Source organism: Alosa alosa, chromosome 4 (genome assembly GCF_017589495.1).
Source record: "Alosa alosa isolate M-15738 ecotype Scorff River chromosome 4, AALO_Geno_1.1, whole genome shotgun sequence".
Taxonomy (NCBI): Eukaryota; Metazoa; Chordata; class Actinopteri; order Clupeiformes; family Clupeidae; genus Alosa; species Alosa alosa.
The window spans coordinates 13364357-13431048 of record NC_063192.1 but is presented as its reverse complement, the minus strand read 5'-3'; the positions used below and the strand labels follow the sequence as shown (position 1 = coordinate 13431048).

General features: G+C 40.8%; 1 protein-coding gene across 1 annotated transcript; it reads right to left on the bottom strand.

Moving 5' to 3' along the window:
• Window positions 1-20903: 20903 nt before the first annotated feature.
• ngfa (nerve growth factor a (beta polypeptide)) lies at window positions 20904-47011 on the bottom strand. Its single transcript, XM_048241781.1, has 3 exons — window positions 46830-47011; window positions 22598-22721; window positions 20904-22022 (listed from the first exon to the last, which is right to left on the bottom strand). The coding sequence occupies exon 3, from the start codon at window positions 22009-22011 to the stop codon at window positions 21154-21156; it is 858 nt and encodes a 285-aa protein (XP_048097738.1). The 5' UTR covers window positions 22012-22022; window positions 22598-22721; window positions 46830-47011; the 3' UTR covers window positions 20904-21153.
• Between the last annotated feature and the right edge of the window lie 19681 nt (window positions 47012-66692).

The window sequence follows — 66692 nt, the reverse complement described above, 5'->3', positions numbered from 1 at the left end:
AATTTATTATGAGATGCAGTATGGGTTTGACCCTGTAATCTATTTCAAGAATCTGATTTTTCCATTGACTGAACCGTTTAGGTCTGGAGTCTTGCCACTCTGTCAGTGGCAGGAATGAATAGCCTTTACTCTGGCTGCCACAGAGTTCTACGCAGAGCTACATGAAAAGGTTTTAGGAAAGAATTTAAAACATTTAAATAGGCCTTCTCTGCTCAGCTTGAGAGCCATATATTTTCAGAAGTCTTTGTGTCTTTCCAAGCCATTTTTTAAAATGGAAATGAAGTGTTGATGGTCAGGATTGTATTTTAAAAATAGGGATTTAAAGAGAAATGCTCTTTAAAGAGATTTAAGGCCTGCTAAAAATGCTCAGCATTTAGCATTTTGTGACAATAAGTCATTTCCAAACACATACACGTTTCTGCTTACACAGACCTGCAATCTTTTTGCTGAGAATGTTAAACTGTACAAATTTAGCATGCAGCAATGGAAAAAGTACTTATCATCTGTTGAGTAATCATCTGTCTCACCAAGGTGACCAATAAGTTCACATCACTCACAATCAGGCACAACAAGAGCTGACTTGTTCACAACCTAGCATGCTACATACCTCTGAGTATGTGGATCTACAGTACATGTGGAGTTACTGCTGCTCCAGTTTATAGATGATATACACTTAAAAGTTAAAGGAGATTTTTTTTATAAAAGGAATTCTCATACTGATACTATTATTGCTGATTACTGTGGTGCTTCAGATGGAAAAAGTCTGAGTACAAGGCACTGCCCTCAGGAAGCAGCAATTCTCATAGACTCTTTCATCCCTATATTCATTTACAATTTTGAATGGAAGCAGACATAATGGGGGTGGATTTGATATAAAAAAAACCAAGAGCATTATTTTTACTTCTTGACCATTTTCCAGTTCTAGCGACCCTGTTTAGTGTTGGTCTGTAGCGTTGTAAGTTTTTACCCATTTCACGTACTGCATGTGTTTGTTTTTTGTGTGTTTTGATTATTATGTTAGATAGGTATGTTCTTAGCTATCTTACCCTGTCATTTATTTGCTACTTATGTGGAATGTTTTCTTTAAGGAAACCCACTCCAAATTTCTGACATTGTGGGATAGTAATGTACATTTTAAATCTTGAATAATGGAGAATAAGTATCCACCATCAGGCTTCTGTGAGTTCTGCACTAAAACTCTTAAGAGTGGATGTTAAAGAAAGAGACATTGTTGCATTTCAAAAACATGGCACAGGGTCGGATCCTGCAGCAGTATTGCAGGTCAAACAGGGTCAGAGTGTGGGCTTGACCCGGCAAACACAGCTTCAAGACTAACAACAAATTGACACAACCCTCCCCTTCATGTGTTCTTGTAGCACAAAACATGTTGCTGACAAGACCAAGGTCATTTTAATTTTAATTTTAATTCACAAGAAAAACAAATGAATGCACACTTAAAAACATCTTAATGTCAGATAAGGTAATGGAAACATGAAAAGCATCAAACAAATGAATGGATCTGATAGAAGAATGTGTTTTTATGCAGTACACAGAGTGGAGTGTACTTCACTGCCCTGCAAGGCCTACTGCACTAATAACACTGGAGGTTCCCCCCCACATCTGCCTCTAGACCACATCATCCAGCACCTTCCTTAACCTCGACTCTCTCCACCCTCATCCCACTCCTCCGCGACCCTTCCCATCCACCCTCTCTCCCCAGCGGAGTCCCTCCTCCTCACCACACGAAAACAATGACCCAGTCTGTACCTCAGAACGTAGACAAAAGAGCCACTGTCTGACAATGAGACAATGAGTGGGAATATATGACTGACATAGCTGGCTGTGTGTGTGCGTGTGTGTGTGTGTGTGTGTGTGTGTGTGTGTGTGTGTGTGTGTGTGTGTGTGTGTGTGTGTGTGAATGCATGCATGTCTCTATGTATGAGTGAGAGAGAGTTTATGTCTGTCTGTGTGCGTGCATACTATACTGTATATGCTCAACTGTATAGACTATGATGGACATGCATTCATGGTCACCAACTCATTATTGCTGCTAAAAACAAAAACACATACACACACAGACACATGCAGGACACCAAATGCCACCTCATACAGCTTGTGTTCCAACAAGCCAAGCTCTAAACTTTAGAAATTAAATAATAAACATTGCTTGTTAAGTCCAAAATACAACACACTTCACGCTCCTCCATAAATGATAATGGGAGTTTCAGAACATTGAGGTAGTGGCATGCTTCTCTGGACAAAGAAGACCTTGATGTGGTTTTCAGAATTCTTTCCTTACATGTATGGAAATACTTGTGCCCTTTTAAATTTATTGACAGGGTTTCATAGCGCTATTAAACAGGCTGTATTACTAAGGGAATTTCCACGTAAATTTCATGGCACTAATTTGGAGACACAGAGGTGGGGGCAGGCATTAGTTTTATATGTGTGGACACCCCAAACAACATTATGAGTAACCTCAGTTAAAACTAATGACGTCACACTCTCACACCGACATCTGACTAACTCATTTTCCCGATGGCTAGAAGAAAGCCAGACCTAACAAAAGCTGGTTTGGGTTTTCAACAGTATAAACCATACAGTTTATTTAGACGCCTGAGAGATGAAGAAAAGTCAGGTTAGGGGATTGCTAAAGGAACCAGTGCAGTTGGCTATTGGCTATCTGCATACTGTCTGCTGACTGAGGGACTGAAGGAAATTATCCATCAGTGCAGGGGACCTGTCGTGGGAGAGCAGGTTAAATAGCGTCTGGCAGCTGCAGAGGAGGTCTAGGAGAAAACATCAACAGCTGTCAGTGCCACCTGTCGTGTCAACTCAGGTAGTCACACAATGCAAGCTGAGTGAAACTGTAGGAGTAAACCATGTAAGAAAGCAACCTTTTTGAATTTACATAACAATGTATACAGTATATAATAACAAAAATCCGTCTGATTTTTGGGTCAAGTTCAACTTATTCCTGTTATGATAGATGTTGACAGAGAAGAAGAAATATGCTTGTGACTTCAAACAGAAAAAAAAACATCTCCAGGGGAGAAAAGAGATAAATGGATTAGAGTCGCTATGTCAGGAGCAATGAAAAATGCTTCGCATAATGAACGGGTTTCGCTCCGTGACTAATACTTGGATCAGTGCAGCCCACAGTTCCTCATTGTTCCAAAGCATTTTTCTTTTGTGCTCTTCCACATTGTTCCACATTCCCTGGTATTCTGGAGCATGAGGGATTAGGTCCTTTGATTGCCTTTGTTTTTATTGTATGTGTGAGTGGAAAGATGTAGAGGTAGAAGGAGAGAGAGAGAGAGAGAGAGAGAGAGCAATGGAGGGAAGGTGGGAGGGAAAGAGGGAGAGGGAGTCTGTGGGACAGTTCAAGGGGCGGGAAAATAGATGGTGGTGGTGGTGTGTGTGTGTCCATCTCATTGTTATTGAGTTTGGAGAGTTGGGGGGGCACTCTGGGGGCACAAAGACGCTCAGCCATTGACTGTGCCCTGCCTAATGCTCCATGGGAAATACATGGGGTTCCCGAAAGCCCAACCACAGCACACACAATTACTCTACCCTCCCACCATTTCTGTCTCATCAGATCCATAAGCATCCCCTTCACAAAGACCAGCTGTTCAGGCCTCCTGCAGTCAATTCTGTGTGCAGATGTTTCCTTAAATGAAATAAAAAACACTCAAACTGCAGGCCAAGCAGAAGACATTAAAAAACGAATCCCTAAGATGCAATGATTTATGAATAATTAATTGCACACACAATAGTCTAGACAGGCTAAAAATGTGAAAACAGTTTTAACAGAGTTCTGTTTTCTCCATTGAACTGTCTGAAACGTGAGCGAAACACACACCCAAAGCTCCTGGTCCACTAATGCTACACGTCAGATAGTTAATATTGGAGATTTTGTGGGGAGGCAGAGGCTGAGCCGGACTCAGCGTGATCCTGGGTATTTTCTGGCTCAGTGGCCGTCTCCTTGGCAGCAAAGCCTGGTTCCAGCACCACCACCTCCTCCTCCAGAAGTCTTGACACAGGCCAGGGACTTCCAGCGAAGGGTCCTGGAGTTAATGGCTTCCTGTCTATTGTTCCTTCCACTGGTCCACTGACAACGCCTGACGATATCGTTAAAGATTTATGAGGCGCTCAGTTCGCCTCTCCAATGGAGTGGCGTGAACAAAATATGTGCATGGCAAGCAGGTGAATGTGCAATGTCGTCTGCAGCACACACCCAGCGACACCTCGTGTTTTCCCTAAAGAACTAAGGTCATACCATGTGCACTGTGCAGCAGACTGACGGTCTGACTGGTTTTCCAATGGGCACCAAAGCATAGACGTTTCCATGGGCTTTCCAAGTCCCGTAAGTTATAGAGCTGTATTTAAATCCACAGTACTGCACACTAGTACTTTGGGGACACCAGTGATAGGGTACATGAATTGTCATTGCTTTGGTTGCAGTACAGAAATACTGCATGTTCTTACAGAAAAGGACCTGTTTCTTGCTATGTAAATATCACTCCAGTTTGTTTATATTGGGAACTGGCTGAAATCGAGAGGGCATGCAAATTCATTATGATATGCAAACAATAGTGTTTTTATCAACAGCTGAACTCCTCCCCCTTGTAGAGCACCCTTTCAGTGTGTGATATGTAAACTCTATAGGGCTGATTAGTGTGCTTTAAATTAAACATCATACACACACACACACACACACACACACACACACACACACACACACACACACACACACACACTCAAATAATTTGCTGTAAATACTCTGGTCATACAATCATGAACAACCATTTACAGTTGATTGTTTTCAGCCTTACATAGGAGGGAAGACATCAAATCTATCAAATCTATACAACCATCCATCAACCATTCAGAGAATACAGAATCAATCTGCCATTCAGGGTCAAGCTCACGGAAGAATCTGCTGCTACTGTCTCGGATTGAGAGCAACAGCACCCCTAGGACCTCCCCTCCCCCACTCCACTCTCAGCCTCTGTCCATTAGACCGACCAAAGGCACAGACAGTAACGTGCCCAAGCAATTCAGATGAGGGATTACTTAAGGAGGGTGGCATTGTTGGCGTAGCGACAAAAATATTTTCTCTAGGACCACGTAGTGTGGGTGACAGGGGCAAATCTACTCTGCTAGAAAAAAACCTGTGCCATTTAAATACTACACAGGAATTTATTAAAAACGCCTGTCAGTTTTGTGGGACAGCTTTAGAGAATGGCCCTGGCAGTCAGTCACAGTGGACGTGATCACAACGAGTCTCTCTAACAGCTCTCTTTCTTTCCCGCTATCTCATCTATTTAGGTCAGGATCATGCCAACTGTTTCTCGCGCTAGCTTACTGCCACACACCCGCACGCACACGTACACACTGCACACACACACACACAGCACCCGTTTCAATCTTTTGCAAAGCCTTTTTTATCCCTGCTTTTATTTGTTAGTTGTTTTATTTGTTTATTTGTTTTTCATCCCTGCTGCATTTCACACTCTCTTACAGTTCACTGACACACAAACCTGCATAAATAGATAGATAGATAGATAGATAGATAGATAGATACTTTATTGATCCCCAAGGGGAAATTCAAGCATGTGCACACACACACACACAGACACTCTCTCGCTATGCTATCCACATGCCAATGATGACGGAGTGTGTCAGTTGTTGCTTTCACACACTCTCTGTGCAGCGCCAAGCTGCAGTAAGACTAAAAATGTGCTTGCAATCTTAGCACTGGGTTTCACTATAGTACCATCAACTCTGGATTGCTGGGAATTTGGCTGCCACAACTAGTCTATACAGCCAATGCAAAATCAAAGCTTTTCTTTTGTCTTTGTCTTTACAATGGCTTTCCCCCGACACTTAATTCAGAACACAGGTGCTATAATGGAAAGTACACATAAACAAGACAAAGCAACACAGAAACTTTCTTTTTATAGCGCACTCTGTAGGCAACACCCAGCACAAAAGAGGAAGAGGATATGCTGACTTTTCCATAACTATAAGCTTGCTGTGAATAGCTACATGGCATGTGCATGTGGTAAATATGGAACATATAGAGTGGAACAAAATCTTCATACTGCCTGGGTTTACACCTCTCCGCATCTCCACACACTGAAACGGCAACCCAGGCAAGAGCCTAGTGTGTTACAGTCGATCAGGTGGTGGAGCCAGCAAAGAAGGGAAGTGAAGATGCAGGAATGGCAAAGGTTAGTGGGGTATTAGGGCAAAGAGACAGGAGTGTGTGTGTGTGTTTGTGTGTGTGTGTGTGTGTGTGTGTCTGTGTGTGTGTGAGAAAAAAGAGAGGGAGAGAGGGAGAGAGAGAGAGAGAAAGAGACAAAAAGTCACCATTTGTGTTAGAAGTGCCATTTACTGCTCTTGCACACATACTTCACTTTTCTTTCATCTTACATATCCGCCACCATCACCACCACCCCATCAGAGGAGAACCGCATGCAGAAATGTCCTACAACACTGGATAAGGTCTCCGCCCTTTAAATCATCATGTTTTTGTTTACAAACGGTTTACTACAACAGAATTGCTTAATAGTACTGATTTCTTTATTTCCTCAACTGCAAAATGAGCTTGAAAAGTACATGATAAGGTAACATGGAATTGCACTTAATTTTGTTCCCAGGCTCTGGCTGACCCAGAACCCATAGAAGTGGTAATTGTGGGGAAATCCTTGGATAAAATGCTAATTACTGTGAGAAGCAGCTCTGATACCATACACGCTCTCATTCCTTAAAAAGCATCTCTGTATTATAGATTTATAGACATCTCTTCCCCATCCTACACTCTCTGGCGACAGGACTGGTTGCTAGCCAGCCCAGTGCTCCCATAGGATTGAGCTGTAGCACGCCTCTCATGTACGCCTGGCAGTGCTGGATGTCACAGTAAGTCACAGGGGACAGACAAAAGGGTTATGGAGGGTCAATTGTCTCTGTGGCGCAGGTGCAACATGGTGGAGGGAACACACAGGAAGTAAGAACATGCTTGGCCGAGAAAGCAACCAAAAACACAAGTTGCCTTTAAGTATCTGCCTCGCACTTGCAATAGCAATTCCATGGAGAAAATGCTGGATAATTCTATGGAGATACAGTGATTATGTTTGGAACCATCTTAATAGGCCTACTTGTTTATTGGAATGTGAAATATAGGCCACATTGTGTAAATCAACATGCTGTACAAATAAATAATTGCATAGATTCCACTCCCAATCCTGTTAAAAATAATTGGGGCATTTCTTATGTCTAATGGCCTTGTCTACACTTGCCACATTTCTCAATCCGGTCTTTGAGGGTAAAACACCCATAAAGCGCCGAGCCAAGTGCTTAGTTGGTTTTCCATGCTGCCCGTGTAGCCTAGGCTGCCTTTCCTTTTCAAAACACGCTTCAAGTAGGAAAAAGGGGCGGATTTTCCTCAATGGAAAATCTGATTTGAGCTGGACGAGCCCGGACTCAACCTTCCTCCCCCCTCCTGCCATCCTTTCCAGAATCAGCACAATTCACACACTGAAATTAAAATAGACTGAGGAATACCGCCGACTCTTTCACGGCATAAACATGTAGATACGGACATTACCATAGGGTGCTTCCTGCAAGCAATTCCTTCACTTGAGCTTCATCGCCAACACAAAACACTCAGTCAGCATCGACATACACTTGCTCTGAGGTACATCATACAACCGGGTTTTGGTTAAAGAAAACTAGGCACTCCTTTATTTAATACAGCAAACACACCAGTTCTTATTCTAAACTGAATTACAATTAAGACTTAAACACTTACCCAAAATATGAAGTTGAATATAAAAAGAAGGTATTTTACGCATTTCATTCCTCCTTCAACTTTCCCCATGTTTGCTGCACCAGTTGTCTTAAATACGTGAAGCCGGACTATTTCTTTCAACTGTAGTAATAGTTAAATGGCTATCTAATGTGCTGAATACGAGACACGAGGACTGTCAATTTCAGCGCTAAACAACACCGGGTGATTTTCAGTCCTTCTGGACCGCCCATTTAAATGATGGTCGGGGTGAATTAAGGGGGGTTTGTGAAATACAATACGGCGATTTGCTGTTTGCGTACAGCGGGCGTCCATTGGATGAAATATTTTTTTCATTATTTTTTCATGATAACATTTGCATTCTATGCAGCCGATTTCCTTCCTTCCATCTTTGTGTAGGCTATGTTTAGGAGAGAATGTGGTTAGATTCTTCGTGCATTTCACCAGCAATGCGAGCGAAGTCTTACAGTGTGTCGCTATTAGTAGTGCAGTTCAGTTGAACTATTCAACTGAACTGCACATGCACACTACAACATACCACCTGCTACAACGTAATTACACAACAACAACAACAACAACAACAACAACAACAAGAATAAGAATAAGAATGAAAATGACACACATAATTAGGCCTAATACATAGTCCATATAAAAACTATACATTTACCATGTCTTTGTCTGGTACATATCTGACCAAAGCACTTGGAAGCAGCTCATCGTCTTCATGAGTTAGGTTATTAAGGATTCCCCTACACCCCATAGTGTCCAAAGATGGTGTAGGGTACCTGAAAGAGAAGGGCTAAGTATTGGTGTCAAGACCACTGTCACAGAGAAAACTGAAAAGACACTAAACACTTCAGGAGAAATGGATATCATATCAATGATCATGATATAATGCAGATGCATCCTCAGACAATATCAGATGTGATAGGAAGGGCTTTCCCATGTGAAGAAAAGCCCATGAAATGTATAGCAATGACAGCAGGGCTGAGTTAAAATAGGGTGGACAGGAGGACAGCTTTCAGAAATACTGAAACTTCCATCGACATTTGAGTTGGAGTAGTTTGTCCAACCCTCCCAGAAAAGTTGAATTTTCCACATACTTCCAAGTTTTTCCTCAAACTTTAGGTTTGCTGCAAACTTCCAGCAGCAGCTTTGAGTTGGGCACAAACTTCAAGTTTTTCCTCAAACTTCGAGTTCTCCGCAAACTTCCAACAACTTTGAGTTAGTTGTAAACTTCTGACAACTTTGAGTTACTCGTAAATTTCTGGCAACTTTGTTTTACGGCTGAGGTTGCCACAAACTTTGAGAAGGTCCCAGTGCATTGCATTGCGACAGGATGACAAATGCAGGTGGGAACCTTATACAGTCTATGGCAGGAAGATATTTTGTAGCACCTGAGCATGAGAGTGATCCCCAAAGACTCCAATGGGCATACAGAAGGTGTGCGAAATTGGAAGGGCTAAGATTGTATAAGTAAGAGACAGTCCTGGTCAATGGACCACACTTCATGATAATAAAACATAACTTGAGAATGTCAGTGGTGATGGCAACCTTAAGTGACTGCAGCAGAAAGAACAATATGGAAAATCAGAGAAACAGGAAACAGGATTAGGAAGATTATCTGAAGTGAAGGCAAAAGTGCCTTCAGTTGTCATAAGCACTTTGGGTTATGACCTTGAAAAACCTAGAGAGTGGCTTCAGAAGACCTCAGGGACACTTTCAAGATCTCTTTCCAGGAAAGCATGGTGACAGGAACAGCTAAGACACTGCACAGAACTCTGATGCAGATACAGAAATTAGAGATGAACCCCCCACACACACACACACACAATACTCAATTTATTTCTTAGTTGCTTATTACTCCAGATATTTAGTTCTCCTTTCAGCCCAAGTCAAGAGAGCTGACTAACGGGTCACAGTTTGTGCTTCTGCCTGGGCTCCTCTCAATTCCTAAATGAGAGTAATCCAATTTTGAATGGTGTCGTGCAATAATATTTTTTTAGCATAACCATGGAGAACGGTTTTCCTTTTCCAAATGTCAGCTGAGGTTAGCATGCAAAGTAATGTCTGGCAAGGGACAATATTGTTTGAAGCACCTACTGTGTTGCCAGATGTCCTTTAAAGAAGGCCAGTGCTTTAGTTAATCACAGTGGACAATCTACATGGTGAGGTAAACCCCTTTGCCACGCTAGTGAGTTACAATTGGGAAGCTAAACTGACAAGCACCTAAAAGCTCTTTTTTTACAGTATTATACATCAAATCTTGATTATAAATATAAGCCTGTATGTGATTATGTGATTATTGAGACAAGACATCTGCCCCCAAGAATCCCTGCTTAACCTCTGTGCAGTTTTGTAGCTGTTCTGGAGAACTCAGCAACCCCTCTTAACAGTAAATGACCCAAGTGATATCTCAGCATAGGGAACTAAAGGTCAGCTTCAGCTGCAATAGTGTGAGAATATCAGACTAATTGTAAAATACCCAGTAATTTGGGATCTGTGACTATGTGATAAAGCCTGCAGTACATCCAATATTATCCCCCACCCACCCACACATCACTTATTTGAAATCAAGTTTCATTAGGAACCAAATGTTCTGAATGATCCAGTAGATTAAAGCAGTTCAGCAATCTATCATGCGTTTTTACAGATTCAAGGGTACAAGAAACATAGTCTCTTCCAAATAAACATGCTTCCTATAACTGCTGATATGGAACAGTACTTTGCTAACTGTTTGTCCTTTGTTATTTATAGTCCCCCAATGCAACATTTGGGGGATTGTATAAAACCTATGCTATGGTTTAGTGTCAAGAACCTTTCAGCAGAAATTTGGATATATGTCCTGAATTTTATTGCAAAAGAGTTTAAATAGCTTAAATAGCTTATAGTTTAATGCTTAAATGTTAATGACTGAAGTCACAAATTATTTTATATTATAAATGTCCAGGTATGTTATTTTCAATTAATGAAATTAATGCATTTGAAAAAAAACTTAATGATATTTATGTCATATCATTATGAATTGCAGAATAACTTTCAGCAGAGCTGAAGGTCGATTCTTGGCAGGGTTTACATGAATATTAACATATTCATAGTACTGGATGATTCAGAAAAAACAAATGCAGATATACATTTTGTGTTGTCCTCTGTAGTCTGTTTTTCATGCCCTTCATTACTGTAAATGGCATTTTGGCTCATATGAAAAGCCTGCAGAAATTAACTTATAGATCTACACAACAGCACATACGGTACAAAATTGTTTTGAGTAATATATGTTTTGGCATGCTATAGCAGTCCTTAGGTGTATGTTTCTCCGGTAGACTTAAACAGTCTGTGTGTCATGATTAAGGTAGGTCAGTGTACATTTAAACACATGCACAGGGTCATTGTAGAACTTGAATGTCAAAGAGTAATGTTGGGGTTCTTTCCCAAACATGATGAATCAGTCTGAGGCTTCATAGGACTTCTCTACTCCTCTGGAAAAAAGCTAGATACTCTTAATTTTATGTTCACCAAATCGATGAGCGATATGTTCACTGTTCAACATGTTTCAACCCATTGCGTCTGCATCAGTCCATCAACCCATTTTCGTCTTCAAGCAGAGCACAGGGAACAATGCAAACAGCACACATCCCAGACTCTAGCTACACATATCAGGGCAACATATCAAGCTAAGTAGAGTGGTCTTCCTGCCATCAGCACTGTTCCCAAAGCCAGACCTACCCTCACAAGACAGATTGCCCTCTCTCATAAATACAGACCACATAATCACATTTCTGTCAGGCCAGTACAGAGAACAAGCAGATGCTCTTTAGCCAGGGAGAAGGGCTTCATAACAGCTCTGTCTGCTCCTGCTTGAATTGTTTAGGCTCTGTTCAAGATTTGTATGGTGTCCTAGGCTATACTCAATAGCCTACTATGGCACAACTGCTTAAACAAGTACAGGATAAAGCATAACACATTCCCTCCCTTGACTGAATATTGTAAACCTTTATTCAGAAAGGTAATGTCTGGTATATTAGTGCACTTTACAATAATTCAACAGTGAGATGATGAATCTGTTGGATTTATGCACCTCATTCTTTTCCTCACTCAGCATTCATGTTGACAGCAAACATTTGTCTTGTATTTATCGCCATCTAGTGGTGATAAATTGTACAAACTTGAGGAAACAACAACTTGCATTAGTGCTTTTCAAGGCACCTAAATTGCTTTACAGTGAAAGGGGTATCTCATTAACCACCACATAGTACACAGCTAGGTGATGGACTGCAACCATTACGCTCACCACACACTAGGGCTGGCTAGCCTAGGCTGAGGGAATGAATAAACAAGCCAATTACACTGGGGGAGGATTAGGGGGCCAGATTGAAATGAGGTTGGGAATTTAGCCAGGACACCCATGAACCCCCTACTCTTTGCAATAAGTGCCATAGGATATTTAATGGCCAACACACATAGTCCTTTTGGACGGATTGCTGAATTTCAAAGCAATTAATAACCTTTTTTCTATAATAATGTTAGATGCCTATTCTATAATGATGAATAAACTATAACTTCTCTTTGCCACATGTATTCTTGGGATGTTGCTAGGTAATGACTTCTCAGTTGCTTGGCAACCACTTTGACATGAGCAAGCCAAGGATACCCTGAAAGAGATGAAGTGATAAGTGAAGTGTAACAGAAGCCATGAGGATGCTATCACCATGTCAACCAAGTAGTGAGAAACAGTGCACATGTATTGCCAAAGTCTGCTGACAACAACAATGCTTTGTAAAAAACAAAGTTCCTTTGGTATTGAGACTGCGTTCAGATGAAGCCGAGCATGGGTTGATGACTCCTATAAGTGCAGAGCTGCACTGCTGACTGCAAGATGAAGTCCATAATTCAGTTCACCATATTGCTTCATCAAACATGGACATCAAAAATGTACAGTAAGAAACTAGTCATGACTAGCAGTCTTGTCCTACAATGGGTGTTACGATATGTCTTATTTCTCTCACCAGTGGCGGAACAAGTCAGAGCCGGGCCGGGGGCGGGGCACATGACCGGGCCCTTTATTAAACTCATCATAACATAATTTTACAACATAGGCTACACATGCCCGCAACAGCGGGTCTTACAAGCGTCAGCGCCACGGAGAGCAACTATGTAATTCTGAAGTCCATCGAACGTACATGAAGTGTAACGAAGAGAACAACAAAAACATTAGGCTACATGACCCCTAATAATAAAACAACAATAATACGCAGCCCTATTTGAAGGGCATACGACGAGCCTTGCGTCGTCCACGATGCTCTGTGTATGTCCATTTTCTTTGCTCTCTCATTCTCTATGGTGGTTTTTAATGATCTTTGACCTTGGAGAGTGAGCGCTCAGAGGTTGCAATGGTGACGGGAAGAGTCAACAATAAAATTAGGGCGGTGCAAATCTCACTAAATGCAGAAGTTACTGCTGGGTGGTTGCATTGGCGGAGCGAGGGGGTGGTTTCGGGGGCTCAAGCCCCGAATCTCTTTTCAAAAGCCCCGAATCTTTTTTTGTATGTGTTTTCAATTTCCAACTATTCTTCCCCTCGGTTTCTCTATAAATGTTACAAAATGTAGCCTACTATTACTGAGCAAAAAACACTTACTTAAGTCCAATATTGACAGATAATCTGATCCCACACGATGAGTTTAGGCAATGCCAGAGCCGAGATGCTATTTACGTCATAAACCTGGCAGGAAAGTTCAGAGCGGCGCAGTCAGTTTAAACAGCAAGCCGGTTAGAAAAACTATTGTCAAGACATTATGCAATTAGGCTACTGTACCCCGGAATACAAAAATAAACTTCAGAAAGACAGAAAGTTTGTTGTACTGTATTCTGTAGTCTGTATTCTGTAGTCTCAATGACCGAATCAGTAGATATACCTGTTGTCAGTTGAGTTCGTTCAATTTATTGTAGGCTAGTAGCCTAGGCAAGTATGAAACGGAGATGTAGGCCTAACGTGGCTACCGGCGGGATTTTGAACTTGCATGTTTCATGCATTTTAGGGCAAAATACCATGGGATTGATGTGTTCTCCATTTGAGAAACGTAATCAATTTCGGACGTGCACAGACAGCTCAGACACAGAGCGCATTTGGCCTAGAGGCTACTTTCACTTTCTAGAGCGCATTCATTAGGCTACGTACAAGATGCTTCATACCAAAACAACGATCAAACATTATCAAATGTATCATGACGTGTTGTCACAAAGACTTACTCCAATTAGAAAATCGAAACCAAAATCATGTAAGTATTCTCTCATTGACACCTGTAGGAGACAATATCGTTGATCCAATTTTGTAAATTTGCACGTCGTAAAGTTCAATATGAGAGTTAAAATAAAGCCAGTCATACAGCAGAACATTTTATTCAATATTTTACACCTACTAAATCATCAAAGTAAATTTCAAAACTTTTCAGCAACCTTGAGTCATAACTCGTCCTAACTGGGGCAACATATAAGCCTAATACGTCCCACTCTGATGAAAATGATTGAAAAGAAACCGTTTGCATGATCTTAGCTCCTCCGGCCTTACCCGGAGGTGGGGGAGGGGCGCCCTCGTACCGGGCCCCTGCGGGTCCCGGGGGCCGCAAATTTTTTTTTTGTAGGGTGGTAGGGGAAGAGTCCCGCCCTACTCGCCCTGTGATTGGCCAGCTGAGGCTAGAAGGCTACTACCTCGTCCGTTTCTATGGAGATGGGTAGTAATCAAATCATCATTCTGGTCGTGGACGTTGAACAATTTTAACAATTTTAAATTTAATAGTTGAAGTTGTCAGCCAAAGACTGTAAAATAGGTTGTTTGTATTAGGGGGGTTTGGGGGGTTTCCCCCCAACTAATTTTATTTATATCAATTTATTTTTTTAATTTCTGGCTGATACTAGTGATAGAAGCCCATCAGTTTGTTTTGTCTTTTGATTTTTTAACGTTCTCGTTCGATTTAGCCAGAGAGAGGCAGCAACTGTCAATCAGGCATAACCCCAGCCAATCACAGACAGAGTAGGGCGTATTCTCATGCATATCCCAGCCCATCACAGACAGAGTAGGACGGTATTGGCCAATCATAGACAGTCTGCCGCACCCCCCGCACCCTCTCAAGCTCCGCCCCTGTCTCTCACTATGAATATGACAATGTAGACAAAAATTGGCATAATAGAAAAAAGGTCTATAATGTTGGTTTGACTTGGATGGATTCACTTATCTGCCAAATTTTGGATTGAATAATTTTTAAAAATATGTTCATACAAATGGATGCATGCTATTAATTCAGATTAATTGATCACAATTTTTTAATTGCTTGACAGCCCTAATTCAAACATGCAGTTGCATCAGTGAAACTGCCCAGAATTGAGAAGAAGCAGATGTGCTGGCTTTAGAGCCAGCTGAAGAGTCCATAAGAGATCATTCCCAGAGCTTCTTGCTGAGAAACATTATGTATGCGTAGTTCTGCTGTTGAGAAAGAGGGGAATATCTGGAATCGAAGAGTAAAGAGATGCAAACAGGTTTGAACTGAACACACCTCTAAAGCCATAATGCTTGCGCAATACCATGTGCTTGTCCATGGCTTTGTGTGTGTACAAAACATGTGAGGTGAATTAAAGAATAATCATTATTCGTGTATTTCTGTTTTGTATGATCAATGTGAATTGCATATTGTAATGGTTTGTAATCACAAAAATGAAAATAGCGTTAAGCCATTCTGCTGAAGCTCTGCTTTCCCATCAAATCATGCAGATGTCATCAGCTTGTCATACATTTGAGGTGTTCAGTCACAGACAAATTGAATTAACCAACACTGGTCTCTGTGATTATGTCAAAATGCTCATGTGTTTGTTGTAAAACCAAATTCAGGTACCTCAAGGAGATCCATCCCCTGTCTTTAGTCCTAGGCTGCAGTATACATTGTTTGCATGTAGCCCCTGTATTGATTTGCATTAACTGTGATGTGTAGCCTCTGAGACATCTGGCTGTGATTTGATAGAGCATTTTGAAATTCTCAAAAAAAAAAAAACAATGCTATGTGCCATGCCTTGCAATCAAAACAACTGAGCAAACATTTCAGACATCCATGGTTCAGCTGATATGCAATAAATCTGGAATCCTTTAAAGAGGTGAACATAATTCTGTGTTTTTTCAAAAGTATTTCAGAGTTTTAAAATGGCTCATCTAGAGCCACGAGGTGGCAGTATTGCAACTCAAGCAGATCAAATTACAAGTGAAGTGATCCCATTCCGCCAAACATCTGTGACTGATAACTTTGGGTCCAATGTGCTTGTATAAGACTAGCCCAACAGAGACCGACTGTCCTATGAAATGTTTGATATATTTCCTAAGGGCAGAGCATAAATTTACTAGGCCTACTGACATAGTTTGAAGGTAGCCTAGTGAGATGGCTAAAGGGACAAAATCTAAAAACAGCCAAAGACGACAATTCTATTGGTGCGAGACTGTAGCCTACACATGACAGAGTTGTCACTTCCTCTCAGTAGGCCAGTGCATCTTTTATATGCCATCCTAATCAGGGGCAGAGCCAGATGGGGGACACAGGGTATAGCACAGGCCACCCCAAGAATCCAATCGACGACCCCAAGTGCCACCCTACCAGAGAGGTGATTGTGATAGTATGGCTTGTCAGCTCGAAACGCCTTAAAAATAATTGCTTTCTTAGCCCAAACAAGCATTTTACATGATTTGATGTTGGCCAAAAGATTTAGGCTATTTATGGGCACACAATGCAATGCATGTCCTGTGTCATGGGCTCAAGAACCAACCAGTGAAGTTTTCTATACATGCACAATGCACATCTAGCCTGTATGGTGGAAAACATAATTCTAGTTGGCTACTGCTTTAGATGAAAACACTTTCTTTCTTGTTGCATCGCATTTACCAAAGCTATGTGCTTCAGATGTTGAAATGAAAATGTAATTTATTTGCTACTTCACATGTCAAATTGCTTATTTTCTATGCTTCTTAAATAAACATTTACATACTATAAACAGTTCAGTTGTTAATAATGCATAACTATTTAATATAGTATTAAACCAAATACTTTTATATATATTGTTTTACTTTTCACATGTTAGACTTTGTGCCACAACTTTTTGAGTCTTTGCCCCAACCAGGTCATCCGATTTTTTTTTTTTTTTTTTTTTTCTAGAATCGCATTGGTCCTAATTTGGGTTGTGAGATACTATTTTGAAGACGTCCTTTTAAAAACTGTTATGGGACAAAAACGATCTAACATATGGCATTCCTGCATGTGGACTTCAAGGAAAGAACTGCAGTTTTAACACATGAAACTGCAGTTATTTTTGTAGTTCTCTTATCCGATAAGGCTAATTTTGAAGCCCCAAAGGAGCCTTGGAGAAGTTCCTGGTGAGGAAGACAAATGCTTATTATTCGCGGAGATGTATCCTTCCTCATACCTCTAAAAACCTACTGAGAGAGAAAGCAGTCAGCAGCCCCTTGTTCCTCTCATACAAGCTATGTGCACTTCGGATGCTCGGTAACATAGCCTACATAGCCTACCTGAGGGAAAAAAAGAAAGAAAGACCGACACACAGAGACAGCTATAGGCTTAGGCAGCCACACAATCTTGATAATCGTTGATTATAAATAAAAAAAACTGCTCACTTGTTGTTCAAGCAAATATGAGTTGGCTATTTAAAATAAATACCATAACAAAAACAAGAAATTGTTGTTGAATAATAATCTCAGGATATAACGAATTCTGGCTTTGAAGGAGCTTAAACAAAGAAGTCGTTGAAAGCTGGGGCTGTTGTGTCTGTCTGCAAAGGAACAGTAGACGTGCTGGCTGAGCCCTCGCTCTGATGAGCTCGGTGTAGCCTATGTAAGGCCGCGGTAGGCCTATTGGATCTTACTAGGGAAAGTTCGGATGCTTCTGCCATCAGTGTAATCACAGCTTTATCCCTTTGAAACGGAGCCGCGCATTCCGATGAAACCGTCATCTTCCAGTGACTGAACGGCAGGATGCGCAAGTCTCTGAAAAGTTTGCACGGAGAGTTGAGTAGTGCATTGGATTTCTCACGTTATCCACATCCAAAACTGCTAGACCTCAAAGCACGCGAGTCATAAAAACCCTCAGGAGGCCACGCGCTATTCAACTTCGCAGGTAAGCCATTCCAAGTAGGCCTATCCGGTTTTCTAAATAGTTTTGAGGGCTAGGCTAGTAACCAGAAAATCAAAAACCCTTTATTAAACTGCCATATATCCAGAAGTCGTGACAGCAGCCATCACAATGATGATACACAGTGGTGATGGACATTATTGTTCTAGTAGTGAACCATAAAATTATTGTATTTTTTTTGGAATTTGTTGTAGGCCTACAGTGACACCAATGCGTCAAGCTAGCTCTACAAATGTAGAAATTCCACCAGTGGAATGTGTATATGAGTTATTCTTTTGGAATCTTGCCATAAAACGTGGTGGAATGGAGTGCCAGGGAAGTTCTAGCAAGGCTAGTGGTAATGTTAGAGAGAGAGAGAGAGGTTGAGAGAGAGTGATGCTTCACCGCAAACAGCTGTGGCATGCTAAAGACAATGTAGGAGCATGTGCTTGTGAAGGACATAAGGAAAAAACACTTCTTCCCACTGAAGATATTCTCGGTAACACTTTACTTGACGGGTGAGTTCATAACACATTCATAGCAGCTGTTATAAACTGCACATAAAGCATTCATGACTGTTTCATGAGACATGACTCAACATTCATACCAAACCTTTCATGAATGTGGAAGACAGAACGACAAAAATGTGTCAAAATAAAAGTCCAACAATTGCAAAGCAGCATTGCCGTTTTTGTTCCAAACCTCTTACCTGATCACGTCACATAGTCAATGGGCTACTCCAGTGCCAAAAAGACAGAACATGGTCAAGAAAATCATTTTTGTTTCATAAAAATGTATTTGTTTTATGATACCTTTGCAGATGATTTCTTATCTTTTGCTACTGGGAATGTCCAACCGTTCCAGGTTACACAAATACGGGTCAGCTGAATGTAGGCTAGTTTACCTCCCAGTGTTAAATTCAGTGATTATGAATACTTCACAACTTGTATAGTAAAGTGACATTCAATGTAGACTTCATCAAATATTCATGAAATATTTACAAAGGCTGGAGAGAAAAACGGCAATGCTGCTTTGCGATTGATGGACTTTTATTTTGACAAGTTGTCATCGTTCTGTCTTCCACAATAAAAGGTTTGGTATGTTGAGTCATGTCTCATGAAACAGTCATGAATGCTTTATGTGCAGTTTATGACAAGCTGCTATGAATGTGTTATGAACTCACCCATCAAGTAAAGTGTTAACCATATTCCCTGACATCCATGTAACTGTTTATGGGTTGCACACGTTTGCGTGTGGGGTGTATTTCCATTCTTCTTCCAAACACATCCAGCTGATTTAATGTATGAGTGTACTAAAGGAATTTCCCATAGAGTCTCAGTTCTGACTCTACATAGTCAGAACTGAGACTTGAAATGTAAATATGGATTTACATTTTTGTAGTAAGTAATCAATCAGACAATTTAAAAGTCACATACAATCAGCAGAAGTAAATCAGTTACAGAGATTATTTAAGCCAAGATGATTTAAAAGCCAGATGATTGAATATTTATCATTCATTCAGGACCAAGCCATTGACACCAATTTTAGCACTTGCAGAAATTGAGGGCAATAGATCGCTTCTCCATGCACCCTGATCTTGACAGATGTCTTCCTCTTCTCTAAAAACACCCAGTTGTGTCTTGCACTATACTGTCTTTGGCGAACCCATTTTGTAAACATCTTCATCATTGAGGCCTTTGCTTTGAAACATGGCTTATCAGACACACTTCACAGATCCTCAAACAAGACAGTCCCTTCCCCCAATGTCAACTTCAGACTCCCCCATCCCCTATCTCCACCCAACATCCCCAAACCCCTTCCTCAGTTTTCCAGATGTTGTCTCCAGTCCCATTCCCGCCGAGTGCACCTGACCCCATTGGCACGGCTGTGGCTTTGGTTTACATATCAGCTCCATGGCGATGGTTTCTCTGCGGATCCATTGCTGGATGATAATCTGTCTCCTTCCTATTGTATATTTTGCCTGGGTGACCTGCCTGACCCCTGCGCTGCCGCAGAGAGGTTCCAACTGGAAGAGCGTCCCTGTCAGATCCTCTGTTCTCACAAGCAACCAGCTGAGTGTTTTTACTATGTACATTCTGGCTCATTGGTTGGGTTCATTGGCCAAAACAAAATTAATATAACACACACATGCGCACGCAGGCATACAGACATACACACACATCAAGGTTTGTTATGATCCTTGGAATGTGGTTTTGAGATGAATGACTAGATGGGATTGCAGTAAGTCCCTTTATAGGCTCACCCCTTCAATATATTCCACCTTGGTACTTTTGTGGTTTTTGAAAATAGCATGCACAAACACTTTGAAAAAGAGTACTCTAATTTTTTTTTTTATCCAGGCTCTGAATCAATTGTTTTCTGGAGACTAGGAGCGCAGGCAGGATAATTCCACCATATGTTGGTCGCTTTCCTACACTAAAGACAAATGTATGATGTGCCGCAACATAAAAAAAAACGAAACATAAAGACAAAAGCTTCGCTTAATGGTCTCATTTTCACCTTTTATGTCTTGGCAGATGGGACGTTGGCTTGAGTGACCCTGTCAGACATGGGATCCTGGGATCCTAATGCTCAAAATGGCTCACTGTATAAGTTTGCGGTCACAGAGACCCATATAAAGGGATAACTGAGTGATGAAGAATGCCTTAATGGACTGCTGCTAGTCTCCATGGCTGAGCCACACTAATGGACCTCTGTTTCACAATGGAAATCCTTCAGCGAACCCTGCAAGTTACAATTCGTCCAGAAAGGAAAGGAACAGGTAACAAAACAGACATAAGGAGATTACCTAATACACATACTGAGGTGTTTAATAAATAACAACATCAATATCATCAACAACACAACAAAAAAGCGGGATTTCTTTTAAGCATACTGTATATACACATATATATATATATTTAATATTTTATTTATTTTTTGACTGTATAAACTATATAAATATGACATGCAGTCCTCATAACTTAAAACGACCAATAATTTACAGCGTGAGGTAGGGTGTGGGGGTAGGGCCTTGGAGGACAGGCGTGTGTTGCTTGATGGGACATGTCCTGGCCAGATTGGCAGTAAAGCTGTGGTGATTGGTAGGTGAGTGAGTGATGGAGGGGGAGGGGAAAGGTCTGGTCTTGGGGAGGGCTGCAGCAGCAGTGGTCAGCTGTCCTGATCTCAGCCCTTCCACGATGTGCGGCTGATGACGCACACGCAGGCTGCGTTGATGCGTATGTACCGCCAGGTGATCTGGTTCTGATAGAGGGTGAGTGCCCGCACGAAGGTGTGCGTGTTGGTGCAGTAGGAGTTCCAGAAGCGGGTGTCGATACCCCGGCAGCCCCCGGAACCTGTCCTGACCCTGCCTTGGTTGCCCTTACCCCCTTTGCCCTTGCCCCCTCCTGCTCCTCCCTTTCCCCCACCCCCGCTGGGCCGGGTGCTGGCGAAGCGGCACGATGTCTCATAAAAGAGCTGCTTCTTCACCTGGTTGTTGATGCGCACGTCTGGCAGCACCGTCACCTCGTTGCCCGCCATGTCCGTGGCGCGGGTCTTATTGCTCACCCAGTGGTTCATGCTGTCACACACCGAGTACTCGCCGCGGTGCATGATTTGCTCGGTGGCCCCCCGTCGCACGCGGGGGTCCTGGTCCCACCCCAGCCCTTGCCCCCGCCCCTGGCCCATGCCGGCGGCCAGCCTGACTGACTTGCTGTCCGGCGGCACCACGTCGCTGAACAGCACGCGGGGCGAGTGGTAGCGGCGCTTGTTGAACAGTTTAGGGTCCACTGTGGGGATGAGTTCAGGCCTGGAGTCTGGGGAGCGGTGCTGGCCGCCACCACCGTGCTTTGAGTGGGAGTTTGAGTTTGAGTGGGAGTGGGACTGCGAGTGCGACTGCTGGGCTGTCGTGTGGCGTTGCTGCTGCTGCTGTTGGTGGTGTGTGTGGTGCGGGTGATGCATCGGCGGCGTCGGGGCGTCCTCTCCCATGTTCAGTGCAGCCTGGACGCTGTTCAGGAGGAGCAGGACCAGCGTCAACGACCTCATGGGCACACGTCCTGAGCAGAGTCAGAATTAAAAAAAGAAAAAAATTTAGAATGACTTTATGACTTTTATTTATCCTAACAGAGTGCTTTCACTATTAGAGTCCCTCAAGCGTACTATGCCAGTCATTAAAGGCTGTCTGCATGCATGAGTGGCTATGTTTATAATGGACAGCAATATTAACCTGATTAAAGCACAGGGGTAGGCTATATGTGGGGGAGTGCATTTCTTCTTTATGATTAAAACACAATTTAATTCTGATTCTTTGGGCAATTGGGCATTGTGATTTTAATTTGCATAAAATAATGTCCTTCGGTTTATATGCGGCTAATACACAGGAATACACAGGAAGATTACTGCACACCTTAATGCTATTGGAATTTTCACATTATTTTGTGACACATGGCAGTTGCCAACTAGAGACGATGCTCTTTAACATGCGAACAGGAATATGAATGGAATATTACATAAGCAACTGATGTAAACACCATGAGTGAAAAACCGTCTTATTTAGATCAGATTATTGCAGACAGTCCATGTTAACATAGTTAATGTTGTGTTGTGGTTGTGGCATATGTGGCTGGAGCACCTGTGGAATGTCTTCAGGTGAAGAGGGACCCTGAGGGCTCCTAGAGCCAGTATCCGGAACAGGCGACTCCCCAAGCGCCAGCCATCAGGACCACCCCTGCTCCTCCAATCTTTACCCCGCACCTCTGTAAGACACACACACACACACACACACACACACACACACAGACACACACACACACACACACACACATAAATCCACAGCCACATGCACACACACACACACACACACACACACACACACACACACACACACACACACACACACACACACACACACACACAGAATGTGTGATATTTAGCACATCGTAAGATAATGTCAGCAGTGGCATGTAGACTTGTTTTAAATATGTTTCATTCCAGTAAGGTAGTTCAACTGGCCAACTACAAATATGAAATGCTGGCTCTGAACAGAACAATACCATCTGTATGGTTCCAGTGACTGGAGCAAACAATAACAAAAGCCAAAATCTGATTGAAAGCAGAAATAATCGATTTTCCAAAACAGCCTCTCAAAATTATGAGTAGAATAACTTTACTCTAATCTAGTCGTATGATGACAATATTGGATCTCTGAAACATCTTTGGCCAAATTACGAACTGAAAACCTAACTGGAAACTGATGCATTCGTTGTAGGTCTTTCACTGTTCCAGTCTGGGTTAGATGCAGAAAGAGAAGCTCAGCTGGAAACAATTAATTTTACAGTACTGATCAAAGTCTCTCAGAGTCTCTCTCAGACAAGGCAAGATCAGAGCTTTTGTTAAATGCGTGAGGAAAAAATTTCTCTCCAAAATGATAGATATATTTTTTCACAATAATCCCTTGTGAGTACCATAAGTACTATAGTGAATAATAGCCATTTCTTTAGGGAGTTTTATTGTAAATCGGAATCTATAGCCGTTCTACACTGACTGCCTCAATCTCACTCGTGTCTGCATGAGCACAAAACTTCTTCTGAAGACTTGAGGCATTTTCTATGAATCAGAATGACCTTTGAAGCAAGTTTGAATTATGTCATTCTTTTGTGGAGATCAGCTCTAAAAGATATGTATTGTGGCCTAAAAGTGACTTGGCTAGTAAAGTGTCAAAATGTACTAGCCAATTATGTAAATATGTTTTGATGCAAATAAAATGCTATATGTTATCTGTCTGGCCATTAGTCAGTGCTGTGTTCTTATAACAATGCTTGCATTCTCTAGTAGCAGAGCTACTTTTATTGTTTTTCTATCCTGAGGTAGCAGTACTTTCATTGCAATCAAGATACTACATTGTGTCTTGTTTTTAAGTGAGAGTTGTAAATACAGAGATGATTTGAGATAATTGAGAAACCCCTCTGGGCAGAAAAAAGGCCTTCTACCTCGCTCAAGTGTGTGAAGGCCTGTTCATAGTCACAGCTTAAACCATCCCAATGTCTGGGCACCACTTGCTGTTTATCGCCTCTTTCACCAAGAATGGGAAATGTGCATTTACTTCAAACTACCTCAAGTGCTTCACATTGTTAAAGAAATGCATCCTCTTTTGATAGACTACAGTGACATACTCTCCTTATAGGTTCTTGAACAGTTCTGTAACTCCTAGTAACTGTTTACTTGAATTTCAAAGGTGAAACAAAGTATGCAATACAACCTTCAACACATGAGTTACTCTTAGGTTCAAATTTATAAACTTCTGTGCCACCACTTTACAGAATCCTTACACACAAATGCACATAAGCCTGTTGCCCCTTTTACCATATTCTATTGTATTTGAAATGATTTATTGTTAACTTGTTTTCATCCAATACATTCTGCTTCATGGATACACACCAAAAATATGAATAAAATATGGCTGATTACCCATGGCTGATTACCCTTCCTGAACAAAAGCAGTACTTACTCAACATGTCCCATCTGTTCAACTTAGAGTCAAAGACAGAGAAATGCTTAAACCTATATGGTTTTACATGGTTATAGCCAATGTAGGCTATAACAGTCTAAAATCAAACAATAGATTGGATTTAGGCAAGTTGACTTAACTGATTGTGGCACTTACGTATAATCACATTGAAAGATGAAAAAATAGTGGGACTTAAAAGCATAATGGTTCAGACTTTTGAACCTCCAATTCAATCCCTGGGAATATGTCCAAGACAGTTTAAAGAGAGAGTTTACGAGTTTTAAAGTGATATTTGTGATAAGAATGGACTCCTTGGGGGACACAGGCATTGAGATTAACTACACCCAACAATCCATCATCCACCCATCTGAGACTCCTCTTGTGTTGGACCATGACTTTATTCTCTCACAAGCTGAGCAAAAATGTGCACAACCCTTTGTGTAGTATTTTGGATAGCCTCCTGCAAGTTTATTACCCTGTTGCTATCATTCTTTACGTTGCCTGGGAGAACACATGCATTTCATCTTCTTCCATTCATCATTTAGAGCCCTTGGACACAGTTATGGGTGAACAGAGGCTCCCTCTAGATAAAGAAGATCTACCTCGCCCTCCGAGACTTTTTTTAATTCATGGCCTTTGCCTTTTGCACACAGAGTACAAAATATGGGGGTCCTGGCTTGAAATATTGCCAGTAGCGCAATCCTGGCCACCCACAGGCAGTGACCCTGACCTCATTAGTTCTAATGGGCCTGGTTCGCTGAATGCCATCTGCCAAGACTGACAGCCAACCCCAAGTGACACAAAGACGCTATACGCCGGTCCCCAAACGGTTCCCCGAAAGACCTGCGCCACATTCATATGGTAAACCTCACACACAATCGCAACGCTGCGAGTAACCCAAGCCATGTCCCCCCCCCCCCCCCTTTGAAGAGGCTTAGGCCCGAGGGTCAGCGTTATCGGTGGGCCACTGGTGGGTTTTAAATGTCAAAGTGCAAGCCGCTCACCTCCTCCCCGAAAGCCAGGCCCTATTCATGGTTACCTGCCTTTGGGGAGATGAAAGCGGCACACTGAACAAGCGTCCGAGGTACAGAGAGATTGCGTGCTGTTGCATCGAGATCTTTGGCTTCACGCTGACTGGGAAATCCCCAGAAGTTTGATATGTGTCAAGGTATCAAGGTGACGAGCTGAGCTTGCATACGCTGTATGTATAACACAAACACTTCCCTCAGTCTTGCTGTAGGTGCCTGAGAATGCATATCCCAGCAGTGTTTTTCCGTTCTCCTGAGTAGAAAAACAGAGTAGAGGGAATGCTTCTTTTATGCGTTCTTGTGCTGGTGATCTGCCCCTGAGTCTGGAGATGTTGTGGGTGAGGGTGTCTCAGTGTGTGAATGTATGGATGTTCCACTGGTGGATCATTTAATGAATGGGGTTGTATTATACTTAAGAAGATAAAATAAATAGAAACAAGTCTGCCAATAGAGGGCAATGTCGACCTGAATTCCTTGAATACCTCAAGTTTAGTTGTGAAGTTCATTTTCTATTCTCTATCTAATTGAAGGAACGTGTGTGTGTGTGTGTGTGCTGCATACCTGTCGAACCGTTGGCCTGTTGATGTGAAACTTGGCAGGTGTCTCGCTGCGGGCACGAGTAAGTGCAGTGCCAAGTTTGACTTTGTTGTAAGATATCGGTAAACATATCAGTAAAATAAGGCACACATTTGCTTTCGACACTCTATCATCCTATTTTTAAGGCAGGCGTACCTGCAGGCATGTAGTTGGGCTACGTTTTTTCTACAGGAAGGGCATGTTTGAACGGGCACTGCACTAGTAATCACAAATGAGAAGATTTATGAAATACCAATGCTCCTATGGATCCAGCCGGGTTCTTCCTCTCTGACAGGAAATCCATAATCCAGTTCAGAGTTTCTTTTGTTTTACAGACTCTTTGCAGACAAAATATTAATTTCAGCACTGATATCTTTCCAGAGACATTCGGAAATCAAGAAATTTGATACAGTTTGTATGTTTTGAACAGATGGATTTGATCTTGTTTCTTATTAGGGTGATCTGACACAGATGCCAGACTGGCTGAAAATGTTCAAAGCACTTATACTGGGAAATATATAAGATTCTGACAATGCAGTGAATAGCTAACATATGGAAATGAAAAATTTAATATTTTATATGCTAATAACATTGTCTTTATAGTCCACATGTTTACAACACATGTGTCATCGGTATCAGAAAGACTATGAAGTATAGTGATCATATAACTGACAGACTTGCTGTGCACCACATGTTGCGCCACACTCTGTAATTGCATAAGCTGTTTTGAGAATAAAATGAATAGCAGACACCATCACTTAATAACATATTCATCCTTCACATAACAATATTAAAGGAATTATCCGGAGTAAAATGCACTTTAGATCAATTTACGGATGATTGGGAGTACATACGTTGAGTTGACATCAAAATCATGTCATTCGGATGTGTTTTGAGAAAGTTCGATTTTACCGTTTTTAGTCAAAACTCGTTAGCCTGGAAGTGACCAGGGCAAGTCATTTCGCCGCTACAAAACGCTATTTTTATACCTCTTCTACAGTTCCAACCAACATTACACTTACGTGGTAGTGAGTAGAGGGTCCCTAAAGCCAAACCGAAGTACCCCGAGGTCTTTATGTGGTCGGATAGAGAGTCCAGAATGAATTTCATCAAGCCAGTACCTTTCGAAATGTTGCTGCTGCAGCTTTATGCCTTTAGGGGAAAGTCCGTAGAGTCGATTGCCGAGTGTGGGAGTAACACGCTCTCACAATTTCGTCGCTGTTTTTAAAAAAAAAAAAAAACATAGTCCAGTCCATACAACTTAATTTCAATTCTGAAAAGAAATACTGGACTATGTTTAAAAAAAAAAAAAAAAAACGGCAACGAAATTGTGAATTTCCAGAGCGTGTTACTCCACACTCGGCAATCGACATTTCGAAAGGTACTGGCTTGATGAAATTCATTCTGACTCTCTATCCGACCACATAAAGACCTCGGATACTTCGGTTTGGCTTTAGGGACCCCTCTACTCACTACCACGTAAGTGTAATGTTGTTTGGAACTGTAGAAGAGGTATAAAAATAGCGTTTTGTAGCGGGCGAAATGACTTGCCCTGGTCACTTCCAGGCTAACGAAGTTTTGACTAAAAACGGTAAAATCGAACTTTCAAAACACATCCGAATGACATGATTTTGATGTCAACTCAACGTATGTACTCCCAATCATCCGTAAATTGATCTAAAGTGCATTTTACTCCGGATAATTCCTTTAAGGATATTCATCGGAATCTTGGAAGGGAACAATGTTTCACTTTCCATACAGTATGGTGTTACATGTCAATATGACATATTTTTTGAGAGATGTGAAAGTAGTTAATTTTTACAATTCCCAGTGGTTAGGTTTTAGTTTATTTAGTTATTGTTTTTCTATCTTAAGGTAGCAGTATTTTCATTGGAATCAAGATACTACATTTTGTCTTGTTTTTCAGTGAGAGTTGGGAAATACAGAGATGATCTGAGATACAGTAACTGAGAATCCCTCTGGGCAGAAAAAAGGCCTTCCCCTCCCTCAAGAGTGTAAAGGCCTGTTCATAGTCACATCCTAAATCATACCCAAGCGCTGCTTTCTGTTTATCGCCTCTATGTCACCAAGAATGGGAAATGTGCATTTACTTCAAACCTTATTTACCTCAAGTGCTTCACATTTGTTAAAGAAATCCATCCTCTTTTGATAGTTTACAGTGACATACTCTACTCATAGGTTCTTGGACCGTTCTGTAACTCTTCGTAACTGTTCACTTGAATTTCAAAACAATGACCAGATTCGATGTCAGTTCTGGTCATGCAAGTAAGTAAGTAAATAAGTCATATTTTTAAAATTTTATTTATATAGCTTTCTCTTCACTGGTGTCGAGTCATATTTTAGGTGCTTGTTAAAAGGTGTGTTGTGAAGGTGTTGTACCAATAGACTTTGCCAGTGCTCAAGGTGGTACAAGCTCAAGTGTACAAGCCAAGTGTGGAATGTAACCCCATATTTGATTCTCTCCCCCACACTTCAACTTTGCTTTTTTTTGCCAGAGTTTCACATCGACCCTCACGAAACGAGGAAGAGCCCCATGCTGTTTCGATTATAGGTTTCAGCAAGCGCTGCAGGATCAGCAGGTATGCGGTACAATCAAATGCCTCAGCGATCAAACAGAGCCAGAGCCCATGCCGGAGACAGACAGCCGAGTTACAACAGGCGTGCAACTCAAGCGTTCCGTTCGAAGTGCATTTGCTGCAACAATTAGCTTCTACTGTAATCACTTAAACTGGCTACACCAGACGTGACAGCGCATTGCACGTTAAAAAAAAGGTAGACCAGTCTTCTAAAACCAATTGTTACGCTTGGCGAATGGGACGCTTCAGTTGTATGCTCGGTGTACCCCTACTGTGAGTCTGCCTGTCCATGGCCCAGTTAGGTAAGGACCTGAACCCACCCTCTCTCTGATGTTATGTGGTCAAGTCTCCACCCAGAGCTGTAGTGCAGAGGAGCTCCCCTCCACATGTGCGCCTGATGTAAACACACACTCACTTGATTGATACAGGATGACGAAGGGGACCCGCTATTTACATTGCCTGGAGTGCGCTTTGTATTTTAATGCTAAAAATATGTGGTCTATGCGCTCCAGTGGGTCGCCTGTGTAAACACTGCCCAACGTGAACACTTAAGGTCAGAGAGGTTGAGCGGAGCAGGTTTTGACTTAGTGTTAATGGTGCTTTCTTGGTATCTGCCCGTTCCAGTGCCTGGGATAGAGCCTTGAGGCTTATGTTTTTAGTGTTTTTTTAGATGTGAAAAGAGTAAAATGAGTCAGTCTATCCTCAACACACACACACACACACACACACACACACAGAATATATTTAGACGTAAAAGTCACAATGTTTCCCTTTCTATGTGCTAAGGAAAACATTGGTAGGGCAAGCTGGCGGTGTTGTGGCTAACACTCTTATCCAGTTTTATCAGTGTTTATGCTTCCTGTCATCAAGACCACCCTCTTTGAAATCTCCCAGTTAGCATGTTTCAGCTCACCTTGGCATAACAAAAGGGTGTTAAGTCTGTTAGATATCTGCTGGTTTGTCACACATTTCAGATATTGACAAATGAGGACATCACAGCTCCAAGTTAAGCTGAAATTATTATATATTTTTTATCACACTGGAGATGTCAAATGCAACAGGTTGGTCAAATAGGGCAAATTGAAACACTTTAATGGAAATACACCTTTCCTTAAAAAAATATGCCAATTACATATTGATATATTGACAAATTAGGTTATCTGACCTTAAAGTTAAACACAAGCATTTAGTGGTCTTTAATAATGCTAACAAGAGTTTTCATCAAAGGGCACAAGTGTGTCAAATAAAAAAGTGAATGGACATACAATTTCCTTATAATCAAAGGACATCTCAGATTTGTATATTTCTAGAAATTTAATGTTATATAATTTTATCATGTGAATTTCTGAAAATAAAAATAATGCAATCAATGGAGAAGAATAGGTTTCGCGGTTAGATTGAAATGGGGGAAATGCCCTGGATAGATTGTCATTGTTTAGCATCAGCGTGCAGTATGGAATCTTGCAGCCCCCTAGGGCCTCACTGTAAATGAGAGTTTGATTTGGGATGTTTGCAGAACTGCCTTTCATGGCTTTAAATTCATGCTTTCTTCTGTGGAAGATGACAATCCACTGAGCCATATGGTCCATGTTTACTCCCTCTATTTACAGCACGCAGTACATCCATAGTCACAGTGAGTTCAAATTAACAGAACTGAGGAACTTGTAAAGCAGAATATTAGATGAGAATTGTACTGGGAATCTGGTGATGCACGGAAAGATTGTGTCAGTGTTTGCTTTTGTGAATGTGTGTGTGTCTGTGTCTGTGTGTTTCATGTACATGTGTTTGCCTTTGTGCTCAGTGGAGTCCACACTATGCATACAGTTAGGCCTAGATAAATCATATTCCACTTCCTAAAGGAAACATGGCAAGGGTGCCATGATGTATTTTATAATGGCAACAACAGCCTGTTAAAAGATTTGGCCGCATATGTCAACAGCATGTTCTACAAAAGTACACACCTCTTCACTGGTGTTGACAGAGGGAGGGAGATTATGAAGCTAAGAGGTGGATGGCTACTTCCTTATCACCAGGTGATTGGGGGGAGCAGTTAGGGAACTACAGAGAGAGAGACAGCAGGAGAGAAACACATGGCCCTTCTACCATGCTAACAATAACTAACGCTCTACCTTATAAGAATGACATTGTCCACATTGTACACCACCAGTACAACGACTACTGTACATGAACAATATCTTTGGGTATCACTTTCAGAGAGAGTTTGTCAATAGTAGAAATACTGATAGCCAACCAGACTCCACTGAATTGAAAACATTACATTAATGAACATGAAGAATATTCCTGAGAAGGACATTCATATCATTAAAGTTACAGGTTTATTTATAGTTGTCATTAGGATGGCTAAGACCAGGCCAGATAGTTGGTCAGTGTGGACTACCATATCTTTACCATATCTTTATAGTTTCAGTCTTATGTAGTTTCGTTTATCGTTTAAATAGCTGCGCAAAGAGAGTAGGGCAGACAGACAGACACAAACAGTAAGACAGCAAAACACAGAGAGAGAGAGAGACAGATATACAGACAGAGTGAGAACGACAGATAAAGAGATGTGGAATGAAAGAGAGGGATAAAGAGATAGATAGATAGATGCCATCCCTTTCTCTCTCCTTGCCTGAGGGAAAGCCCCGAGGGCAGAGGGCGCAGCTCTGAGCACACTGCTGTTTTCTTCGCCCCACTCATCAGGAGTAATTACTTGACCGTGTCGGCCACAGGGACCCTCCCTCACACAACAGTGCTGCTCTGTGGAGTGCTGCTCTGCAAACCTACTGTACTCCGCCGGACAATAGCCACTCTCATCCAGCAGCGCAATGAGATGAAGTTTCCCATTGTGTGTTTTGGGGGGACAAGGGGTGCGCATGGACCCCTGTCCGGAGCGGGGATGGTTATGTACGCCCCGGCAGACATTTGCGGACGTGTCACGCATGACACAATGTCTCAAGCATCGCCTCGGGATTCGCCACGCCAGAAGTTGTTCTGCACGGGCCCTTGATCAAAGGGGCCAAGTCAAAAGACGGAGTGCCCACAAATGTTCCTAACAGTGGCTCGTATGTCTGGACGCTCAATGACGATGAATCAAATGAGTTATCCACCATATGCAGTTTACATTTGACATTTGAGAGGGCTGATTCTTCAGACTCCTCCATAGGGAACTAAAGTACTGCAGCGCCCAGTGACATTTCAATTTCTTGCACTGTATATTATGACCTGAATGCATGCAATGCACACAAATGATAAATGATTTTCAGTCAGTGAGTTCCTCTGCATGAGGTCATGTGCAAACATGTGAAGTGTTCACTTTTCAAGACGCCTCTAATCTTTCTTTGTTTAATTGGCAACTAAATAACAGAGTTAAATTGAAGTAAACTAAAAATGTGTTTGTTCAGTTGCAGATTGTCAGCTATTAGTTTGATCTCTGACATAGATGTAAACTGAAGAGCTGTGGGTTTGGAATACAGTTCGAATACAGAATGCAGTGTTTGTCAGCATGACAGCATGATGTGTTTACAAGACGAGTCACAATGAAATATCCCCTTCACTGCATTCTCTCGTCGTTGTATGCTGGTGATGCCCACACTCATAGGAAGAAATCACAGGAAATTACTGATGGGTTTCCAGCAGACTGAGCTGAGTAAGCTGCCTCTGGAAGCTTGTTAGCTGATGTTCATTATGAATCTGATGTAATACGAAGCTGGACTTTTTCATGGATAATATGTTTTCAATTTCCAAAAGCAAATTATCTCTGATGAGGGTTCAGCCCTTAATCAAGTCTTTTCACAAGGTAACGGATCAGTGAAGATCTTCTTGGATAGGCTAAATGAGGAGGAACAGATATTTCCCTTAGTTGCAGACGTGTCAAATCCTTATCACTGCTTGTGCCATTGTTAAATGATTACCAGACCTCCGCGTTCAAAGTCAAATACCAACAACAGCACTAGAGCTCTGAGTCCCTCTCCGAACACAATAGCATGCCAAGGCAACACTGCCCAGCCAAGTAGTCGAAGATATTTCAGTAATAGCACTATAGGTCTCCTCCAAGTTAACCATTTCCTCAAAAGTGCAGTGCCAATTTTCATTTTAAGGAATGACAAGATTGGAAACTATGATACATCACATGGGTATAAGCTAACAATGAACTCATTATAGAGGTCAGAAAATTAGAAAGAAACTCTTGTCATGACATAATTTGTTTTCAGCTGTCACACAAATTATATATAATCATTTTGTCAAGTCTTGCTAAAAGCCACATAATGTAGTGTAAGGCTTCCTGTTTTCCATGGGTGCTGAACCCCAGAGGCAGGACCTCCTATACGGCCCTATTCATAGCGGTCCAAACAAAACAGCTTACCAATCACACAGATGTCAATTGACAGGAAATGCTTGAAACCTTTTGCTGGCTATAAATCATTTTATCACACAGTTCCAAGCTCTACTGTCAGTGGATTGCTCTAGAATATTTTCCTCACTCCTTACCGGTCGAGCACTGTTAAAAGCTAAAGGACAGCTTCCTGGATGAGTAGACTGTTAATATCATTGAGATGTTTGCTTAACAATGAAAGCAGATGGGTTACAGCAGACTGTCCATTCCCTGTCTTGGCCAGGTCCTCTGCCGCGGTCCATTGAGGATAATTAATCTCAGTCAAAGTTCCAGATACCATAGTGGACATTGCACGAGTTGTCCCCAATCAAATCATTACATAATGTGCATGTCATGATGTGTTTAATTTAATGTGTATTAAATACACTGTATTTAAATGTTGTATCAGCGATTTCAGGCCCAAAAAAGGCCCAAACATAAACGATCACATTCATCTAATCTTTCCTAACAATCCGCTAGTTGCCTGCTCCATAAGCAGGCTGTCAAAAAACCTGTCTTTGTAGGCAGCTTAGGCTCTGAGATCTGTACACAAAAACAATTGCTACCAACAAGGGTTGGCAACCCCTCATTTCAACCAATAACTGACGAGATGCGCGTTTAGGAGAGTTTTAATTGCACAGGAGGGAGGGGGAGGGAGTAGCGAGCTAGCTCTCTGTTTTGTTTGAACATCAACAGAAGTGACGTATCCCCACTATCGCTGATACAACCTTTAATGTGTAAAGAATGTAAACAGAGAGAGATGCTTTTTGTCCTCACATGCAGCAGGATAGCTGCAAAATAGTGTCATGAAATGATCTGCTAACCTTACAAATAAAGATTCTAGAATCTTTGCTTCAAATCAAGTGCATATGAGCTTAATGCGCACACAACGGAGAGGGAGAGAGAGAGGAGCGGTGCATTTGTGCCTGAAGCGCATCCAAGACAGAGAGCATCCTGGTCTGTTTTGCTAAATCAACCAATCAGTTTTCAGTGTTTATATCTCTTTTCTCCCAAACATAATTAATCAGTTCAGTCAGTGTATCTAGGAACAGAAGCGTCATGGCAGCGCCAGTGCCCCTCAAAAAGGATGATTTAAGACCCATTTCACATCAGACTACACAAAGGTGTACCCAATTGTCTCAAAAGATTAAAACATAATTATAATCTTGCACACTGCACTGTTTGTAACAGCGACTTTAGCATTGCTCACGGCGGGTTAAATGATTTGCAAAAGACTTGTTGAGGTGAGTTTAACAAGTGTAATTTCATTTGCATATTACTCAGGCCTATACAAGATGGCTAGTTGCCAAGGCTACATGAAAAAAAAATCTACATATTTTACTATAACAATTTCTATCAATAGGCCTTCCTTATTTGGTGTACTGAGACATTATTGAACAAACATCTGAATTTCAGTATCTAAGTAGGTTAGGTTGGGATGTCTGCTATACATTGCTGTTAAAATGCACTTCCAGTATAGTGAATATTGGCAAAACCGGTTATCATTTTGTTGAGGCGTTGGGGATGTTGTCGGCAGCTGCTGAAAGTAACTAATAAAGTAACTTGTAATCTGACTTAGTTACTTTTAAAATCCAGTAATCAGTAAAGTAACTTGGAGTAATCAGTAATCAGTAATCAGATTACTTTTTCAAGGTAACTGTGGCAACACTTAACCTGTCAATAGCCAGATGAATTTCGCTCCGCCTAGCTCCACTCATCCATCTGGAACCGATCCATTGAAGTGTTGCTTCAGAAGGCTGGGCCTAATCAAACAATGCTTGCATATGATTGAATAAGCCACTTGTCCGTCATCTATTGACGTACTACTTCAACCACTCACATCGAAGCCAACCCGTGACGCTAATAACAGACTCACAGTCGCTTCTACGCTATGTCACATCTATGAAACTCCCGCCCTGCGTCCTGATTGGCTAAACCATAAAGTTGGTTGGAGAAATCACTCTCAATGGAAGAGGTCCCAGATGGATGTGAGTGAAGCTAGGCGGAGCTAAGCGGAACAACATTCATCTGGCTAGGGTCAGGTTAGGCAACACTGCCCCTGAGTCGAAACCATGACCTCGAACTCAAAGTTTGGAATGACAAATGGTGGTGCAGCCAGCCGCCTCTTTGTGTCTGAGGAGTTTTTTTTATCACACACACACACACACACACACACACACACACACACACACACACACACACACACACACACACACACACACACCTTTGTAGGAATTCTTGTTAAAGTGAAATTCACATCTCCTGACAAAAATCATTTTTATTTTCATTTCTGGCTTGCTATTGTTGGGAAAGCAGCCAATAGGACATGACTTATTCAAAATACGGCCCCTTAGAGTGTATCAGTTTTCAAGCAAACAACAACATTTGACTGCTATTACTGTAGAGCGCATGACTGGAAAAGTAGGCTTTTGCAGGAGAGAACACAAATCATGTAGGTTGTTTAAAAAAGACAGGATGCCAATACAATTCAGTCTTGTTAGGCTGTATCAAAGCAGGGCTGCAGTGGGCTATTTGAGTATTCTGAGTGGAATTGCTACAATTCATGCTATACTGTGAAAAAATGACAGATCAGATAAGATGATGCTAAGGTTACATCTGAAGTCTGGTGTGTAGACTAGCCTGTCAACAGATGATTTGTGTTAAATGAATCACTCACAAATATTTAAATGCTGGCTAGCGTTAGTTTTGGTGGTCTTTTGGCTGAGCTTGAAACATAAATCTTGCCCATAAAAATCAGTAGTCATAGTTCGAATTACAGGGGGTACTGGGGGGTACTATACCCCCCCAAAAAGAGACAGAAATATCAGTTTTGGGGGGGTCAGATAATTTTTCTGATATTATGAAAAAATATTACAGTTGGCTACAATACAAGTCAACTCCTATTTTCACTAGGAAAAGTTTAATGTAAAGCGATTTCAGACACCCCTATTATGGACCGTACCATTTTTAACCACCATGGTGCTAAAAGAGATAGAGAACGACTTCAAATTCTCAAGCAAGTGTCAACGACGTTGAATGACAAAGACGTAGATTCCTCCAGTAGCAGTAAATGTGCTATTTTACAACCTTCGTGTATTAACGTGTTTTGTTCTTTCATAGCTCACGTCACGTCTTCATACATTTAATTACCGGCTACTATACCTGCTACTTACTTACCCACTGAGGCTAGTAAAGTGGACCTTGGTTAGTTACCAAGGTTAGTTAGCAAGATAATTCTCTATTTAAATAATTTATTATTTTACATTGTGGTGAGGTAAAATCGATTGTCATTTCCAAGAAGATGAACTCCAGTCCATAGCCTAGGTGTCCATTGATTCTCATTTTATCTTGAATAAATTATTGCGCCCTTTTGAATTAGTTTGGCACAGATCCTGTGTTGTTTTTATTATGCACAAGAGGGTCTGATGTAGCTAAGCCTACATAACATTAGTGATACCTGTGGAAACATAAAGAGCCAAGTAGCCTAGGGTAAATAGTACATGCTAGTATTTGAATTTGTTTTTAATTGGTTAGTAGGCCTATTGTTTTTACATTCTGGTTATCGGATTCTTGTAGGTTACCGCTCTTATGTGGTAGTATGTTTTTTCATAGTAGGCTATATGCTCCTTAATCACATTAAAGATTGCTTAGGTTTCACATATCTCTAGGCAATTGTGTTGATTTGACACTGACTACCATAGACTAATGGAAAATTGGTTTCTGTTTATACAGTAGGCTAGGCCATATTAGAGGGTTGGATCTTACCTCCAGGTCTTATAAAATCTAAAAATAAACCAAATCAATATGTCATGAAATAAGCAATAGGCTTCTTGTAAATATAGTACTTTTACTAGTAATTAGAATGGTATTTCAGTGCACTGAACTTCTAACTTTTGAGAGTTGATCAAAACAGTTATCTTTTGGATATAATAACAATGAGATATTCTGTAGCCAACTGATTATCAGTTGGTCGCATGTTTACACCTTGTATGTGTGTTGCACAACACATGTTGCACTTGGCGATCACGATGGGGATTGATATGGACCATGATGGTCATAGAAGAAGTGAAGGAGCAGCACCCCCCAATTATGGTGGGGTAATTCGCACTCTGTCAGTAGTGACACATGAGCAGCCTAATGTAACAACGTGCATTTTGAAATTGTACTTCCCAAGTAAGGGTACGTTCAGACATGGCGTCTTTTTCTAACAAGTCATGCAGACTACTTTTCCAGTTTAAAAAAAAAAAAAAAAAATCTGCCATTAGTTTTTTTTTCCACTAAAAGTTGAACATTTCTCAACTTTAAAAACAGCTCCAAGCTGCAGAAAACGTCGCCGTGATCACATTTTAAAAGAAGCCGAGGATCGTTTTGAAAACACGGTCTACTCCATATAATTATAATGCAAAATGGACGCCAATATACTAACAAATATCATATGATTTGTTGTGTGTTGACAAAGTCCACAAAACATATTACACATGTTTACTGAAAGAAAACTTTTTTCAGCTGCTTTCATTAGTATTTGCATGTCATCCATTGTATACCTCTGTGTTGACAAGGGCATTTCACAAGGGCATTTAGCATAACATCCACAGCACAGGTGTTTTATGTTTTGATGATATCTTTCATCTTACTAATTGAATGTTATTGATTAATATATAATTCATTAACAGAATCCTCTTACTGATGCTTTAGATATGACTGCCTACACAGGTGTCCTTTAGTATCTTTATTTAGTGAGCAAATTGAAGGTTGTTCAAAACAATTCACCACTTAAATGAATGGCAACTATCAAATTTATAGACTTGATTTATTTGGTTGTGACATTAACATGTGTCTTTCAAACCATCCATAACTTGGGAGATAGGCTTTATTACAGAGTTATTAATTGATGAAACCATTATCGAAATATAATTTAATATCAGCTATCCTCTAACAATAGATAAGCTTATTGATTTAAAGATAAATTCTACGTCCACCTCAGCAAGAGGGACCTTGATATGGGGAGAGTGAAGAAAAAATGGTATTGTTAAATCACACATATATACTGGAAGTTCATAGATGCCTTATGTCATTTAAAATAAAGACTTGTTCTCTTGTACTGATAAGCTTAGAGATGTGCAGTTCACTGCAGTTTAGAATGTTTTAGATTTTTTTTGAATTTATACATGTTTACATCTTTAATCAGAAACAAAGCCAATTACAATAACATCAAAAGCAAAATAATTTTCAATGCTGCTGTATTGCTAGAAACAGTTGTCTCTGCACAGAGAAAAATACTCGGCCGGGAAATGCAACATTGAATAATTACTCTTGTCCTTGGCATCTTTTTCTGTTGAAGTGCTTGCATATACGTTGTTAATAGATATTTAAGTGACTGCAATGCAGTCTGTTTTCTGAGAAAAAAAAGTTTAACTTTTTTGGCTAAAGACAACTGAAATGTTCTCAATAAAGTATTCATTAAACTGCATTTGCCGACTATTTTCAGAAATCTTGATTATCAAATGTATTCTCTAAATACTTGAGAAAAATCAGTAAAAAAAAAAACAAAGACAACGAAACAAACAAAAAACAAAATAGCAAAAGCTCAACTTCCCTCTTTTAGCCAGAACAGAGGCCACGCATTGGCTTGCTTCTCCCTACTGAGACATTGCTCAATAGCCTGTGAATTTCAGAAGTGTGACCGTGTTTAATGTTCTCTTAACAAACTCTCCCAGAGCATATCACAAGCCCTGAAACATAACCCAAAGGATGCCAGAGGCTGCTTTGGAACGGTTGAATCGTGCTCTTTTAGAGGTTCTTACTACATACCCCTCACCCCCACCCGTGCCCCCACTCAAAACGCTTTGTGGGTGGTGGGACCTTGAGAGCCTGTTGAACATCTTTTCCAGACTGCTGCCATTTCACGACCTTGACATTGAGCAATGTTCTCATGACAAGCGTGTTCGTTTTTTGGCAGTAGCTCTGCCATAATTCCCTGTAGCTGGTGAGAATTTTATCTTTCACAGTGGAATTGGGAGAGCGACATGTAGACAAGCATGCTCCCTGTGCACACTGTGAATGAGAGAGGAAGAGTGAGAAAAGAGAGAGAGAGAGAGAGAGAGAGAGAGAGAGAGAGAGAGAGAGAGAGAGACGAATGGTACCTTCACTCAGAAGTATCTAACTTCTCCCACAATTGACTATTTGCCTTTTTTGGAGTTTTTAGCCTTTCACAGTGTAGCTAATTGAAACCAGTGGCCCTAGCACTCAGTCTCACCTTAACCACAATGCCCAACTTTACCATCACTACAATACATGCATGCTAGAACTTCTCTGAACATGAAAATCCCCTGAGATTTGTGCTGGCAGTGAATTCATTTCTGATCATCTGATCCTAACATCTGATCCTAACATGCAAAGCATTTGCAGAGCCTATTCTACTGCAATAACTTGATGTGATGTGACTCAAAATGTATTATTATTATTATTATTTTCTTCTCTATTATTGTGTTAAATGTCTCAAATGTAAAGCACGTTGAGCTGCATTCTGTGCTATACAAGGTGCTATACAAATAAAGCTTATTATTACTACACAAATAAAACGTATTATTATGCTAGTGGTATGTTAAAGGAGTGGCTTTTATTTGCTGGTCCAAGTTTCTTACAAGCTTCTACAAACTACAGTATATTGCATTAGATGATTAACTAGATGTACCGCATAGCGGTACAAAATATGACCGCCGCTCAGTCCTGTACATCCGTTCCGCGAACATAAATCACACTAAGCAATTTGTATCCATCTTCTACTCCACCCACAGTCTTGAAACTTTGGTGTATGCTTGTTTGGCATGCCTGTGTGTGTGTGTGCGGACCGCACAGCAAGTAGCCTGCTGGCGCTGCGAAGGTGAATAGATTTGTAGCACTAGCCAAAAAATTTGAAACATTGTTATAAAACCTTTAAAATCTCTAAACAATCACAAGTAGGGCAGTTCATCACAGTTCATCCATTGCAACTGGACTGATGAAAGGCCATGTACACCTGTAGGCTACATTGTATTTAGGGAAAGCAGAAGGTATCAGTTTTACTTTTTTTTACTTTTTATTTATTTATTTATTTATTTATTTATTTATTTATTTATTTATTTATTAACAAACAAACCAATCCCTGTCATTTCCATGCAGTTTTCAACAGCTATCAAGAAGAGAGGTCTTGCCATGGATTTTTGTGAATGTTTCTTCTTATACATATGCACGATTTTAGTCATCTTTAGGTCATATGATATTCAACTTTATTGTCAATTCACAAATTAAATACCAATAGTCTAAAACGAAATGCAGTTTTACATCTAACCAGTGGTACAAATAACTGACATGTCTAAAAGGGCCTTAATGAAATGCGTCACTAGACTGTTCACATTTTAACGGGCCAAGTTGAGAGCTACGTCAGTTATTGTTCATGGGAAAAATACTGATGGCCGTGGACCACTGGTTGAAAACACCTGGCTTACAGTATCAAGCGGACTTAAGCTGCCACCTCTTGGTGAAAAGTTGTAATACATTTCTCCCAGCTGCATGAATCACAGAAAGCGCGAATGAAGTGGCCACTTCTAAATGGGACCCACTGTACAGTAGCTGAAGGTCTGTGGCTAAATCAGCCATAATGAAAGTGTTATCATTGTTTGGATACTTACCCGCTTTTTAATCGCATAGACTACAACTACCAAGCTGGAATCAAAGCACATCGATTCACCTCTCACGGTCACACCCTAAACAAGCACTTCAAACAAACAAACAAGCGTCACAGTCTCACGCATGTATAGCCATAGGCAAAACTGTATCAGACGTAACATTAGTAACTCATCCATCGCACAGAATGATTTTTGTAGCACGTGCAATAGGTACAGTCCTGCCCTGGATACATCGCTCTAAAACATTTGGTTTAAATGGAGATGTAGCCTAGATCATCACTGGTGCGTTAATAAATCTACATTGTGATGAGTTGACACAAATGATTCACTTTTTTATGTAGTCTAGTCAATTACGTCGTGTCAGCCCTAGTTACTTTACTTTGAGCCATCCTCTTCTTGTTTTTGTGGTCTTACTGTAATGCAACATTTTACAAAGCACTGACAGGGCCACCAAGGACTGTGAGCGAATAAACAGCAGAAAAACCTATTTAACCCAGCCTGTTTAGGATGCTTCATAGACAGGTTATCTTTCAGGTAGGCTAGGCCTATATTTTCCATTAGAAAACCATCACGTTAGCGAACGCGTTGTGACTAACTCACTTAGCTCCTGTAGGCTATATGGTCAGACAAGAAGATGACAGTCGAAAGATACAATTACAGCGATTTGCTTGGTAACCGCATTTATGGTTTTCTACAAATACACTGGCCAATAATCAAATTGGCCTCCATCACTCAACCAATGCTAACGGTAGGCCTAACATTATTTTACCTAGGTTGTAGGTATACAACTTGTATAAGATTAACGTACCTGCAGTTAAAACCAAGCATGTCCGATAAACATTCTCAGGTTTATTTCAATTTCAAGAAGAAATGTGAAAATCACCCTACCCTTATTAGACGTTCTCTGCGGTAAACTACAGTGTTGTCCTGAAGCGTCTTTCCAACCCACTTTAGATTAACAAAATTACGTCTCACTGCAACGATGCGCCATCTGGTGGACAAACGACTACGTAACGCAAAAACTGGAAATGCTGCCAAATGATGATGAATATTTGTTTTTCCTTTAATCCTACTGAATTTGTAATTATATATCGGCCGTTCTAATTGCCGATACCGATAGTATGTGCGTGCCTGTGTGTGTGTGCGTGTGTATGTGTGTGCACCACCATCTACAGGCCAATGAATGTACAGTCACTAAATGTACACATAATTTCATTTTTTGCCCCCCCCCCCCATGGATGAAATTCTACGAAACTTGGCATACCCCCAGAGAATGTCAGGCTAATCATACACATACAATTTGGGGCAGTTGTGAACATCTTAACTGAAGAGAGGGGCGATTAAAGCAGAATGATATTGCATTTTCATTTTTTACCGGGAAATTGCAAATCACAAATGAGTGATTATGGGCTAGGTTGATGTGGGCCCTTGAGACCAACATACCATAAAAAATTCTTCATCCTCGGTGCCACGGTTCAGGTAGTTATTTAGGAAAAACTGGGGCCCAGCACGGGGTGGCCCCAGGGACCAAACTAAATTTTTTCGTAAAAGTCTAGGGGGGCTACATACCCACCAAATTTCATGTGCCCCGGTGTTTCGGTGTCCCGGGTATCGTTGACCAAAAATTCAGGAAGTAGATGACAGAAAAAAAAAAAAACTTTGACAATCCCTATACCCTATATGGCCGTTTCGCTAGCTTTGCTAGCTTCGCTAGCGGCGGTCATAATTATTCTTTTCAGTGGACTTTGTGATTACACTCAGACCACATTTCCTGAGAAAAAAACTGAGCCAAATTAAAAAAAGGAATAAGAGGAATACATCACGATGACAAAGTAGGTTAAATGAGCAGACATGCTTAGTCATAGGAGAAACGGTTGAGTCAGTCGAGACACAGTTGAGTCAGCAAAGCCTTGGTCACGTGAGCTGCTCTCAAAGGAGTGAGAGAGGGAGACCTGCTGTTTTATAACCCTGTAATAATACCTAATTAGACCTGGGTGGATGGAATCCATGATGTGTGGTTGGCTGCAAGCGCAAAAAGGTCACGCCATTTGAACAGTTACATATTTTTCGTACTGCAAAGAAAGGTAAAGATCATTGCCATATGTTTGCAGTCAAAGATTCACACAAAGGGCCTTGTGCATTGTGAGGAAATGTTGTTGAAAAGGGTATGGTTTTTATATCAGGACATCCTCAGTTGTCAGAGTCAGGTCTCAGGGCTGCATGATGGGCTATGCAGGTCTCTCGGGAAGAGATTCGTTTATTGTGTAATATTTGCTGGAGAAGAATACAACTGTTGTATTGATGCATGCTGGGTTAAAGCCCAGGACCTGTTTTTTAGAAGTCTAAACACAATCTGGTTCTCAAGTGGAATAGAGTCAGTGTAGTGCATTTGGCTCCGAAAAATGCTTTGGCTTTTTGGTGCACGTAACTAGACTGTGTAAATATTTGTAGACATAATACAAATAATACAGTATACTGTATTAATAGCAAAAAAAATCTTGCTTAAAACACAGAAAGACTAACTGTGGAGTGTACCCAATGCATTGGACTACTTTATTGCAGTGCATTTGGGAAATATCTTTTTACGGTTTTCTAGCGGATCCTGTAGAAGCTACACATAATATGCTCTCTATTGCGTCTGAGGATCTGCAATGCTCACAGAGAGAGAGAGAGAGAGAGAGAGAGAGAGAGAAAAACAGAGAGAGAGAGTGAGTGAGAGAGCAAGAGAGAGCAAGCGAGAGCGAGTGAGAGCACGGGTTTCCTCTGATCCTTCTGACTCTGACTCACCTCACCACAGTTTTGCTTTCCCTGAAATGACAAGTCTGTGCATTGGCCCTCCATATGGGCCAAAGCCAGTCAACAGGGAAGGAGCGGCAGACTCAAAGCAATGTACACACAATGTACAATGTGGGTACATTTGTTTGTGTTTATGTGTGTGTGTGTGTGTATGTGTGTGTGTGCTTGTGGGTGTATTGTTTGCATGGAATGTGTGTGCACCTACAGTATGTTGTGTGTGTGTCTGCGGTATGTTTGTTTGTTTGTGTGCATTGTGCACTTCATGTACAGGCAAGCAATACACAAGGTGTCATCATGAAACCGTGGCAAAGCAGATGGCTTGCTCAGACCACCGTTATGCGTCTGTGGTCACCATTCCATTTTTCATACACACACACACACACACACACACACACACACACACACACACACACCACCCCCACACACACACACACACACACACACACAAACACATCAGTGTTAAGTCAACACTCTTTCGTCTGAGGATTGTTATGATACCAGTCGTGCCAGACCAAATGATTTACCACTAATCAGTGGCTGGTGATGGGACACAGAAAGAGGACACCCCTGGGCTGTTGAAACAGACCTAATAGTGATGAGACATACTGTTCGCAGGCCGAGTGATGTGGATGGCTTCCAAGAAGGTTGTACAAAAAAGAATTAATGAAATGTGGGATTAAGAAAGTACAGTGATGTGCATCGGTATTTTTATAGGGATTAGGTTTTGAGGGAAGATGAAATTGTTCCCTTATTCAAACTATAAGACAGGTGATGTAGCGTGCAGCATGATGGAGCAGCTTTGGAATGATAAAAAATGATGACAGATGAAACAGAATAAAGCAAAACATTATTTGAAGCTGGCTGCCCATGTAACAGTGCTCTAAATGCTCAGAATATCAGAGTGAAATGTACCATGTCAAAGAGCAGGTGTTTGTGCTTAAAAAAGACAATTGAGTTGTTGACTTTGTTAATGAGACACACTTTCTGAAAGAGAGCAGAATGTTTCTGAAAGCCTGTACAGATGGCTTACTTACGACAACACTACAACTCAGATTTATTATTTTTCACCTGACTTAATATCAAATGCATTTAATCTGAAATGCATTCAATCTGATGATAAATACATATTTATAGAAATAATGATAAGATAGCAGATACAACAATACAAATATGTAACACAAATATTTTTTAAGAGGACAATACTACAAATTTAAAACATGGATCTTCAAATTTCCGTAACACCTCATGACTGTCACATCCAGTAAATTGAACAGAGTGACAACTTCAGTCTTCGTCTGAATTCTTTTGTCATCCATAAGGCAGGCAGACCGGCAGGGAGGAACAAAAAAATGTCCCAAAGAAGAGTAACATGTCTGGTAGTATTTCATTAGCTTTTCCCAGCCAGCGGTCCAGTGATCATCGCAGGGAGTGTTCTCTGGCTTTCCCTCCCTGTTGACAGCCCCAAAGGCTCATGTATTCTCAGAGCCTTGACCTCTGTCTCAGGTCACCCCTCTTGACAAACACAAAGGAAGCTCTTTCCAAAAGGGAGTTTTTCTCAAAAGGGTTCAACATGAAAAATCATTTCCCTCTGTTTCCCATACATTTATCATTGTCTCTTTCTCTCTTTCTCTCTCTCTGTGCATACATTGTATTTAAAGTTAAGTGCGGATGGAAAGGGACATCTGATATCTTTGTCGCTCTGTCCACTGTAACTCTGAAGCCAGCACTGGTGCGCCCAGGTGCTTTTAGCCGAGGAGCGTTTGGCTGTAGTCCACGCGTGCCGGTGAAGACCTCATTAACACTCATTACTACATCCAGCATCGATTGTGCTCAGATAACCGCTCACCGCAGAACTGACCCAGCTCTGCTCTGGAGTTATACGCTGCCTCTTTAGCACCGGAGCGGGGCTGGACGCGTGTACAGGTTGGGCAGCAGCAGTGCGGGATGGTACCAGAGCACTACAAAGGGAAAGCTTTAATTCAGGCTCAATGGGAAACCAAAGCTGGCTCATTAATAATAATTGCAGAGATCATTGTATGAAGGGGAAAAGGGCCACTGCCCATCTGCTGTGGATGAGGGGTGAGAGATGAGGTCTGCTTGGCCCTGATGACTTCAACATGTTCAGGCTCTGGGAAGGATGAGCTCAATGACTTAATAGGAGACTCATAATAATATTAATTTTTACTTGCAGTCTTTGAATTTGAATTTGTTAATTTTTCTCTTACAATGTTGCTAAATTCAAAAGGGCTGGGAAATGTAAACAAAAATATATAGCTGTACATAAGATGCAGTGACATAATTCATAGAAAATGTTTCAGAACAATTTAGAACATTTAAAAAGAGGCTCCAAAATGGCAGAAGAAAAGTTTGATATCTGGCTCCCCAGAGGCGCCTATTCCATTAAACTTAAGCACCGTTCTTAGTGGTAATCTAAAATGGATTTAGTTGTTTTTTCCTTTCCTCGTAAAAAGCTCTGTAACTCGCGGGAGCTGATGTTTCCCCCCGTTTCAATGCATGTGCAGTATTCCACAGTGTGAATACCAGCTATGAAGCCGACACGCTAACAACTGCCCCCGCCCAGATGAGTATGATAAAGACTGAAACATGTTCCATGTCTGTGCTGTGCTTGGAGCAAGGCTGTGGCTCTGAGAGAGAGAAGAGAGAGAGAGAGAGAGAGAGAGTGGCGGGTTGTGTAATATGAGGAGGCTGACGGTAAGATGTACAGCGAGAGACAGAGAGAGAGAGAGAGAGAGAGAGAGAGGGAGAGAAAGAAGGAGAAAAGTAACCTGATGTCCCAAAGGTCTATCCCTTGAGAAGAATGGGTAGGCAGGGGGTGGGGGGTCCATTGAACTCTACAGAATTGCCCCAAACAGCCACCAACACCACCACCCTCCCCACCCTGCTCTCCAGCGCAGTGCAAACACTTCCCAACCAGTAGCTTCTGGTGCACATTTAAGGAGAAAGTCTATAAATTACATGACTGTTTCCTCTCTTTTCAATGTCCAGTCCAGACTTCACTGCACTCTTAACTAAAGAACAGAGAAAATGCACTGTTCTACATCTCTTCCTCTCTCTCTCTCTCTCTCTCTCTCTCTCTCTCTCCCATTCACACTGTTCACTGTCTATTCTGTTTTACCTATTAAAGAACTTTCTTCAGCACTGAGCTACAGGTATAAATACACAGACCTGGAAATTATAACTGGAAAAACACATTCGCTCAACTGACAGGTATACTGTACGTAAACCCTCTCTCCAACACAACTTTTCCCCTCACAAGCAAAAGTATTCCAAGAGCGAGATAGCATCAGTCACTCTTACCTCAGGTCTATTTTCAACTCTCGGGTGGGTCAAAGTCAAGTCCCAGGCAAAGTTTGGCAGTATATTCCACCTTCCACTAGTCCAGGCAGTGTATCCGTTCAACCCCAAAGCCCAAAGTCCAGCAGCTGACTCTTCTTCTACAAATGACCATTCAGGTAGAGTGCCATTCACGCAGGCTCTGCTCTCTGCTCCCACTCTCTGTGGGGAGATTGATTGTTCTGAAAGTTAGAGGAGAGGAGTCCCAGCACCCAGTCCTCCACCTCCTCTGAGAAACTCCAACAGGTCCTAGTGCCTACCACTCCCTGACAGTGCCTCACACTCTCTCTCTCTCTCCCTCTCTCTGCTTCTCTCTCTATCTGTCTCTCTCTCACACTAAAAAATAACATTGGTGGAGACTCTTACCACTTTAGTCCATCTCCCTGTGAGTGTGTGTATGTGAAACTGAGTGAATATTTGTGCATGTGTATGTGAGTGTATATCTGTGTGCATGCCTGTGTGTGTGTGAGTGTATATTTGTGTGCATGCCTGTGTGTGTGTGTCTGTTTCTGTGTGTGTTGTGTAGCACATATCCATGGCTTTGTGAGGGTCCTCCTGTGTCAGTGATTCATGAGTGGTCAGCCTGACCCGCGTTAACAGCCCCACTCCTCTGACATTTCCTGTGGAGAGAGCTAACCTTAGTCATGGGCGCTTTACTTTGACTTGACACAGTTTGAGATTACAGGAGCCAAACCACATCCACCACCAGTACTGCTGCCATGGTTCTTTTTTCATGTGTGTGTGTGTGTGCAATACTGTATGTTATTGACAGAACTAATTTTGGAAGCACTAAGAAAATGTCAATCCCGTAAAGTATTTAATTTTTGCAGTTCTATTAGGGTGCGATCAGACAGGACACTGTTTTTGGAGTGAAAGGCGTCTTTTTTCCGTTCTTTTGTATTAGCAGTAAGCGTTTTGCCGGCTACTTATGTACACTGGGTGCCTCACATTTTGTGGGCCTGCTTCACTTAGCGCTTTGGCAGAGGCGCCCTGAGCATGCTTATAAAAACACAATACACCTCGCATTTAACAAGTGGCAAACAGCCTCCTGTCTAATCCCGCTCTTAAACAGTATTACAGTGAGAATGTATAACGTCACTTCAGTGAATTAGGCATTGATAAAAAGGCCGTATGACCGTCTTAGAGCTAAGGAAATGAAATTTTGTGTTAAACCTAACACTGTATCACATTCAGAAGTTGTGGATTATGTCGAAGGAAGTGAAAAGCAGCATACCTCTGGAAGACTTTCTCACAGATGGATCAAAATCTGGTTTTAATAACGCTGGACGGGAAATTCCCATAAACACCCCCACTAACATACACTTTCCCTGTGACCAATGAAATTGCAGCGTTCCCAATGCTTCTTTAATTATAAGATTACATTAGGGTATTAAGCATAGGCAATGTTTGACACTCAACACCTGCTCTTGCCAAACACACTCTATATAACTTCAGTCTGTGGTTTTTGAGGGGGTAATTTCATTTCGAATAACCCCAGAATAGTCTACCTGAAGAATGCTGACGGCACACAGTGTAGTCTAATAGGTCTAGACCATAATGACCATACATACTGTGTGAACTGTGCCACACCCAGTATTGAACTGGGACGTGCTGCTTTCGTATCACACCACAAGGGTCTCAGAGTACATTTTTCACTTCACAGACTTGACTGTTTCACTCCCATCTAAAGGATATCCATTTTTTAGCCCCTGGCCCTTTGGACATCCGCTCAAGGCAATGCAGAGAAATGGTGAAGAGGACACTTTTTCCTGTTATCTGCATATTTCATTTGTGAAACACTGATGGTGTGTCTAAAGTGACACTGGACATGACATTGATCATAGATGATGATGATACTTGGCCATTAGATGTGACACCAATATAAGTGCCGCACACACTTTGCCTGCGGTAGGAAGCCTAAATGCTGGAGTCAAATGGTGTCGTTTTGGATAGTTCATTCAAGTCACGTTCAATTGATACCGCTGTCAGTGCTCTGGAACAGAGGCAGCATTTCAGTAAGGGTGGAACCGTCAGTGAACCATGTAAACCTGGGTCAGAGAACCATGACATATGTTATGAGGGACATCTCACACTTACCTCACAGGTGTTGAGGTCTATTCCGTACAACACAGCCATTTGTGCCTGATGTTTTGACTAGTCTGACACAATGATTGTTATTTGACTATGATGTGTTCCTGCTGGGTATTCAGAAAAACGCTGTTTGAGCGTGCTCTGTGAGGACATTTGACCAGTGAAAATCACACATAAATAAATCACCAGATGAAGTTCATGACCATGTGTTTTATCTTGCATGCATTTCCAGAGGGTCTGCATTGCTCTGAAGCCATGCTAAAATGCCATGTGAACTGAGTGAAAATGTCAGGTGCATTTAAGACAGTCACACCTGATAATCAGTCAAGTTTTTTTTTTGATTGACTTAACCACATACATGTCCTCAGCAGGACATTGTGAAAACATTTGGTTGCTAGTAGCAATGGGGCGTGGCAGGCTCTGCTCTGTGCCCCGGAGCTTTGGGTTGTTCTGGTTGCGTTTTTTGAGCGATGCCCCATATCGCTGTGCCCCGTTTAGGTGTGTTTTCAACTCTTGTGCACCTGGCCCGCTGCCCAGAACGCCTCAGGGTGAGAAGGGAGAGTCTTCAAAGCGGAATTTAGCGGACTGTCGGTTTCATTCTTCATAATGTCATCAGTCTGTGCTACATGTGTGGAATTTCTACATTTGTCTATGCACACTGACATGTGGTTGAATATTGTTGTCACTAGTAGTTTCTTTTAGGAAATGGAGATGTTGAAATTTTGAATGATTTTCATAGCAATCTGATATCCATATAGTAACAATGGGCAGAGTACACAGTGAGTCTTCATGTTACTACATGAATTACATGTAAACACTCTTATTAGAAATTCCCTTTAACTTTTTATGGAGGCCATGTTTTCCTCATTATCTATAACTTGGATTTACTAAACGTCAGTTACGAGGCTGACACATCCTGGGCACAAAGCCCACAGCCCACACCACAGAGATAACAGCTCGGCACCACAAGTCTATTCAGCATTCAACACCATATACACATGTCCTCATTATCTTCAGTGACTCACTGTACAGTAGCTGCTTTCCATTTCAACCCTTCAACCCCTCAACCAGCACTATTTGTCCAGCAGTCCATCTCAGTGAAGGACAGTATGGCTTCTCGTGGTGTGTATTGTTCAGGCAGCAAAGCCGCCCACGCGCAAGCACACTTTCTCTCCGGCTCCATAAGGCTGAGAGATGACATATCCCAGCAACCTCTTCACTCCTCACTCATCGTCTCGTCTTGTTTGTGCCTCCCACGTCGGACAGGCGAGCGAGCGACCAGCGAGAATCCGGCCCATTGTCCTGCCAAGGCCGCCTATGCCAAGCAAACATCCAAGCCATCCAGTGTGAGCTGCCACAGAACACAAGGCCCTCACGAGGAACAGACTGCACAGAGTAAACATGGAGAGGTAGGACAGAACAAGAGAGAGAGCGATAGAGACAGACAAAGGGAGAGCAAGAAGGAGCAAGAGAGAAAGGGGGAGGAAAAGAAAGAGAGAAAAGAAAGACACATGGAGAGAAAGAAAGAGAGAGTAAGGCACAGCAAAAGAGAGAGACACAGCAGGGATAGAAAGATGGAGAGAAAGTGAGATGAGAGATAGATGTGTGCAAACTCATTGTTTAATGTCACGTTTGTTTGTTTGCTTCGCCATGTCACCAGAGCAGGATGTCACAAATGCAGTAGGTTCCGGAATTCATTCAAGAGGACTTCATGTTCTTTACAGAAAATAAATTACGTTTCAAGCCTTCTGGTTTGGTGGCCTTGCAACACATCAGTATTTAATTATATGTAGATGCAGAGTATCCATTTCAGACTAAACTTTTAAAATAACCAGCAAAATCCAGTGTCAAGAGAAGAGCATTAATTACCTGGGTTTCTTATACCCCTCGAAGACAAAGGCAATTGCAGTTGACGGACAACTTTTCCCAACCTTAACCTTATACCATCAGTACATTGCAGGTTGCCAACTGTCATTACATAACCCACGCAGCACAGCAGTCTGGATCTCTTCCACACAGTTCTGCATTCTCAAACGACCATGGCACTTACTGTACTCCTCCAGGCTTCAGAGAAGAGACACAGTGGCCTCTCAAAACGGCTCATTGCTTTCACTGTTGTCAGTTCATCCGCATTTTTTAACCTCTCAAAGATTTCATTAAGACAGCTGCCCAATGAGTTATGGCCATGTGGAATCATGCACTGTTCAGTCAACACATGTTTTACAAATGGGCAAAGTAGTAGAGTGTACCTGTACATACTGTATATTTCAGAACAACAGCTCAGTACAGTTACTCATACATGAAAGGACATTTTTGCACTGGCTGACCACATTAGTGTATCTGTTTACAAATAGGCAGAAGACATGTCCATAGATCCTGTGTGGTCCTGCCTATCTATGCCTGTAGAGGGCAATTGTAAATGAAAGAATAAACAGGGTGCTGGCCAAATTTGTTTGTATCCATAAACACACAAAACACATTTGTTAAACAAATGAGTTCATGAGATGTGTTAGTTTGTGTAACAAACAGTTCAGAAAGGAGAGGAAATGCTTTGCTCCAATGGCCAATGCTCAGCTTTCCTTTGTTAATGAAAAAACAACTACCGGTAATTTCTCTCAGCAGCCTGTTCTCATTGTTCAAAGTTTCAAAGAAAGTGTCTCTCCTCCTGATTCGTTTTTTTTTACTTTCAGTTGAGCTCCATATTAACTGCGCTCCAGATTTTGTGTTGACTTATTCTAATTGTCTTGACGTGGAAGTTGATGACTAAATATGAGCAGAATTCATGTCTGCAGAGAAATTACATAGTTCCGATCACCATCACTGGAGAAATCCTCCAGCAAAAACACATTTTCTCTTAATTGGATAACCTGACTGTCACATTGGCATTCCCGTATTCATCAGTGCATCCCACAGAAAACAAAACTTGGCCTTTTTTTCTGTGTGTGTGTGTGTGTGTGTGAGAGAGAGCCTGGGAAAAAGAACAACTCTATCCAACTGTTGGTTTGGCTTAAGCACATTTGAGGGTTTGGTTTGGTGCCAAGCGGAGAACAAGAGTCTGTAATCACGGACTCCCAAGTTGAATAGTGGCACGACAGACAGCTCGCCATTCTCAGGGGTAATGATACTTTGATCTGCAGTGATGACATATGTGCTCTGTGTCAGGGGAAGCCTCCCTTTGTGACAGCACGGAAAATCCAAACAGCACATCAGACCAGTGACGTCTAAAAGTGAGCAGGCGAACTTACTGGGCTGACTAATTCTCTTATTTCACGGACCAAAGGAATGTTTCTCTAACCTTTGAATGGAAATTCTTTCTTTCATTACTCCCTTTTTGTGTCAGTCAGTCAGGGAATTGAAGAGGTGACTAAGTCTTTGGAAAGAAGAGTTACCAGAATTGTGAGTCAACATTTCACATACATGCCTTAGCTTCATGAAGGAATAAGTGAACAGTGAGGGAATCAGTCAGGACTGGTGTCTTCATCTGAACTAAATTGTCCTCCGAGTGAAAAACTCTGGCTATTAGTAGCACCACTACCTTTACTTATCAAAACATATGCTAACAATGCACAAACAAGATGAACTCACTCACAAAGTTTCCTCACTACAGTAATTTCCCAACTATTAGCCACGGTTTATACATTGATTTTGCAAAATTTCTTCAGCTATGAGGTTAATACTCGGGAGCAGCTAATATGGTATTAATGGTTTCTGACACGCCAGCTGGAGCTCAGAACGTTGGGAAGGCCCAAGTAAATGGAGCATTCTGCAGCATTATGAAGAGCCGTGTAACAATGTTCTGTACAAACAGACCAATATGACAACATACCGGTACCTTGATGAAATTGTGAGTTAGTGTTTCTTGTTTTCCTGTAAAACACCTGATATCCTATAGAGGGATATCTTTGGTGCCTGTTACTCTGCCTCTGAGAACAGGGAAACATACACAGAGGTTTACACGCAAATTTACAGAGAGGTTAGTTCCAAGACCTGCAGCTGAGATTTTAATGATTTTCTTGGTTCAGCTTTGAGTTCTTATGTCTGCATGTGTACAGTATGACTGATCACCAGAGGTGGAAAAAGTACGAAAATATTGTACTCAAGTAAAAGTACCAATACCTTGATGAAATATTACTCAAGTACAAGTTAAAATACCGATCTAAAAATGTACTCAAGTAAAAGTAAAAAGTAGTTAATTTAAAATGTACTTTAAGTAAAAAGTTACTTAGTTACTTTTTTTTTTTTTTTTGGGGTACCAGAACAACCAGTTTTACCAAAGACTTTCTAATGAGGAGATACAGCACTCAAAAAATCCTCCATAGTAATGCATGGGGTCAGTTTGTAACGCCAATATGGCAGCTGTCTACACATCATATGTCTACACATATCACAACCCTTCCGCGGCAAAACGTCGACATGTGAATACATTGAGCCAATCATGTGGTGTGTTGTAAAATACATTGAGCCAATCATGTGGGGTGCACTGAAGACATCGTGCCAATCATCTGTTGTGATCTCGCTGCTGGAGCAAGATTGGTGTCGTGAAGCCTTACGCACACACATTTCTGCTGAAATAGATGCACGATAAGTGCCCAAAAACTGTTGCAATATGGCTGCCGAGTGGAGGTACTTGCCTGAAAAGGACGTTGAGAAATGGAGATCTATGTGAAAAATCACCGGAGTTCTCCTTTAGGTTTGAGCAGTAGTTAATTTTCAAAGTTAGTTGCAGTCATCCTTGGGTCGCTTTGCAGTGAACAGTAATCCAGCACAACTGAAAAGCCCCTCACAGGCAGTTGAGGCAGGCAGGCCAATATTGAGTTGCAGAGAGTTTTTTTATATTTGGAAACGAGCAGAAGGTTCAGCAGATTAAAGGGCGTACTGGGGGTGGGGGGTGGGAAGTGTAGGGCCCCAATGGAGGAGAGGGCCCGTGAAAATACAGGGGGCACAACATTTTCACCAGGCATTAGTAATAACTCAGGTAATCCACACATAAAAACAAACAACTCCATAAGTATAGTCATGTAATGAAGTGGAATAACACAGGGGAAATGTATTAAACACGCTAAGAAAAAGCACTAAGGCAAGGAAAGGGAAGGAACGAGCTGGAATCTGTATAGAGAGTTGTTATCAGGCTTGGAATTTCAACATTCTGGGGGCAAGGCCACTTGGCCTTCAGTTGGGCATATTTGGTGGAGGGCACAAAGGCCACATGTCAGGGCACTAAGGCCAACGTTAACTGTACAGTAGTAGGCTATAAAAATTATCAACTACAAAGTTGTATTTAGCCTATTCACTGCAGTAGACCTGCATCACTGTATGAAACATTACAAAAAAATGAAACATGACACATTACATATAACTGTAAATCATCTGATCATCTAATATTTGCAGATATCTAGGCTATATTTAACATTTATTTGATATTTGCCCTGTTATGAAATCATGTATTGAACAATTTAAGCACAGCTCAGCTTTAAGAAAGTCAAATAGCCTAGATGCATGCTTAGCGTTTTGTGATCATTAAGGCTACTTTCACAAACTCTTAGTCAGCTGTCCTCTGATTTACCGATATCTAGGCGATATTTGTAATATTTATTTAGTATTTGGCCCGTTATAAAATAATGTGGAACAAACAAACACAGTGTAAAACTTAAAACCCAAATTTGGAGACATCCATGTATGTTGAAATTTACTGCAAATTAAAAACGGGATTACTCTGGAACGGCTAACTGTACAGGGGACTGTACACCTTTACACCTTACACTTTACACCTTTGTGTTCGGTAAGGTCTGCTGTTTATTCTGATATTTGGTTTGTCATGTGTTAAACGAGGGGTTCGTGAAGTATTCCGCCGAGATGAATGGGTAGGGAGATGGACGCAAAACCTTCAGTAGAATTTATGATTAAATTGAATGATATTATTTACTTTTCTCGCGAACCGTTCACCACAGCAATTAGCGGCTGACATCGTTTAAAAGCTGAGAAAAAGCTCTTTACTTGTGATGTCTGTGTGATGAGTAGGCTACTTAGTTCAACTGAGAAGAATGGGTGAATTTGGATGCACTTTCTTTCTTGCGCTAACTTTCTCCACTGCGTAATTTGTGCTGTGAATGCTAAGATTGTTTTGACAGGCCATAGGCTAAATATATATCGCTATTAGTAGGACGCAAAGCAGAATATTGAAAGAAGGGGGCACCAAGGCCACCGTGGCCTGTAAACCTCTGATTCTCAAAGGGGCGTCACGGCCAACGCAAGGGGCTACGACGGCCATGGCCGTCGTGGACGCCGTGAAATTCCTACCCTGGTTGTTATCCTTTCTATCTGTGCAAATTAATATAAGCTTGGTTAGTAGCCTACATATTGATGGGCTATAAAAAGGTTTTTCATTACCAAGGTGTCACACAAGAAACATTTCATGATGGATAAAAGCAAAAAGCTCTCCCAAGACCTTTGCAACCTTATTGTTGTAAAACATATCAATGAAACTGGTTACAGATGCATTTCAAAACATCAGAATCTTCCAGTAAGCAGCATGGGAGCCATTATCTGCAAGTGGAAGAAACATCACTGCATCATCAACCGGCCATGCACAGGATCTCATAATATTTCTGACCAGGGAGTCAGAAGGATAGTCAATTCCAAGAGCCAAGGACCACTCGGAGAAAGCTCCAGAAAGACTTGAAGGCAGCCAATTCAATTAAATAGTTCTGGAAGTAACTAAAGATCAGGATTCACAAGAGGGACCCCTGGAATCTGTTTAGAACAATGGGCCAAAATCAGACCTGATACTGCGACCAATAAGTTTTGTCATACAGGAAATGTCTTGAAACTGTCTTTACAAACAAAGGCTTTTCCACAAAGTATTGAAGAAATTTCAGTAGGCACATTCAATCCTTTTTTCTGTGTCATTCCACTTTAATACACAAAACTCTTATGTTTGGATTTTTATATGTGTGTTAATATAATGTGTGGTGAAAATTTCAAATAGACTCACTGGAAGTTTAGGCTAATTACTGAAAAAAAAAAAAAAAAAAGCATTCAATACTTATTTCCACCATATATTTATTTTACCTGAATATTATAACTTCCAAATTAAATGTCAAAATGAATGTCAGACGAAATTTAAAGTTTGACTGAGTGGATTTTGTATACAAAACATAGTGAAAACTGTGTAAGGTCACTCTCACTCTCCCTTGCTAAAGAGCTAAATGGTTTAGTCCGCCTGCACAATTCAAAAGGTAGTCTATCTTTTGTTTATTTAGTTGAGCATCGCTAGTAGTGGACCGCTAATTGTTTTGCTGCTGGTGCAATGTCTTTCTCCAAGAAAGCCAAGTCAGGTTACTAAAAACAAAGCCCAAAACAGGAAAAAGAGAGACATCAAAATGAGGGGAAACAACTGCTAATAAACTTCTTTCCAAAGAAAGGTGAGCACAAATGTCAAAACACGAAATCCCATGGTGTTTGCTTAAATATCTCTGCAATTATTAGTGCTAAAACGAACTGAGACAACCGATTGGAATAGCGGAAAATACACTTTCATAGGTTAGGCTAATCTGATGCATTTCGTGATCCAGTCTCCATCACTTTCAGAAAGACTGCATGGCGCCAGTTTAATTCATGTGCTGTTGTAGGCTACATGCTGATCATTATCACTAGGCTAGTGGTTTAGGGCGCGATTTTCTTTCTCTCCCTTTCCGTTTTCGTTAGTCTTTTTTTTTACTCAAGTAACGGATGGGATTTTTGATGTAGCGAAGTACAATACTTCACTCAAAATGTAATCAAGTAAAATTTAAAATACCGATTTTATAAACTACTTAAAAAATACAAAATACACAAAAAAACTACTCAATACAGTAACGTGAGTAAATGTATTTCGTTACTTTCCACCTCTGCTGATCACATGGTGTTTCAACTGCATTCTTGAAACATGATGTTTGCTGTGAATGTCTGTCTCAATATTAAACAGACAGTTGTGCAGTTTATTAAAATATGGCATATAGGCATTTAAGGTCATGTGTGCTGCTCAGTTGTCTGTGAAAATAATTATACACCGAGAGACAGAGCTCAACTCAAGCTCAAGCATCCTTTTGGCAGAATGCAAGTCCAATAAGCTTCATATTGTTGTTATGTGACTGATCCTAACTTTTTCCTCTGCAAAATATGTGATCTTATCAGGAGACCTGATGTACTGTACATACCATGCCATGTTATTGCGTGCACGTTGCAAGGAAATTACGCCTCAAGTGGGTTCAAAGGTGTTAGTACATCTAGCACAGACTATGTTGTTGACAATAGGTGTACATGCCATATGTTGTTCTTCAGGAAAACATTGTTCATTAATATTTGTTTAACTCTTTATAATGTAGGGAGAAACAAAAATGTACATGTCAGTCAACATCACACATCTGAGTGCTGCAACTGTGTATCCTGTACTGTAGAATAATTGAATATTAGGCAGCAACAGGTACGGGATGTCAAAATGAGACAGACATGAGCAATCAGAGACAAGCAGAGCAGGACTGGATGGCGCTGTAATTCAAGCATAGCTATGAGTGTGTTGGTATGAACATCAGGGGCTCGTTTCTAGAAAAGTTAGCAACTTTGCTCAGCCACCGTGGTACGACGCAACAACAACATTGTTACACCTGTTTCCAGAAAGCATCGTACCTGTGTCGCAATTCGCTACCTTTGGCGTTCGAACACTGTAGTTCCAACAACGTTGTTGATGATGCAGTGATACATATCATTGGTGGAAACAGTGGCAACGTGTAATACCCCACCCCCTAGAAATTCTCTGCCATGACCTATGTCGACATTTTTCTAATTTAAATTTCAGCAAAAACCTAAACCTATTGCAAGCATATAAAACAGTTAACTTAAGCCGACCAATATGTGTCATTATTTGAGTTTAATATCTATGTTGGAGAAAATATATAGCCTACACGAATTTCCGGGTATTGCAAGTTTTGTTGACTATCTCATGGCTTAATGGCAGCGCATCGGCGCTCTGCGCGCTCGACTGGAGTTCGCATCCTATCTCTCCTTTTCACTTCTGAGTAAGAGTAGGTTAGGCCTACAATACACAACAATAGGTTTTGACCATAAATATTTATGCATATAGTTACTCTACATCGAGAGACCAATAGGTATATGACGTCAGTCAAAAACAATTGAATCCACATGTCACACTAGTTCATCAGCAGGTAGTGAGAAGCAAGAGGACAATCTCACTCCATAAGACAATCAAACCTACAACGCTGGGACAAGAAGTCACATGCTTTAGCCACTAGACCAATTTATCACTGTGCTGATTTTGTGAAGATTATGGTTATGGTTATGGTTATGGGATTTGGCAGACGCCTTTGTCCAAAGTGAATTATAAGATTATAATACTAGCCTATCAAAAAGAAAGTCAATACTCGAATTAACATAAATAGCAAGAATGAGTCAAGTAAGGGAGTCAGTCTCTTAATCAAAATTAAGCTACAGGTTAATCATTGAGTCACAAGATAAACATCCACTTTGTATTTTTTGGTTAGGCGGTTGTGATTTTTGGTTAGGCGCTCCGGACACCAACTGGAACTACCAAGGAACGACACAAGTGCGACTGCCCAGGGGCAGTAGTTCAAACGACCAAAATGTGCGTCTTTGTTTGCGATTGAGAGTTACCTAACTACCTTTTCTAGAAACACCAAATCCAAGAACGACAAAGCGACTAGCGAACTAAGGTTGCGACGCAAGTTAGCCAACTACGCTTTCTAGAAATGAGCCCTAGGATAGTTGGTGTATATATGTGTTTTGCTGTATCATTATCTGAACAAACATCGGTATTCTTTTTGAGTTCATCGCCATTGAACCATTTGGTATATGCAGATAAAATGCATCACTCTACTCACTCTACTCCCTGGAATAATTACTATAAAGCTTTAGTAAGAGAGCAGGGTCATTCTGACAGTGACTGGATTTTGGGTTGGTGGACCACGTGGTCATGGACAGGTTACTAATTTCCAGATGGTGCTCAGATACTAAATCACTTACCTGTAACATAAATGATACACCTGGTCCTGGCCATGGTCACATGACGGATTTGGTCACAGTCCAGTTTTTCCCTCACATTCTGGTGTCATGGCGTTACTGAAATGTTGCACACTCTTAACCTTGTGTGAGCTCGACGGGTTTATGAAGAAGGTTCCAAACTTTGTGACTTTAAGTTGTTCCCTACTCATGCAACTAGATGATGTATCATTTATGTTACAGTAACCTGTCCATGACCACGTGGTCCACCATCATTTTGCAAAAGTAGTTTACTACATTAGAAGCTACTTTGTATTTTTACAAAAAATTAACATTTAAACAAAAAAAGTGAATCAGCTTTATGCCAAGTCAGTGCTATTTGAATTACCAGCCAATATAACTTAATTAGATACAGTAACTTAGTTACTTTTATTTACACATGTAGGCTATAACATATGTTCAGTTCAAAAACAATAACCCTTGATTGTTACTCTTACAGCTCCAAAATCAATTTGGGTGAAAAAGGCTCCAAATAATAACAAAAGGCAGGTACTCCGCTGTGCGCAGTGATGGGCAGTAGCTTACTACAGTACTTGAAGCAAAGCTAATAGCTTAACTACATTACTCAGTAGCTTGGTGGTAGCATACACTGAATCAGACTCTGATTAGTGGCAACCTGGCAATCCGGAGCAGATAGCTACTGACGCAGCCATGCAGAACAGTGAAACACTGCAAAGTCATAATATTCCCGCTTATCTCTAAATACAGTCACACACAGATATACACAGGGACAGTACAGATATCATACAGTCATTACATAGAATCATACTTTTAGTAAAGTGACCCACTAATGAGAAATGCAGAACATTAGACCACATATTGGAATATTGGACATAATGTTCTATTCCACTTTCTCTCAATACTTAATGACCCTCCCTTTATGCGAGCAAAGCATTTTACAAGTATCAGTTACTTTACTTTTTGCCTTTGTAGCCTAAACCATGCTCTTCCTTACTTGAAACACCTTGTTGAAATGCAAGAAATTGAAGACTGAAACTAGGGAGTAGTCTAGTGGGTGTTTGGGAATGAACGTTAGCTCAGATGCTCACATTTATTTTGTGTAGACTTTTTGTGGCCTTAATACAACATTTTACAAAGCACTGACAGGGCCACCAAGGACTGTGAGTGAGTCAACAGCAGAAAAACCTATTTAGCAAGCAGAAGTGTCCCAGCTCGATGTTTAGGATGCATCGTAGACAGGTATCTTAGTAGGAGGAGTACAGGAGCCTGGTGAAGGACTTTGTGCAATGGTGTAAACTCAACCACCTACAAGACCAAGGAGATGGTGATGAACTTCCGTAGGTCTAAGCCCGCTCTACTGCCAGTCTCCGTTGAGGGGGTCAATGTGGAGTTGATAAACACTTACAAGTATCTGGGGATACACCTGGACAATAAACTGGACTGGTCAGCCAACACTGAATCACTTTACAAGAAAGGGCAGAGCCGGCTGTACTTCCTGAGGAGGCTTAGGTCCTTTAATGTCTGCAGCAAGCTCTTCTGAATGTTTACCAGTCTGTTGTTGCCAGCGTCCTCTTCTATGTAGTGGTATGCTGGGGAGGAAACACTAAGGGCCTGTCCACACGGAGACCCTTTTTAGGTTAAACGCAGAGGTTTTGCTTCATCTTGGCCGAAAGGCCCAATCCTGTAAACGCACTGCCCGAAACCGCACTTTTCTGAAACCTGGTCCCAGAGTGGAGAAATCTGAAACCGTAGCCCGCTTTGAGTTCGTTTAGACAGCTTAAACCGCACATCCTGCTTTGGCGCATCGATGATGTCATCGCCACACCTCAGCTGCCCTGGACTTGCACTTATAGTATTGCCTAACAATACTAGTTTTCATACATGACATTACCTATGATTACACTCCGTAAGATAAATATCACAACTGGTGCTGCGCATGGCGATAGCTTATGACTTGGTGGACTGAACACTGTTTTTTTTTTTTTTTTTTTTATGCATTCTAGCTACTGTCAGTGACGCGAGAGAACTTAAGTTATTAGGAAAGTGCGGTGTAAGTTTAGGCTACATTAATTTGTGCGTAGTGCCAGTGTCATTCATTTATTTTACATGTCTTACAACATATATACATGCATTCACAGTCGAGTGAAATCAGATATAAGCATACAAAGACGCTTAGAACTCAAGTTAAGCCGATGGTAGCACACTGAATGCGAATGCACGATTTGATGCAGGCAAAAGTATTGACTGTTACTAACGAAGGTTTTATAGCAATATTATAAATGTGGCGACAGAATAGCCTAGAACTTGGGTAAGCCTTGCGTTTAGTAGCCTAATTGCGGTGATAGCCAAAACTAATGTGAATCACGGACTATCCTACAACCAAAGAAAGTAAAGGTGATTAGTAGGCCTACCTGCGTTAGCCAAATAAAGGACGGGACTGCACCCTTCACAAACCGTAAAATAAAGTACAGTTGACTACAGTTGACAGTTCACCATCAGTCCACACAAACAAATCTGGTTTCCTTGCACTATCCATTTCGCCGTAGCCTATTCTGTCTGTTTTTAAAGCGCACGTTTTGCAAGTTTTGGTGAATTTCTGTAAAGACACAGTGCCACCTATAGGCCTGGGGTATGAAGTAACGTGTTGAGTCGTGTTGAGATGGATCCGTTTGGACGCAAATATTCTTGATACGGTTCCAGGGAAGATGGAGGAAAAAAAGATCGGTTTGGTACATGTGGACTAGGCCTAAGAAGAGGTATGCTGCTGGGCGACTGGAAAGGCTGGTAATTAAAGCTGGCTCTGTCGTGGGAGCTGAACTGGGGTGCATCACTTCAATATCAGATAAAAGGACCCTGAACAAACTGATCAACATTTTGGACAATGACTGTCATCCACTCCACAGCACTATTATAAAGCAAAAGAGCTTGATCAGCTCAAGACTATGCACACTGCCATGCACAACTGACAGACTGAGGAAGTCATTTGTCCCCAGGGTCATACAACTCTTCAATACTTCACAAAAGAGAAGAAGAGAGATAAACTTATCTGCATAGTCTGTCTGCCTCTCCACTACTTCCACTACCTCCTATAACAATGGCCCACTGTGTACACTGTTTACTGGCTATATTAGCCCATATGCACAACCCCTCCCTTCTTCCCCCAGCCTGGACTGAAGCCTAACTTAATACTTGACTAATGGCTGTAACCATTACCCTAACCTATCCTTGTACTGCTATAGTTTTTATATTACTATGTCAACATTATTCTCTTATAATGTCCATATTTAATGCTGGTCTCTAGACTTTATACTTGCACTGTTGGACTTATTTGCACTACCACCATGACACACACTCTCATAGAGCACCTTACCATGCATAATGAATCACAGGGTCAGTCCCTGCCCTGTCACTGCAAGCGCCTCATGGTTATACATCTCGGTAACACTTTATAATAACTACACACAATTCATCATTTATTAAGCCTTCGTTACTTATTAGTTAATGGTTTGATCATCATTAGTAATTTCTAATTTATCATCAGTACAGCATTTGTTCACACAGTTATAAATAGTTTGTTCATAGTAAATAAGCCTAAATCTAAAATATGTTTATACATTATTGTTAATACTTAATACATGATGCAATAATATGTTTTTGATTAAGTAATATTTTAATTATTTAACGGTTGTTACATACACATGATTTCGATTCCGGCGCCGTCGGGTGTGGCAGCCTACTCAGCAGCTCCGTGTCTTAGTGTTTGTTTCTACGTCTTTGTTCTACTTTTTGTTTACTTTTTACTTTGCAACTTTATTTTAGTATATTTAGCATATTCTTTATCTTCTACTGTCCTTACTGCTTAGTTGTGTTTTTATATTATATACTTTAATTACTCTTTCTGCTGTTAAAGAAAGAATGTGTTTGTGTTGTATGTATGCTGCTGCTGAGACCTTGAATTTCCCCTGGGGATCAATAAAGTATCTATCTCTCTATCTATCTAATGATTAGTAAGGGTGAGGATACATATTTTATAAACCACTTCCTAATACTATAATTCATAATTAACTCAGAAGTTACAAGTGGTTAGTTAATGATATTTTGCGAGCTCATCTAAAGTGAGGACGTTTTATGCCTTGCAACACATTTACAAATGAGTTATAAAGTTTACACTTGCATTTATTCATTTAGCCGACACTTTCACCCAAAGTGACTTACACATGTCAATGAAATTAAAGGGCAATGCCACATTGGTGGACGCCAGGGTTTGAACCCCCAACTTTATGGGTTACTGCATAATAACCCGGCTCCCTATCCACTACACTACCTCTGCCCAGTGGTATTATAACAGTAAATTAAAAAATATAATATAGATATGTTTGTATGAACAAACCATTTTTAACTGTGTGTAAACATGATTTACAGATGAGAATTAATGTAGGAATAATGCTTTACAAACGAAGAATACAGCATTTAATAATAGTTTACAGATATTTAATAGCAGTGTGTAGTAGAAGACAACAGAAACTCTTGCATAATTGTGGGCATTTCTATCTGGGCCAAGGTAATGTAGTGGATAAGGAGCTGGACCAGCATGCAGTAGCCTGAAAAGTTGGGGTTCGATTCCCGGCTTTTACTGTTATGTCAATGTGTACGTCGCTTGTCTGCTAAATGAATGAATGTGAATGTAATCTTGACAACTCATTTGAAAATGTGTTGCAAGTCCTCACTTTAGATAAGCTCAGAAAATATCATTAACTAACCACTTGTAACTCCTGAGTTAATCATGAATTATAGTATTAGGAAGTGGTTTATAAAAAATGTATCGGTTATAATGTATGTATAACTAATCATTAGTGCATGTGTATGTAACAACTGTTAAATACTAGAAATATTACTTCATCAACAAAATATTATTGCAGAATTGATTAAGTATTAACAATAATTCATAAACATATTTTAGATATAGGCTTATTTACTATGAGCAAACCATTTATAACTGTGTGTACAAATACTTTATTTATGAGAATTAACATAGGAACAATGCTTTACAAATGATGAACAAAGCATTTTGTAATAGTTTGTAACTGGTTTATAATAAAAAACAATGATTTAATTATAAGTGGTTGTTTCATTACTTATTAAGTATAAATCATGTACTTACAAACATATTTTTTGGATAGGCTTATTTACTATGAACAAACCATTTATAATTGTGTGAACAAATGCTTTACTGATGATAAATTACAGTATGTATGAACAAGAAATTACTAATGATGAACAAACCATTAACTAATAAGTAACAAAGGCTTAATAAATGATGAATTGTGTGTAGTTATTATAAAGTGTTACCTACATCTCTTAGTATATTTATGTGGATCTTTGATTTAGTATCTTTTCTGTCAATATTATTCATGTGGATTTGTTATTTTACCATACCGGTACTGTTTATGTTGTTGTGTTGTATGTCTTTAAGTTACTGCGTCCTTGAATTTCTCCTTGGAGATCAATAAAATATCTACATTACCCTCCAGAATTATTAGCACCTTTGGTAATGTTGACTAAAAACAGGTATAAAAAATTATATTTTGATGATTGTACTCTCACAATGAAAACAACAAGGAAAAATCCACCCTTGAAGGGAAATTCTGAGAAAAAAGAAAATCGAGAAATAAATATTTTTAACGAAAACACGTTGCTCAAAATTATTGGCACCCCCAGAAAATCTTATATACAAAACCTAACAGAAGCATTTCCCTATCTAATTTCAACTTTGTTAAGTTAATCAGAGTGTCTGTGAACTTTCAGAGGTAGTTCATTATTTTGTTTTTCACACAGGTATGAAGCTAAAGTGACACAGAGGCTAAATACCCTTATCATTTTTCAACATCAGAAAGACAATACACTATATTTAAATAAAAAGAAAGTGTGTTGACATTTGTAAGTCAGGGAATGTCTATACAAAGGTGTCATCTTGGGGTCACCAAGTCCCCCAAACAATCTTCAAAAGTGACCTCACTGCTAGCTTATTTAGAGGGCATGCCAGGTAAACGCCTGTCTAGTCATTTAATTACCAATGTAAACGGCAGCAGTTACTGGATGGTACAGTGACTTTGTCTGGAAGTGTGGTCTATTGTCAGATGAAATGAAAATTGCGCTCTTCGGCTAGGAACACTTTAGGCGTGTTTGGCGTACATAGAAGAATGACTATAAAGAACCCCATACCTAATGAGAATTATGATGGAGAGGCTGTGCTATTGTGGGGCTGTTTTTATTCTCACGGGCCTTGTAATTATGGTGCATGGTATCACGAACAACAACGAAAACATGAACATTTTCAAAAGAAATCTGTCAATCTCTGATACTAAACGTTGGTCATGATTGGATCATTCATCAGGTCAATGACCCACAACAAATGTCCAGATCAAAACAAATATGGTTTACTGAACGCAAAATCAAGCTTCGGCCATTGCCATCTCAGTCCCCTGGTTAAAACTCCATAGAAAAACAGTGGGGTGAGTCAAAGGAGAATGCACAAGTGTGGACCTAGGAATCTGGACGATCTAGGGAGATTTTGTAAAGATGAACAATCTTAAATCTCTTGCTTTGTGTTCTCCAACTTTATGGGGTGTCATAAGTGAATATTACAAGCTGTTTTATTGCCAAAGGGAGGCTTAAGAAGGTATAATACACTAAGCAGGGGTGCCAATAATTGTGAGCAACGTGTTTTTGTTAGAAAATATTTCTTTATGATATTTTCCTTTTTCTCAAAACAAATTGGCTTCCCTTCAAAGTTGGATTTTTCCTCTTTGTTTTCATTGTGAGATTACAATAAATCACCAACAGATTTATTTTTTTACCAGATTTTAGTCAATTTTAGCATGAGGTGACAATAATTCTGGAGGGTTCTATCTATCTATCTATCTATCTATCTATCTATCTATCTATCTATCTATCTATCTATCTAACAAACCAGCACATAAAGTTAGCGTTGTGGGGGGACCAAACAAAAAAAATCCTTAAAAGTCTAGTGGGGCTACATGCCCACCAAGTTTCATGTGCCGCAGTGTTTCGGTGTCCCGGGAATCGTTGACCAAAAATTCAGGAAGTTGATGACGAAAAAAAAAAAATGCTAGCTACATAATACTGTCATATTACTGTATGTAGGGTTCTGGAATCTCAAGTGTGAGCTCTTCCCATCCCATTCCATTCCATTCCATCCCTCACCCTGCCTCCATGGCCCACTCAGAAAGGCGTGAGTCACTGGGAACAATGAGAAAGCTCGCTCTTGATTAACATCAGAGTCCAAGAGGCCCTTAAGCAGGCAACTCAGCTTTTTATGAGACATTACTGTATACTACTAGTTACCAGTGGCCTTGTGGTGGTGACACAGCATAAAGAGCTGATGCTGTACATGCTTCTTGATTTCTTCACTGACTTAAATGATTAGACTATGTGATCAAATGTGGTTTCAAAAGAAATGGAGCATTTTTCCAAGCGTGGGCTATTTGTCTCATGCATTTCCCTCTTTACGGTCCTTCAGTATAAACAGTGCCAGGCAAAGGCACTTCACGTGACCAGACCAGATTGCACTAAAACACGCTGTATAGTTGAGGTTAAGATTCCTTGTAAGGATTTATTGGCAAATTGATTTACACATTGTCTACAAAAGAAAGCATGTTAACCACGAGGGATGTACTCAGCCCT

Coding starts and splice junctions, on each gene's coding strand:
- ngfa (XM_048241781.1), bottom strand. CDS start 22,011: ATGAGGTCGTTGACGCTGGTCCTGCTCCTCCTGAACAGCGTCCAGGCT.